We start from the raw sequence: 70,327 nt of genomic DNA, 5'->3' as shown, positions 1-70,327 counted from the left end.
AGCCCCAGTGATGTGCAAGCCCCCCCCCAGCACCCTCGGGCTCTGTGCCCTCAGATGTCTCAAAGGCAGTGTGCGTAGATGTATCTGAGGCAGGGTTGAGGAGGTCCTCAAAGTATTCCTTCCACCTCCGGATGATGTCCCCAGGTGAGGTCAACAGCCCCCCCCCCCCCCCCCACTATAAATAGTGGGAACCAGGAGCTGCTTCCCCCTCCTGATACTCCGGATGGTTTGCCAGAACCTTTTTGAGGCCGACCGAAAGTCACTTTCCATGGCCTCACCAAACTCCTCCCACGCCCGGGTTTTTGCATCTGTGACCGCCCGAGCTGCGTTCCGCCTGGCCTGCCGGTACCCGTCAGCTGCCTCCGGAGACCCCCGGGCTAATAATTCCCGGTAAGCCTCCTTCTTCAGCTTCATGGCCCCCCTCACCTCTGGTGTCCACCATCGGGTACGGGGGTAACCGCCACGACAGGCACCGACCACCCTGCAGCCACAGCTCCGTACGGCCGCTTCCACAATGGAGGTCCGGAACAGTGTCCATTCAGACTCAATGTCCCCGACCTCCCCTGGTATGCAGTCGGAATTCTGCCGGAGGCACGAGTTAAAGCTCCAGCCAACAGGAGCCTCTGCCAGACGTTCCCAGCAGACCCTCACTAAACGCTTGGGCATACTGTACCAGGTCTGACCGGCTTCCTCCCCCGCCACCTGAGCCAGGTGGTGATCAGTTGACAGCTCTGCCCCTCTCTTTACCCGAGTGTCCAAGACGGAAGGCCGCAGATCAGATGATACGATTATAAAATCGATCATCGACCTGTAGCCCCGGGCATGTTCGTACCATGTCCACTTATGGACACCCTTATGCTCGAACATGGTGTTCGTTATGGACAAACCATGCATTGCACAGAAGTCCAATAACAGAACACCACTCGGATTCAGATCAGGGAGGCCGTTCCTCCCAATCACCCCCTTCCAGGTCACACTGTCATTGCCCACATGAGCGTTGAAGTCCCCCAGCAAAACGATGGAATCCCCCCGCGGCACGCCAAATAGCATACTGCTAAGGGAATCCAAGAAGGCCGGGTACTCCGAACTGACATTCGGCGCATAAGCGCAGATGACAGTCAGAGACCTATCCCCGACCCGAAGGCGCAGGGAAACAGCCCTCTCGTTCACCGGGGTAAACTCTGTTGTTAATGCACCGAGCTGTGGGGCCACCAATAGCCCCACCCCAGCCCGGCGTCGCTCACCCGCCGCAACTCCAGAGTAAAAGAGCGTCCAGCCCCTCTCCAGGAGATTGGTTCCAGAACCCACACTATGCGTTGAGGTGAGCCCGACTATATCTAGTCGATACCTCTCAACCTCACGCACAAGCTCAGGCTCCTTCCCCACCAGAGAGGTGACATTCCATGTCCCGAAAGCCAGTTTTGTCAGCCGGGGATCGGACCGCCAGGGCCTCCCTTGGCCGCCACCCGATCCACAATGCACCGAACCCCTGACATTCCCCTTGCGGGTGGTGGGCCCACCTGGGGACAGTCCCGCGTGCCTCTTTCGGGCTGTGCCCGGCCGGGCCCCACGGGCCAAGGCCCGGCCACCAGGCGCTCGCCAACGGGCCCCTCCCCCAGGCCTGGCTCCAGGGTGGGGCCCCGGTGACCCTAGTCCGGGCGAGGGAAACAGGACTTTGATTTTGTACTTTTTCAATTTTCTGAAACCACTTGTTCTATTCAGAGTCGCGGGGGGGTCCGGATCCTATGCCGGACGCTACGGGGGCAAAGCAGCGAACACCCCAGCATGGGGCGCCAACCCATTGCAATTAGTATATTATATGACTATAAACTTCTACTATCTATTATATATGGCAAATGTACCTGATCCACCCCCTCCCCATGTCAGACAGTTTCTTACACGTATAGTATGGCTGCGTCCCACTTCATGCAGCCGCTTACAGCGCTGGCTTAAAGCAATGCACTCCGGTCCTGACGTTCGTATCCCAGGCAGTTCCGAGGCGGTATCTGCTATTTCTCCTGAATATCATGTAAAGCAGTGAGAACTGATTTTCAGTTAATTTACCTGGTAAAATAAAGTTTAAGTAAATGATATAAATGCTGTAATAGTACACGTAAGATAGTGGTTTATTTATTGTTAGTTATTGTAATCAGAGTGCGAATTACCCCTCCATAATTGGGGGGTACTGCCTTCATAACACTTCTATGACCATTACGGTCTGCTACCGCATCAATACGAATAGTCGCCACCAGGATCAATGTTAAGAGTGCAAGATGCGCTAGGGGTGTTTACTAACATGTATGCAACACACGGTCATGGTCTGGACATGCGACAAAATGAGAATCAATACAGAAAATCTCGTTATCCTTATGCCTATCCAAAAGAATTTGGTTTTGATAACTGCCAGGAATTATCCTAGATGAAGTATATTAGTAAAAGTAATAAGCCTATACAGTTACAAACAGCCTGGTCTGGTCCAGCAGTCTGGTGTTATTCCTGCCCTCTCAGTCCCCCCAGCTCCAACAGCCTTCAGAAATAAATATTTGCCTATTAGGCTAATATCTGTCTTGATGATACAATAGATCTTAAAGTACAGCCTAATTTCTAACTCACCTCTTGGTCCTGCGCGCTGCCCTCATCCTGCCATCTTCGTGCTGCCTGCTGACTGTCCTGTACACTGTCCTCATCCTGCCATCTTCCTGCTGCCTGCTCACTGTCCTCATCCTGCCATCTTCCTGCTGCCTGCTCACTGTCCTGCACACTGTCCTCATCCGACAACAGCAACCGACAGGCTAAGCTGCTTCTAGCACCGAGGTGGTTAAAATGGTACGGTCCACATTAGGGGTGTCTGAAATCGTTTTACATAAAAATTTCCTACAAGGTGAGGTTCTCTTTTTTTCTTTTACAACAAAAGAAAAATGTAAAGACCTCCCCCCAAACTGCTATTTTTGTCTCTTGGGGGGGGGGTCTGGGTCTTGATCTGGGGTACTGTACCCCCCAATACCCCCCGAAAATCGAACCATGATTGGTAATGTTGCGCTGCTTTATATGTTTAATCGTCCAGTCTGTGAAGAAGGCATTCAAGTAAGAATGGCATTGTACTCAGTACATGACAATAAAAACTTTGATTCCTTGAAATACATGTATTTGATCTTTTTCCTGACAGCTATCTTTTTACACAGGGCCACTATACACAAAAGTTTATGTTTTTCCACTGCTAACAGTTTGGATCAGGAGTTGGTCATTGTAAAAGAAGTACTGTGCCTGCAGGTGATATTTGTAAAGATTTATCTACACCCTTCTGGCAGTGCTGCCATTGCAGTCAGGTCTCGCAGACTACGAGGAGTAGAATTAAGTTGTCTGGCTTGGTGGCAGCAGTTTATACTCCACCCCTGCAGCTGTGCTCCACGCCACGTCAGCGGCAGACAGACCTAAGCCCAAGTCGGACACAACCACAGTTTCGATTGCTGAGCCTTGGTATCCCGATGTATAACTCATTAACCTCGTAGTTTTGCATGTGAATTCGGACCATGTCTGCACTGTCTGACACGCCCCCATTGGCAATTTGGAGTGTATCGCGCACGTAAACACATTTGGTTAACAAACTTAATATTTCATATTCAGTGTTTTTTTTCCTCCGCAAAAAAAATTATGTTTTATGTAATCAGTAATACGCAATTTTCGTTACCAAAACACACTAGTAATTTAGCTGTTTAAGAAAGGAAAAGAGTCAAGAACATCACAAAAATGTCATTGCATAGACATATATTTTATTTTAAATATGACCAATAAAGTTAAGTAGCAAGCAGAATACAGGCTCGGTATACAATGAGTTTATACAGATCCTTCCAGACATCATGTGAAACGTTAGAAACCATACTTGCAAATGTTCCTAAACTTAAACTATAGTTGGTCATTGGTTTGTCAGGGCACAGCACACAGTGACAGACGTATCCAGCATTGCGGCTTATAATCCATGCACGCGAATATACACATACATGCACTGATAAACGTGTCATTACAGTTTTGCTGTTTACTTTTGTCTTTTAAAAGCATTCACTCTTTAACGCTAGTTTAACAGGAACAGATTAACCCATTTCTGCTACCCTCCGTAGTGAGGCTAGCTTGCTAGCGTATATAAAACAATGTGAAAATACCAACATTAGAAGACAAGAAACTGCATATTCGATAATACTACTTAAACAAAAAACATCTTAGTTACCTTTATGAAAATGCCGAGAGCAAACACGCAGGAAGGGAGATATCGTGTTGAAAGTGATCTCCTTCCATCTCACCAGGCGACCCGACGCCTCTTCGTTAGCTCCTCTATCAGCATCTGCTGTCCATATCCTCTTTTCCAAGTGGGAAACCGAAAAAAAGCTCATGTTGTGGTCCACCTTTCTGCCATTTCTAGCATGTGATTTAGTATGACAGCCTTTCACACAGCACGAGTGTCCCATCTTACCAAAGAAAATGCCGCACGCAAACCCTCGCTCTTCAGTTGTATACACCCAAAATGGCGATTCCACCCACAACACACTGCGGCTATAGCGAGTGTGACATCAGCTGACAAAGACCGATTGGAGCAACTTTGAAATGTTCTCCTAGAATTTTTGAAACTTGACTTTTATGTAATTTGTATCTTTAAACCCTGAATTTGTTTTATCGTGAATTTGAGGGCATGGAAAAATAGCAGTGAAACTGCATTATAGAAAATTTGAAGACTGTAATTCAGAGGTAAAAAAAAACATGCATATTTCCAATGCATAGATATTCAATGTTAGAATTTCAGTGGCATATAAAATTCAAATTGTGATGAGACAGAGTTACTTCCATACCTTTCATGTGTCACACCGCACAACAGGAACTGGGACCTTTCAACTCGTAGCTTAAACTCCACACATAATTACACCGCCACGCCAAAACAACGGAGGATAAATAATTAAGTCGCTTTGTTAGTTAATAATTTATTAGTTATTTGGAGGACCAATCGGTCAATACGGGACACAGCCACTTTATTTATATTTTACTTTACTTACGACCTGCGACATGTTTATGATTCTTATTACATCTGGCCAGCAGATCGATCTTTCGTTTCTCACAGAATAATACATGATGTAACGTTATCCCGCTAATAAGCTCTGGAACATTTCATGGCTGGCACCGGTGTTCTGTCGATATACAGTATGCTGCCTTGTCGAAAAATGCTACCGTAGTGATAATCGATAGCCCTAACCCTAACCCCCCAAAACCCCTAAAACCCTTACCTTAACCCTAACCACTAAAACCTAACCCTAATCCCAAAACGGTGGAACTGCACATGCGCAGAAAGGCTCGATAGCACGTCTCGATAGGTAGTATTTTATGACAGAACACCTGCAATATTGGACAACAGTGTATTGGTTATTGATCTAATTTTCCGATGCAGAGATATGGAGACACGGGGGCTCCGTAGTGTTACTATACATGTGATACACACTCATAATGTAATTAACAAAGCGTTATATTTCCAACTTCATGTCTGTTGTTTTCAACTGTTGAATCAATATTAACATGCGCATAAGTATTAAGTAACAAACCGTTTTAAGACCTGTTTTATTTGTTTGTACGTTGTATATCTGTATTTTAACAAAATAGATCATATATACATACGTTTTATGAGTTTGCATAAATAGAAACGATCGTTTTCACGGCCTACAGAAAAGAGCCTTCCGTTCGCTGTTTTCCCGAAACAGCTATGCTTTCTAGGGCAGGGACGCTTTATTCGGCGTAACACCTGCAGCTGATGGCGGAGCAGCAGGACGAGCTCCAGGCTGCTGAGTGTCTTATGACTGACTGCCTCTCCACCCTGCAGCGATGTGCTTTAATGTAAAGGCAAACTGCCAGGTGTTACACCATATTTTGTGACCGTCGTAATGTGTGACTCTAGGGGCGCTGTCTCACATATGACTGGGAAAGAACGCGAGGTTCGTCTTCACGTGCACGAGCACTCTGCGCATGTTCCGTACCGTAATCACTGTAGGTTTTTCAAGGCTGCAGCATTTCCACTTTCTGATCCGTCCCATTATTTGCATTTCTCAGTGTTGTCTCCGGAGCCAGGAACGGATATAACTCTTCTGCATGTACATTCCGAATCAACATTCGCGAGTTATATGGCTGGCTAAAACAGTGGGTATTTCTAAGCTGCAAAGCAAGTAACTGATGTTGCGATTGTTTCCAACGATTGCTTGCTTTTATTTTTGATTTATTTATTTCAAATGGGATGTGTGCAAGTTACATAGAACCATCGACTAAGGATATATTCATATATGTAAATGCAGATTTCAAATAAAAGTTTAAAAACTACGAAGTGCTTATTTGAATTTTTCTTACGTTCTGACCCTTACACAGCTGTTTATTGAGCCAGTTTTGTGATGTATGATGCCGTGTACTGTGTGCTCACGCATTAGCAATCGATCTAACGTCAGATGTCAGAAAATGTCACCACCTTTGCCAGCGCTAAACTGTACATCTCAGCAATTAATTATTTGCATAATTATTTATTCTATAATTCTTATGATAATTCACCCAACATATTTTTTATTGCAGTGTCACTGCTTTCTCCTGGAATCTTACGGGGTCACACAATCCGACGGCAGCTGTCAGAAAGTGTGACCTCCCCCGCTGCTGCTGATTGGTACACCCCAGTTCTGAAAGCTTTACAGGATTATAATATCTAGTCATGACAAGTAACCTGAAGTTGTTTTCACTGTTGCGTTACTGCTTTCTCCTGGAATCTTACGGGGTCACACAATCCGACGGCAGCTGTCAGAAAGTGTGACCTCCCTGCTGCAGCTGATTGGTACACCCCAGTTCTGAAAGCTTTACAGGATTATAATATCTAGTCATGACAAGTAACCTGAAGTTGTTTTCACTGTTGCGTTACTGCTTTCTCCTGGAATCTTACGGGGTCACACAATCCGACGGCAGCTGTCAGAAAGTGTGACCTCTCCCGCTGCAGCTGATTGGTACACCCCAGTTCTGAAAGCTTTACAGGATTATAATATCTAGTCATGACAAGTAACCTGAAGTTGTTTTCACTGTTGCGTTACTGCTTTCTCCTGGAATCTTACGGGGTCACACAATCCGACGGCAGCTGTCAGAAAGTGTGACCTCCCCGCTGCAGCTGATTGGTACACCCCAGTTCTGAAAGCTTTACAGGATTATAATATCTAGTCATGACAAGTAACCTGAAGTTGTTTTCACTGTTGCGTTACTGCTTTCTCCTGGAATCTTACGGGGTCACACAATCCGACGGCAGCTGTCAGAAAGTGTGACCCCCCCGCTGCAGCTGATTGGTACACCCCAGTTCTGAAAGCTTTACAGGATTATAATATCTAGTCATGACAAGTAACCTGAAGTTGTTTTCACTGTTGCGTTACTGCTTTCTCCTGGAATCTTACGGGGTCACACAATCCGACGGCAGCTGTCAGAAAGTGTGACCCCCCCCCGCTGCAGCTGATTGGTACACCCCAGTTCTGAAAGCTTTACAGGATTATAATATCTAGTCATGACAAGTAACCTGAAGTTGTTTTCACTGTTGCGTTACTGCTTTCTCCTGGAATCTTACGGGGTCACACAATCCGACGGCAGCTGTCAGAAAGTGACCCCCCCGCTGCAGCTGATTGGTACACCCCAGTTCTGAACGCTTTACAGGATTATAATATCTAGTCATGACAAGTAACCTGAAGTTGTTTTCACTGTTGCGTTACTGCTTTCTCCTGGAATCTTACGGGGTCACACAATCCGACGGCAGCTGTCAGAAAGTGTGACCTCCCTGCTGAAGATAATTGGTATACCCCACACTTCGTGTTAACAGCCCCCTAGTGCGCAATTGCAGCTATCCATTAATAGTACTGTAAGAGTTATTGCATTTAGCCTCTACATATTTAAATGCACAATGGATCCTAAAACAGTAAACGAAATAAGTGAATTCCTGATAAAAGGGAAAATTCCTAAGGACTATGATAAACATCAGAAGTACGCACTTCAAAGGAAAGCATCAAGTTATTGCATAATTGGTAAGATGAATTTTGTCAGCAGAAAAGTTAGGCGTATATGAAATACATGAATATTAAATTTAAGTGAGGGAGATCTGTTAGGTTGTTTAGAAATAAAAAGCATATTATTTAAGTGGCTAGCTTAGTGGTGTCACCACTACTTTTAATAGTTTTACGTTCTCTCGCAATAGTTTTGCTTTCCCTCGCAAAACTTTGGCGCTCCTTCGCGATACTTTTGCATTCCCTCGCAATAATTTACGAGGCTGAAGTAAGTTTCTGATTCGGATGTTTCTTATTCGCAAAATCCGCTCCATCTTAAATAGGCATGATGCGTGACCTGTCGTATTTACAGCAATTTATATGGTCAACATTGACCGTCCACTCAAAATTCTAATACCATCCGATAGAGCAACTTTTGTACTTATTACGTTTTGATTTTGCCCAGATACATGTATGTGGATATAGCAGATCACGCATTATGCCTATTTAAGATGCTGTTCCCGCAAGCAGTCATAATGGATTGTTTTTGAAGGATTTCATTATTTTTCATGAATGAATGAATGAAGTTACATTTATATAGCACTTTTTAAGACACCCTAAAAAGGGATTTACATGGGTTTAATGTCCATTATATGTTCACAGAATGTCCCTGAAATGTTCACAGAATGTCCTTAAAAAGTCTACAACTGGTACTCTAAACTTCCATAGGACATCCCTTAAAGTCGTCCTAAGGACATAAAAAACTTTCAATTAGGACGTCTTTTGAGGATGCGATTCGGACCAAAAGAGGACGTCCTGAGGAGGACCTCAGAACGTCTTGCTGTTTGCTGGGATGAGACAGAAAACCATTTAAAAAAAGTCACATAAACATCTTGATGGAAAACAACAATCTTCACAATAATCGTAAATCTCCGTAGTAGGAAGTCTAATAATATGTATAGTGTACCAATTAAAAGGATTCTGTTTCCTAGAGAATAGGCAAAACAGCATATTTATTGTTTTCTTATTCTGATTTTATATCATGTCCTCATATCCAATGGCTATTCATGTTTGTAGATGGCCAGTTATTCCATAGAAAGCACAAGGGACGAGAGAAAGAAAGTCAGGTCAAAGTTGTGTGCAGTGCGGAAGAGGCCGACGCCCTATTCAAGGAATTCCACGCCAGCGACATTGGGGCGCACTGTGGACAAGTGAAAACCAGAGATGCCATTTCCCAACGGTTTTATTGGCCTGGAATGTCTGCAGATATCGAGAAATGGGTACATTTTATATCTTTATCAAACTTGCTGGTTTTATTTTATCTGTTGCATTTCTGTGAAAATAATGCATTTCTGTTCATTCTGTTATACTATAGGTGTCGCAGTGCACAGTGTGCCAGAAGAACAGGAGATACATAAAGGCTTCTTTGGAGTACAAGCCAATTAAGGTTAGTTAGTTAGTTATGTTGACTTTTAATGCCACGCCAGTAACTATGGGCATATTCATAGATAGAGAAAACTGGTATTAAAACAGGGTGAGGAACCAAAAAGGTAAGAATTTCATAAATAATAATAAAATGTTAAAATAGAACAGTTAAACCAAACTAAATAGGAGCTTAATATTAAAATAGTAAAAGTAAAAAAAAAACCTCAGGTTTGACTTTATGAAAAACATCTTTTAAAATAGTCGGTAAATAGTATATTTGCCTAAAGGAGTTAAAAGAAGGACAATACAACATGTCACAGTTAAAGGAGCCTTACATGCAGGAAATACAGGTGGCTCATCACCTGTAGGTAAAGACATACAGTACGGGTCGGCCAGGTATTCCCCATACCTTGGATAGGTGACATAATCCCAACAATTTTTAAAGTCAACTTTAGACTTCTTTCCAAGAACTGGACTAATTTCATAAAGTTTGTTATTAATGTTTCATCACACTCAGCTTACCATATTTTCATTATATGAGAAAAGAGATCTGAAGGTGGTATTAAACACCATCATATATCTGAGCTCACCAATTATGGTACCATACGTTAATCTCACTTAGAGCTACAGTAAAAGAATATATTTAAGCATTAAATAAATTAGTAGTATGTCATGGTCAATTATAGCTCAGGAGACGTTGAATACTAACTGTTTAATGCATGTTTAATTAATATTTAGTTAATAACTCATATGTGCGTTTTTTAAAATGACCAACAGACATCTCATGCAAATCGGCTATAAGTAAATATATCGACATTTTTTCTAGGCTGCTTTTTTACCATGAGAACAACATAGAAAGTATTTTAAACCTCTTCTTTTATTCTTTCTTCTCTATTCTGACAGACAAAGGTTCCTTTTGAACTGCTGGGAATGGACCTTATTGGGAAACTAGTGCAGACAGACCAGGGCCACCAATACATTTGTGTCATAATTGACTACTGTACTAGGTGGGCCCAGGCCTATGCACTGAAATCAAAGTCTGCAGCTGAGGTCACACAAGCCATTGTAAAGTTTGTGTATCAGTTTGAAGTCCCAAAACGGATACTAACTGACCAAGGAGGAGAATTTGTCAATGATGTATGTATTTTCATTTTCATTTTGTGTATTAATTAATTATATGTACAAAAGTTATTATGTCCTCCTCTTTAGTATAGATAGTCATACACATAAACGGTATTATAAATGACAATGAATATTATTAGTGTCTATTATTAGTGTCTGTTCTATGGGAATGCACTTCAGTTGCATGACATGCTTCTCTCCCATACTTAAGGAAGAAAGGACAGAAGTGCATTGTCAAATATATTGGGAAGTAAAACTAATACTTATAATAAGTTTTCTCCACTCTCGAAATAGATTAACAGACAGGTGTGCAAGATATTTGGAATTAGGAGGAGTTTGTGCGCCCCCTATCACCCACAAACAAACGGCCTGGTAGAAAGGCTCAACGGCACCATACAGAGGTAAAGACAGGAATGCCTGTTGGAGTCAGCATGACATTCTCATTTTGTAGATGTTTTAGTTTTGTTGATAGGTTATCAAAGCAACATGTATACAAATAAATAATGTAATGATAAGTTACAGTATTGTATGTTATCATAGTAGCTTCAGTATTGTTATTGTATTTTGTGCACAGAATCTGTTGTACACTGTCCTGGTGTATACTGCATTCACGTTGATTATTTACATATCATATGTAGAGCTCTTGGCAAGCTGGTTCAAGAAAGAACCAATAACTGGGACCGCTACTTGGATGCAGTCATGTTTGGAATACGCACCAGGAAACAGCTGACAACACGCCATTCTCCTTTCTTTCTCATGTTTGGGAGAGAAGCACGGTACCCATCTGAAGTGCCAGAGTGCTATAAGGTATATTCTTCTGTGTGTTTCTGTGGTAGCTTATTTCACAGAGTTTTATGAATAAATATTAAAGAAATATCATAGCTTTGTCATGTCAATAAACAATACTCAATATATTAATTGACACAGGTTGATGGCTCCTTTGAGACAATGTTTGCGGAGGAAGAGGTGGCCATTGACATTAACCGGCATGACAAAATTCTACAAATTGTAGAAAAGAATGTCGCTAATGTACAAGATAGGACACGGAGCAATCAAAACAGTCAAGACCAGCCCTCCAGGTTGGTGACATTGTTTTGAGGAGAAATGTCCGCAACCAGCAATGGAAGGGAGGGAAATTAGACCCTGAATTCCTTGGCCCTTTCACTGTCACAAAAATCCTGGGTAAGAGCATTGATCTTGTGGACGCCTCTGGACTAAACATCCCTAAGGTTAACATAGATCATTTAAAGCTCTTCCATGAAGAGGTCCCAAGGATACCTCAAAAGCTAAGAAGTCCCAAGGCTTATAGTGCCATTCTTTCTCCACAAGCCACCACCATCTCTCCACCTGCTAGCATCTCCTCCTCTCCACCTGCTAGCATCTCCTCCTCTCCACCTGCTAGCAGCTCCTTCTCTCCACCTCCTACCGCCATTTCCCCTCCACCTGCTAGTGTCACCTCCTCTCCAGCAGCCACCACCTCCCCTCCACCTGCTAGTGTCACCTCCTCTCCAGCAGCCATCATCTCCTCTTCTCCCCCTGCTGGCATGTCATTCTCTGCACCTGCTGCCGACACCTCCTCACCACCTGTTGGCATCTCTGCTCCAACTGCTGAGTCCTCTTTACAGAAGTGTATGTAAACATGAACAGCTCTGAACAGTTCATGCATAAATCAGAATCTTAAAAATTCTGACATTATAAACCACCATCAGAATTTTTCAGTTCACAATTTTAGTAACAGTTATTTAATTATCATACAAGTTTGGTAAAAATGATAACTTATGGTTAGACATAATATGCAATGTAACATTGTTTAAGGGTCATTTTTAAAGTTGTGTCTTTATGTCACACACAGACGTAAAAAAGGTGTGGACTGGCAAAAATATCCATGTTCTTCTCTCCAGAATTGGCCCGTACAAGCTATTTTACTGGGACATAGGAAAAATAGCTCCAAATCAACAGCTTGAGAGTGAAGTAAGTTTTAATAATACTTTTTCTTTATTATGTCACATATTGCTTGGTTTTATGCCTTGAGCATTAATAAATAAATAAATAAACAAACAAACAAACGGACGGACGGACGGACGGATGGATAAATAAATAAATAAAGTGTCATATTTATTTTTCCTATAACCTATATTCTCAATTTCTCCACAGGTGATAAATGCGTACCTCAGGCACACAGTGCACAAAAATAATCAAAAGGAAGGAGGCAGACAGGCATTGCACCTAGATTCCTACGAAGCAACATGTATGTGGCAAGGGAGGAACACAAGACTCAAGGTAGAGAAGGAAAAATTTAGTTTAAAACCTTATTAAGCAGCCTGATCTTTGACAACTTTATAATTTTAACTTTTAACAAACTTTTTATTAAGTGTGACCCAACCAAGTACCATGTGATTTTGGGAGCTGTAAATGAGCCTGGTCATTGGATACTCATAGTAAGAAAAATATACAGCACTATATTTTTTCTGTTTGGTACCAATGTAATAGCAATGCCTGCATGACTCACAAAAGAGCATTTCTCCAACCTTACACAGGCTATTTTCCCAGTGGAGCAGAGAAGTCTTGTGCTTGACCCCCTGGGCAGTGATTTAGCTAAACTAGAGAGGTGCTCTAGGTTCTCAGAGTAAGATTATTCTCACTCTAAATGACATATTTAGTGGTTATTTATGTCATGCAATTATGTAATGCCATTTACGCCTGTTTTCAGGGCATTCATGAAAACAAGAGGACATGCAGTGTCCTTGTGGACATCAAGCACAATCCCCCATTCCCTTCAGAGGGATCCTACCTCGTGTGGAGTTTTTGTATTGAAAGTTGGTTCACTTTCTTGCATATTGTCTTATGTCAACAAACCATCTGACAAGTATTCGAAACTAAGACATCAATTTCATTTGTGCTTTCATATGTGCAAAGTGATGAGTTATTGTTGCAGTGTACTGTAGTGTACTTTCAAAAGTGCCATCTATAACGCACTATGGTTTTCATCTTATTTTCAAAGTAGAATCCATAAATGCTGAATTTAAATAGCTTCCTCCACAATCATGTAACCAATAATCACACAGACAGTAATTAGCTTAGTATTTGATTTTGTAGTGAGTACATTGCTCAGAAAAACATTAGAAACATAACCCCTGTTAACCATCGTAACACAATGACATAAGTGTTATACAAGGGATTAGACCATTTTTTAAGGCTAATAAGTAGAACCATGATGAGTTCTCATATGACAGTGTAGAGTGCTATTGACCATTCAGTTAATTCTGTCTTTTGTAGTATGCTGACCAACTTCTGGCTGGGGAGCCTCTGACATTCCCCAATGCAAAGGCAGATGTCACAAAATACAGGAGAGAGGTGGCCTTGACATTGCTCAGATCTACCGGTAAAAATGTTCTTTTTAATGCATAGTTTCATAATTCCATTCCTTTGACATGTTAGTCTGTAAATAATTCCATATCTTACTTAGACCTCTGCCACTACTGTGGTGAAGATGACACGAAGAGTCATGGCAAAAGCAGGAGAAAAAAAGACCTCACCACTATCTGGGTAAGATGCCACCCATGTAAACAACTCAAATGTTGTGGTCTTGTGTATTCTGAAAAACTCTGTAAATGCAAGGGAATTATATTATTTTTTTACACATTCAAGATTATTTTGCAACATAAAGATTGACTTACATAAAGCTTGCATTTGTGGTTATAGATTCAGTGTGACGACTGTGAAAGATGGTACCACCTGGAGTGTGTTGGAAGACCAGATGTAAATCAGCCCTACAACTGCTCTGGATGCACCTAATTCTTTAAAATCCTGAAAGTACTTGTAAATAGTTGTAAATGTATTTAACTGGGTAATTCACAGTTTCTTTCTTTCTTCATTGTATTTTAATGGTTGACACTAAAAATACACCCCTGTTTTGACAAATACAGTCATTGACAAAAGTCTTGTCACATAAGGACATAGTAACTTAAAAAGGCATATAACTTTATTTCTAATCAATCAATTGTTACATTGAATGGATCAATTTAATGCCAAGGGTTTTCACATTAATAACTGGGTACAAAATGAAACAGTCAAAAAGTGTCCTGATGTTCACAGCTTGTTAAAGTCCATAACACCTGTTTTTGCAAGGACAAAAGTCTTGTCATGTCTTTTAATTATTCAACCAATCACAAATTAGAGGTTCACCTGTGACAAATATTGTAATGAACATAATCCCAGGTGTGTATAAAAAGAACCCCAGCACACCAGACCTTCACTTGAAGTGCAACCTAACTTCTGACAACATGCCAAAGATTCAACCACAGACCAAGTCTGCTGCTGAGGTGGCAGACATCGTTAATGTATCCAAACGTCAAGTGGAGAGGATTAAAAAAAGATATGAAGAAACTGGTGATGTTCATGACAAGCCCAGGTCAGGCAGACCCCGTAAGACAACTCTTTGAGAGGACCGTTTGTTGCTTCGAAAGTCCAGGGCCAACCCTTTTTCAACTGCAGCAGAGCTACATCAGAACTGGTCACCAGAAACCGCTGTGTCTACAAGAACAGTTTCTCGAATTCTCGCACGCAGTGGTCTCCATGGCCAAATTAGTGCTCAGAAACCAGCATTAACAAGAACACAACAAAAAAGCATGTTGAATTTGCCAAGGCCCACAGCTTGCAGCAAGGATGGACAGAGGCAAAGTGGCCGAAGGTTGATTTTTCTGACGAATCATCCATTGAACTACATACCAAATGCCGCAAATACTGCAGGAGACCTGTTGGAACCCGCATGAACTCAAAATTCACCCAGAAAACAGTCAAGTTTGGTGGAGGAAAAATCATGGTTTGGGGTTACATCCATGGGGGTGTTCGAGAGATCTGCAGAGTGGATGGCAACATCAACAGCCTGAAGTATCAAGATATTCTTGCTGCCCATTACATTCCAAACCATAAGAGAGGGCAAATTCTGCAGAAGGATGGCACTCCTTCTCATACTTCAGCCTCCACATTGAAGTTCCTGAAACTGAAGAGGATCAAGGTGCTCCAGGATTGGCCAGCCCAGTCACCAGACATGAACATTATTGAGCATGTCTGGGGTAAGATGAAGGAGGAGGCTTGGAAGACGAAACCAAAGAATCTAGACGAACCCTGGGAGTCCTGCAAAACTGCTTTCTTTGCCATTCCTGATGACTTCATCAACAAGTTATTTCAGTCATTGCCAAGACATATGGATGTGGTCCTCCAAGCTCATGGGAGTCATACACATTATTAATTTTTTTTTCCAAGGCACCATGACTTTATGTTCTGATGTTATTGTAGCATGTTTGTGTATTCTAAATGAAGTATATGTATAATTTCTACATTATTTTTGCATATGACAAGACTTTTGTCCAGGCAAAAGTTGACCTTTCTGTCCTAATTACATGACAAAACTCAATGAATGATGCAAAACTTTATTTTGGTATAATAAGCATAATCTAGAGGGCTTTGCCTTTTCTTATAAGCCATTTCTGATTCCAACTGATTAACTACAGGTCAAGTTATTATTTGTTGTTCCTACAACTTGGTTAAGCGACAAGACTTTTGTCAGGCACTGTATACTCAGCAAAAAAAGAAACGCCCCTTTTTCAGGACTGTGTATTTCAACAATAATGTTGTAAAAATCCAAATAACTTTACAGATCTTCATTGTAAAGGGTTTAAACAATGTTTCCATGCATGTTCAATTAACCATAATCAATTAATTAACATGCACCTGTGGAATGGTCGTTAAGACCTTAACAGCTTACAGAAAGTAGGCATTTAAGGTCACAGTTCTAAAAACGCAGGACACTAAAGAGACTTGTCTACCGACTGTGAAAAACACCCAAAGAAAGATGCCCAGGGTCCCTGCTCATCTGCGTGAACGTGCATTAGGCATGTTGCAGGGAGGCATGAGGACTGCTGATGTGGCTAGGGCAATAAATTGCCATGTCCGCACTGTGAGACGCCTAAGACAGCGCTACAGGGAGACAGGAAGGACAGCTGATCATCCTCGCAGTGGAAGACCACGTGTAACAACACCTGCACAGGATCGGTACATCCGAATATCACACCTGCGTGACAGGTACAGGATGGCCACAACAACTGCCCGAGTCACACCAGGAACACACAATCCCTCCATCAGTGCTCAGACTGTCCGCAATAGGCTGAGAGAGGCTGGACTGAGGGCTTGTGTGTTCCTGGTGTGACTATTGTTAATTAATTGATTATGGTTAATTGAACATGCATGGAAAACATTGTTTAGACCCTTTACAATGAAGATCTGTAAAGTTATTTGGATTTTTACAACATTATTGTTGAAATACACAGTCCTGAAAAAGGGACGTTTCTTTTTTTGCTGAGTATATTTTTCCTTTAACTGAACATAAAAAGTGTTCACATTATGTCACATTTCTATTAAAGTATGGCCCAGTAGCTTCTAACTGTAAGTCACTGACTGTCATGAAACAGAAAGCTTCATTGACTTTCTGACAGCTGCCGTCGGATTGTGTGACCCCGTAAGATTCCAGGAGAAAGCAGTAACGCAACAGTGAAAACAACTTCAGGTTACTTGTCATGACTAGATATTATAATCCTGTAAAGCTTTCAGAACTGGGGTGTACCAATCAGCTGCAGCGGGGGGGTCACACTTTCTGACAGCTGCCGTCGGATTGTGTGACCCCGTAAGATTCCAGGAGAAAGCAGTGACACTGCAATAAAAAATATGTTGGGTGAATTATCATAAGAATTATAGAATAAATAATTATGCAAATAATTAATTGCTGAGATGTACAGTTTAGCGCTGGCAAAGGTGGTGACATTTTCTGACATCTGACGTTAGATCGATTCCTAATGCGTGAGCACACAGTACACAGCATCATACATCACAAAACTGGCTAAATAAACAGCTGTGTAAGGGTCAGAACGTAAGAAAAATTCAAATAAGCACTTCGTAGTTTTTAAACTTTTATTTGAAATCTGCATTTACATATATGAATATATCCTTAGTCGATGGTTCTATGTAACTTGCACACATCCCATTTGAAATAAATAAATCAAAAATAAAAGCGAGCAATCGGTGGAAACAATCGCAACATCAGTTACTTGCTTTGCAGCTTAGAAATACCCACTGTTTTAGCCAGCCATATAACTCGCGAATGTTGATTCGGAATGTACATGCAGAAGAGTTATTTCCATTCATGGCTCCGGAGACAACACTGAGAAATGCAAATAATGGGACGGATCAGAAAGTGGAAATGCTGCAGCCTTGAAAAACCTACAGTGATTACGGTACGGAACATGCGCAGAGTGCTCGTGCACGTGAAGACGAACCTCGCATTCTTTCCCAGTCATATGTGAGACAGCGCCCCTAGAGTCACACATTACGACGGTCACAAAATATGGTGTAACACCGGCACCGACAGGAGGATGAGGCATGTCAACCAGTGAAGAACCAGCTGGAGCAGAAGTGTGATATCCTACTGCTCAACACCGTAGAGCAAATGCTACGCTAAGCTGAGGATGTTTTAATGAAATGTGCTGGTTAAATGAGAAAGACAGGCTGCCGTGGGAACTTCATGCTTTGCTGTAACGTTGTGAAGATGCGCTGTATACATAAAATTGAATTGAATATTATGTACAGTACTGTATTGTGTTATATCGTATTTGAATTATACACACTTCAGTAATTTAATTGGTGCGGTACTGTAATTTGAAAAGCGTTTGAAACAACTACTGTGGTTTTAAATCGTCAATAAAATTAAGTAAATATATAGCGATCAACGCTGTCCTTATTTGAATGTAATAAATATACAAATGTGAATCAGATGGTAATCTGTCTAAGACATAAAGAAACAGAAAAAAACCATAATAACCATCATTCGCATATAATGATCAATTTCACCCAGAGAAACGTGATCATTACAAGCGATGCGTATTTCCGTTCAGCGGAACAAGATTGCCTTTCGGTGATCTTTTTTCAATCATTTTTGTTAAATATTCCCACAAATTAGCCACGTACGCTGTTTATGACTGGGCCAGAAACCTTTGACTGCATTTCGTATGTGATCGGTTAAGTTGTTTCTGGGTTTTAATCATAGCCGATCAGAACCGCAATGGCGGATTCCATGTCACTCCGTGATTTCTGATCGATGTACTAGTTGGAGATACTTTGAGCTTTAGAAGGAATGAACCACCGCTTATTAGAGGACATAACTAACAATTATCAATTCATCCATATTCAATAGTCGTGCATGTGTTTAGACTACAGGGAAACCGGAGAACCCGGAAGAAACAGACGGGGAGAATATTCAAATTGACAACTAATTATATTACTGCTAAATAATATATTCAAATATCTTATTTATTTTTCAATTTTACGACGGGGGGAGTGAGGGGGCCTCTGGGCTGCAGCCCATGTAACCCCGTGCATGATGCCGTCCGTTGTTCTAAAATCAACAATATTTGAATGATGCTCATCCATCCATCCGTAACTGGACAGCATCTTTTGCATCTTGCTCGGTATTGAGAAGGATCTCTTTGCTCTTACGATCGATTACTTTTTGGTCTAGAGCAATAATGGACAGGAAACGCTCCCGCTCCGATTCTGATGATCAATCTCCAGCGAAAAAAAGGAGGGAGAGTTCGGAAGTCCAGAGCACCGGCGATCCCCGCAAAGGTTTGTAGCAAAAGATGATTGCCTTTTCATAGGGAATGAAAATTACACATAAGAAAGCCATGTGATTCTCTTTAATAAGGCTTACTGCAAGAACAGATGTGAACACTGTCCTGGACTTATAGATTAAACAAATTAATGCAACAATTGATTCTTTGATTGATAAAAAAAATGTCGCTGAACGTTTGAAAAGCAAACTTATACCCAAATTGGTTCAATACTGTAGCTCTTTTGATTCTGAACCCGAGCTTACTCTGACTGCAGCATCTAATAGGCAAACTAATGATAATACTGAATTAAAAGGCCATGTTCGTGATAGGCATGTGGTAAAGAAATATTAATTCATGCTATTTAAAGTTAATAGTGAAGTGTCTGCAACTGTGTTATCCTGTAGAAAATGCTGTATGGACTCTTTTTCTGAACTGTACCTGCTTAATGTTGTAGAACATTTGGAGGACCTGTACCTCGAGGGGGAACTGCTCGGAAAGGGTGGTTTTGGAGCAGTTTTCGCCGGCATTCGCAAGGCCGATGGCTTCCCAGTAAGTCACCAAACGGTGTAGTCGTGACATGCAAAGTAATATCTCTCCAGAGATCCCTTTTATTACACCGGTTACAGGCACCTATAAAAGGCGATGCCTTCTCAATATGCACTACACTAAATTTGTGATTTTTTTTCCCCTCTAGGTGGCCATCAAATATGCCAGGAAGAATTATAAGGAGCTAGAACTGGTAAGTGTTTTCAGTCATGGAGCTGGGTTTATTTGGAGGAATTTCTGCCTAAATATAATATGTATATCCTGCTCTCCCATTCATAGCCTGGAATTGATGGGCCCATCCCATTGGAGGTGGCACTGATGAAGCTTGTTAGCCAGAAGTCATCCTGTGCTAACGTGCTGCAGCTCATCGACTGGTTTGATGGACCACAGGACTATATTATGGTCCTGGAAAGGCCGGACCCATGCCAGGATCTCTTTGACTTCTGCCAAAGTGAAGGAGGGATCCTGTCAGAGGGTGTTGCCAGGCAGGTGCTGGTGCAGGTGCTCCAGGCCTTGCGTCACTGCCAGGAATCAGGTGTCTTCCATCGAGACCTGAAATCTGAGAACCTCTTGATCAACACAGACACTCTGGAGGTGAAACTCATTGACTTCGGCTGTGGTGATATCTGGACAGATTCCCACTACACAAAATATTCAGGTCAGTGAGAGAGGCTAATTAAAATCCTGTCAAACTAACCCCTGGTTCAACAGCAAGTAGCGGGTAATCCAGTGCAGTGTTTCCCCTACCATTATATCAGGGGGCCGCCCCGCCCCCCCTTGAAGATCAAGTTCATTTAATTTAATCTAATTTAATTTTCTATGTAGCGCCAGATCACAACAGAAGTCATTTAAGGTTACCTTTCCTATAGAACAGGTCTATACATTGTCCTTTTATTAAACTAAATAGCCTTATGTTATTTATCGTATATACACAACAGCTTGTCATTTTTGTCTCTATACGGTCGCGGGTTTACAATTGTCCTCTGTTCTCTGTATCGCGCATGGCGGAGTTCCACCCCAATGCACGGCACAGAAACGTGTGCACACACACAGGTGAGCACACTCCCACCAGCAGACAGAGAGTGCGCGTCGGAAAATATGCTGCATCAGCCACCTAAGCAGACAAAAATCTCGGCATTTTTCAAACGCTCGCAGGGTGGAGGTCGAGACATACATCCGCAATAGGCAGAACGGAGAGCATCTTGCAGCCTGCATGCAGATCTCAATAAATGGGCCAGATATTTCTGACTTCCCATATCAAGAAGCTCTAGAAATGTTCTTCTAGAAGCCCAGAAGGATATACTACAGTGACAAAAGCTGCACACTTTGTGGATAATTGTCATAAAAAGAAATGTTCTGATGTTTAGTGCAGTTGTTATATTGACTGCTGTCATTAAAAGAAACGCATGAACACCATGAATCCTGTCAGTGCCCTTCTGCCGCTCCCCCCCCCCCCCCCCAAACTGTAAACCTAGGGGAAACACTGCAGTGATTAAGTAATCTGGACTTGTGATAAAACTCCCAGCAGGGGAGTTGGATTTGTGTTCTTGAGTCCTAACCTAACTCGTTTCATTAAAAATATCTAGGTTTATGAAAGATTTTGTGAGTTTCTGAATGATTTTGCTTCGTTTCAGGGACAAAGGTCTTCGCTCCCCCAGAGTGGTTCCTGAAGGGGCAATACCTAGCTGGCCCCGCCACAGTCTGGTCTGTGGGGGTCACACTATTTACATTAGTGTGTGGTCACCTGCCCTTCCCCAACAAGAGGGTTGCAAAAACCAGTTGTATGAGGTGGTAGAGCACTACGGTTTTGGAGTATCCAAGTTCCAAACAGAGGACCACATCAAAGCAGCAGAAGAAAAAGAAAAGCACAAAGCTACGTCCTTCTACCATTTTCTCGTGTCCTGATAAATGATTTTTGATATAGTCATTGTTAGTGATGGTTTACTTGCTGTAATACTGACTTTTTATGTTTCATTCCAATCCAGGTTGCAACAGATGCATGTAGAGGACCAATGCAAGGCAGCAAAAGAAAAAAATATAAAAGCTAAGTCCTTTTCCTACTTCTCACACTTTCCCTTTGTCCTGATGATCCACTCATTTTCAATGCTAGAAGTTAACAATATACAGTATGTCTTTTCTGTCCAGAATTCCAATGGATCCAAGAACAGATTACCTCCTGTAGGAAATCCCTGCAAAGCGTAGTGGATGCAGCCAGTAAGATCATCGTTGCCCCACTGCCTTCCCTCAAGGACATATTCCACATCCGCCTCAACCGTAGAGCCATCAGTATTGCCGACAACTCTTCTCACCCCTTACACTCCCTCTTCAGCTTCCTCCCCTCAGGGAAGAGGTAACAGAACCTCTGGGTGTCAGGGTCAGCTCCTGTTGTCCTACTCGGTGTCCCTTCCCTGTTCGGCCAGTAGGCGTTGCTGGTCATCCCGTCCCTCGTGTTGTCAGTCTTTGTGTTTTTCCTTGTTCCCTGTCGGCCTCATGGTTCAACACATTGAGCATCTGGTTGTCTGTGAATCCTTCTGTCCTGTGTTTCAATCCCACCTCCTCTGTTTTTGTATTTTGCTCCCTAGTGTTTCATTTGAGTTTTTCTAATTCTTGTCTGGTGATTTTGTATTTGGTTTTGGTTTCGTTCCTTGTGCCCCTGCTTGTGTTTTTACCTGTCTGTAATTCCCCAGTGTTAGATTCTGTTTCCCTCTTTCTTGCTTAGTTCTTAGTTTCCCTGTTTTAGTTCCCTGAGTTAATTAGTTTCACCTGTGACCTGTTTTCCCAGTCTTTGTTAATTAGTCTCACCTGCCCTGTGTTAGTCTTGTTACACAGTTTTAGTTTCAGTATTTAAGTCCCTGCTTCTGTTCCTCAGTGGTTCGTTGTTTGTGACAGTTGTTAGTGTAGTTTTGGATATTCTGTTAGTAGCCTGCCTGCCTGACCCCCTTTGTAAATTTAGTCTTTCTTTATCCCCTTTTGTTTTTGACCCCTCGTGGTCCTTTGGTTTTATTATGTTCGTAGTGTTTTCTGTTTTGTTAAATAAACCGCTGTTCTTTGAGCCGCAAAAGGGTTGTCCACCTTTGTGCCTGCACCATGCCTCATCCCCGCTCCAAACCCGCCCGAGTCTTTGACACTGGGCCCGATCCACAAGATTTTCCAATAGCTGCCAGAATACTGAACTCTGTCTACTACCATCACCTCCCCACCACCCACCCCTTGCCTTTACTTTTTTATACTGTATTACAAAGACGAGAGAGGAACAGCATATCCATTCCCTTGTATGTTATGAACACATAGGGAATTGACAATAAAAGCCTGTTTGATTTGAAGAAAATGTAAAATAAACCTGATCAGTGTTAATTGGAGGCTGCTCCTCTACAATCTCCTTATGTCTTAATGAAAAGGTCTGGTTCATCAGCTGATTTACATGCACTGCATTTGGTGACCTTTTCTTCATCTTGTTTTCAAGCATCTGTCTAGAGCTTTCAAGTGTTCTTGTATCTTGACCCTGTGGAAAATTTGGTAGGAAGTTTGTCTCACTACTTCTGGGTCTCGAGTTTTTTTTCCAGTTGACTCTCCATCTGGGTTTTGTCGTGTTCTCTTATTACTGCTGACTGAGACATCTGCAATTCCACACTGGCGAAGTTTGGAGTGTAGATTCCCCATTTTGAATTTTAAACTATTTTTCCATCCGTAGAAACCCGTGGTTGATCCTGGCTCAGCAAGGCAAGGCTGCTTAGCAGTTATCAATGAACATCAGTGAACTGTTCATCTTGTGGATAAGCTGAGAGTTTGTACATTTCCTCAGCCAGCTTCTGCAGAAAGTCATGCTTCATGTCTCGTGAAACTGACATGCGTGTGCCATCTCTCATCATCATGTATATTAAGCTTCAAGAAATATGGTACCTCAAAGGCAGAAGGCCATGGGTCACGTGAGGTTTCCTCAGTGCGAGGCAGTATTTCCGTGTCAGATGAACTAGCTGTAGACAAGGTGCCCGTTGAAGACAATACACTGGTTGAGTGTTAAACTGACACTTTCCAGAGAGACAGTGTTCAGTGTTGTTCTATCGGTCAATTCAGTGCTATCCGTAAGGTTGCAAAAAGCATGTTTGAAATCTGGGTCTTCATAGTGAAGCATGAAGTCATGCTGTAGCCTCAACCGTTTTTTCAATTCCTCTATTAATTCTTCCACAGTGCCTGGTCTCTCATGGAAAATTACCTTTCGAATGTCATTTTCACCAAGAACTATCCTCACTGGCCAGGACTGCTCCATGGTTCTGAAACAATAAAACATGACATTCAGCACAAAATGTAACGCTTCAGAGTAACAAACACCTTGCCTTTAACCCTGTAGGCAGAGAGTGGAAAGACATCATTGAAGTTTTCAGTTGGGTTACAAGCAAACATGTCTGTTGTTCATAGGCCCTGAGGTGTTCATGATATCATGCAAACACTAGTATCAACCAAAATGTGCTGAATCTGCCTGAAGCCTTGTAGGCCCACACATGAACCTACAGACACCACCATGTCCGCTGTGTATCTTGGCAAATTCACATTAGGCTAAATTAAGGGCAAGAGAAGCTTCACTCAGACAGGTAAACACCAGACGCAAGTCATTTAAATGTTCTGGCCACGAAGATGAATACACAACTATATCATCTAGTTATGCAGAGCAATTACGAGCCCCAGCTGTATTAATCAATCTCTGAAAGGTGGCCGTGCATTTCGGAGGCCAAAAGCCATAACAGAGTATTGTGCAAAAGATTCTGGTGTGACAAAAGTAGAAATGTCAGATGCCCTGGGTGTTAATGGTACCTGCCAATATCCCTTCAGTAAATCAAGTTTACTAACAAATTGAGCTGAACCCGAGTTGTCAACACAATCCTCCATGCGAGGTAACGGATATGAATCAGGCATCCAGTCCCATCCGGTTTAGGAACCAAAAGACAAGGCAAGCTCCATGGACTAGCACTAGGCTTGGCAAAACCATGCGACAATAAATACTGAACTTCCTCCGTCATGATGCGTCTTTTAACAGTATTCACATGATACAGATGTTGTTTAAGAGGCCTGTCAAAAAGCACTTGCATATCGTGGGATATTACATGCGTTTGCGAAGGCGTATCACTAAACCATGACAGGAAAGAATGGATCAAATCAATAATACCAGCTTGTTGTATAGACGGTAAATACTTCAAATGATTGGCTAACTCTGTTAATATCTGTGTTTTGAAGACGAGGACACAGTAATGAAGGTTCACCTAACCGTAAATTGTCACTCTCATCTTCCCCCTTCCCCATAGAAGCTAAAACAGCAATTGAAGTGGGTGAAGGACATGCACTCACAGAAGACACTCCAAGTACTTGATAGGCTTTCAACATGTTTATATGGAAAACACGAGACTTACGTTGACAATCAGGAGTACAAATCACATAATTTGTGTCATTGATCTTCCAGTCAATCACATATGGACCTGAAAACGTTGCCTTTAACAAAGACCCTGACATAGGCAATAATGCTAGAACTTGGTCCCCTGAATTAAAAGACCTAGAAACAGCATTTTTATCATACTCCTTTTCATACTACCTTGAGCCTCGCATAGATATATTTTTGCTAACGAACATGCCCTACGCATTTTATCATGAACATTTGCCACAAACTCTAAAACATTCTGCTCTGGAGCCCCCTCTGACAATATCTTGTCTTTTACCAATTTCAAGGGGCCACACACAGTGTGCCCAAAGACAAGTTCAGCAGGACTAAAACCTAGTGAATCCTGCACAGCCTCTCGGCAAGCAAATACAACAAAAGGAACCCCCTCGTCCCAAGCTCTACTAGTGTCCATGCAGTATTTCCTTAGCATGGATTTTAAAGACTGCTCAAGGGCCCCTTGAGACTCTGGATGGTACAGGCTGGAAGCAACATGCTTTATCCCCAGTGTCTGCAATACCTGTGTAAAGGTTCTGGACAAAGGGTTCTTGTAGGTTTCAGTAAGTTAAATTTAAGACCTTTTAAGACCATTATGAGTAAAATTTAAGACCAACTCGATGCATTACTAGAAACATTCAAATGATACCAGAAATTCTCATATTTTATGTCATTCATATCATTAGCCCAACATCCACATATCATATGTGTTTACAAAGTGTGTTTTAATAAGTTTACATGTGTTTAACGCATGTGGGAGGGGTATTTTAAGGCTTAAACTACAAAAAAAGTTTATTTATATGGTCTTTCTATATCGTGGATTTTCATCTATCGCTGATGGGTCTGGAACGCATCCTCCGCGTTAGGCGGGGGATCTATACACACACACACACACCGCGTATTTATGTGTGTGTGTGAATAAAGAGTAAAATGGAATTAAAAAATAGTACAATTCTGGGTTATTAATAATCATATATCAGGACTGTAATACGTAATATACTTTACATATGCCATGAGGTACCAAACTGTTTAATAAAAGCTGGATGGGAAAAAACAAAAAAAACAAAGAACATTGGACACGACATGAGGAATCAAATGAGATACTAGCCTAAAAAAACTAAACAAAACAAACCAATAAAAACATTGTGATGTAATATAAAATCTCTAATTGTGTCTGATTTTTAGCTGTACATTTACTGTGTCATGCCTTTCGGCGGAGAAGCAGCACAGATGCCGTGAGATCGGGTGAATGAGGGCTTATTAGAATGGAGACAAAACAGGAACATCGAAGAAACGCAAGACGGACGTCAATGACCGGACTGGGGAAAACATACCTAATGCAGACTTAAATACATAGGACTAATGAAAACAACTGGAAACAGCTGAGGACATGTGATTCCACAGGAGGTTAATGAGGGGGCGTGGCACACGGGAGGAGTGGACGAGTTGGCTATGACATGCCTCATTCTGCACTTTTAATCAGATTTAGAATTTCCAAGCAATTTTTATTCAAACATTTCTATTTTACTTTCTTGTCTTGGTTTAACTATTTTGAATCTTGTTTTTATAAAGCACATTAAATAACCGCTGTGTATGATAATAAACTTGTCTTGCCTTACCATAAGGAGACCGAGAAACGTTCTCCTCAACTAAAAGCTACATGCTGAAAACTAAGACATTCACAAGGTAACTCCATGAAAAGCTCTGTAAAAGTAGAAATGTGTATTTTACGGTAAGATAACGTGAGCCAACTGGCTAGTTACTGAAAAAATTCACTCCAGTCATCAGAGAAAAAAGTTACTAATGCACTACATCAAAACATTTACATTGCAATAATGTATGGCATGAAATAAATAAACTTGTAACTATATCATTCAGTAATACAAACAATAAAACAACATACTGTTCACACTGGCCTCAAGAACTAAGTTAGGGCTTGATTCCCCTGCACTTCCTGTTGTGGCTGAGCGTGCAGATGGCTGAGTGTGCAAATGGCTGAGAGTGCACGTTCTGCTGCCAGACCCTTCTCAAACTAGATGGTTGCCTAGCTACAGTGATCAAGCAATGGGATTTGTAGTTTTATCACCACGCAGACACCGGTGCAGACCAGAAAACACAACCAACGGATTAGTTCTACAGCATTTTACTATTTTATTTTCTGCGGACAACGCTTCTTGGGAATGCATGGAGGTAAGAATTTTAAGACTTAGGTAAATTAAATTTAAGACCTAGGATGTAAATCTGGGCTTTTTAAAGACATTTTAAGGCCTTAAATTTAACTTTCTAAATTTTAGACTTTTTAAGGCTTTTTAAGACCCCGCGGGAACCCTGTGGACATGAAGTTAGTTCCCTGATCAGATTGCATAACTTTAGGCAAGTCAAAAATGGAAAAGAAATGAATCAAAACCTTATTCTGCGTTCCATTTGCCTTGGGATCCAATTTTCAGATTCCGAGATTACGTCATATCCGCTAAAAACTCGGGAAAAACCCGTTCCATTTGCCACAGAAGTAGCAATACCATGGACCCATATGAAAAAGCAAGATTTTTTGCTTAGCCGGACAACTTGTTGGATTTAAGGTACCTCAATTTAAATGGCCTTTGTCTTCGTTCACTTACAATTAACCCGAACTACCTCAAATCCGATAAATAATCCAACAATCATGAAATCCAATTCTAGCCCGGGTAATTGTTAGCCATTGTTAGTAATATCAGTTGATAACACATTACGCGCAGTGCTTTACGTATAAAACGCTGTAGCAACACGTCCACAGATAAGTTGGATGGTATAGTGTGTGACCGATTTAATGAGCCACAAATGAGAAGTAGTGCTTAAACAGGATAAAACTACAACTTTCCCTTCTGTTGATAAAGGGCCCAGCCATATTGGATTCAGAACTTGGGATCCTTTGTGCTGTCCGAGATATTTCTCAGATCTCCGAGAAACGGGAGCGCGCATGTCATCACAAAACTTGGAATCAGACTCGGAATCCATTACATTTGAAACATTTAGGGATAGTTTTCGGTTAGTCTCGATATTTGACACTTTCTAACAGGTCCAGAAAGCAGAATCTGTGGAATAACTGCAAAATCTGATTTTGCAAAACAGCACCATGTTCCAAACTGCTTGGTGTTTCCGACGTGTGACGACATTAGAGGAGAAACATACATTTGTGGAGGAGTACCTCAGATGGTACATTATATGCCAAAACCACATTGTTATTCAAAGGTAATAATTGTAGTCTCATTCTCTGCCTGAAATAATCAAAAATGTGAATGCCATGCTTAACAACTAGCCATGCACATGCCTAATTCACTGAACATACAAGAGTTGATTGTGTACTGACTGATCAGCTGTTCTCTGTTCTGGCTCCAAACAAAATATGAGTTCATTATCTTAAGGTTATCAACTCAGACTTTAGAGTTGAGCTCAAAGTTTGTTAAACCCACCTTAGGGAATTTCACCCAGCTTTGTTTTGTTTTTGAAACCCAGCAGCAACACTGTTTTGTCAGAGATCAATGAAAAGAAGTAAATACTGTACATAAAATAAATATGTTCATGTTATAGGTCCCAGGGCTCAGGGCACAGACGAAAATGTGGGTAAATGATAGCCTGTTTTAAAATTAAAAGAACGCAGACGGGAGACATCAATGGTGTTTGTATTCCAGGCGTTTCTTTGTCTAAAGAAAATCCCTATTCAACATATCACATCACTCTCAAACGTATCCAAATATAGACAGAATAAATCTCTATACTAGGGCTGCAGCTATCGATTATTTTAGTAATCGAGTATTCTGTCGATTATTCCATCAATTAATCGAGTAATCGGACAAGAAATACTTTTCATCTTATTAAAGAGCAATAGTAACTATTCAAAAAAGAAAAAATAGTCAGGTCTCTTAAAATGAACATCTCATGGGTTTCCTTTTTAGGAACATTTTAATGACTGAACTTCATACAACAACTGACAAAAGAACCTTTTAGTGCATTTATGTACATATTTGTTTTGTTTGTTTGTTTTTTTAAGAAAACACTTTCTTAAATGCAAAAATAAATAAAATAATGTCAAATAAAATTACTGAAAAAAGGTATATATACTGTATATATCCTAAACTAAGGCATAAATTAAAATGGCATTTACTCTCTGTATTCTTGTACATTTATAGGAGGTATAAAAAAAAAAGTTCTGAATGGATTGTATCTCCTGGATGAGGTAGGAATGGTGTGTGTATGTTCATGTGTGTGTAAGTGAATGTGAGTGACAGTGTGTGTGTGTTTAAGTGTGTTACAGAATGAGTGTGTGTGTGTAAGCCTTTAAAGGAGCATGTGGCAGTTGGATAATTCAGTGTCTCAGAGTTTTACTGGCCCAAGGCTGTTGGGGGAGGAGCGGTGGGTAATTTTTAGGGTTGGGTATCGTTTGGGGTTTTTTCGATACCGGTGCCAAATCGATACTTTTAGAACGGTACCGGTGCCAAAACGGTGCCTGAACCGATACTTTACAAAAGCCACAAAATGATGGTGGATGACTCAAGAACACATTTTTATTGAACAAAAAATTGAATGCTTAAAATTGAACAATATATTAAAAGTTTAAAGTATATATGAATATATATATATGTAAATACAAAAAACAACAAAACATAAGCCACCTATGTAATGTTAATTTAACATTACATTAGCCTACCACTAACCTGCGGAAAGGTTGCTGTCGTCATCATAATCGGTGGACTCCTTTTTGCTACGGTTGGTATGACTGGGGCTGGGGTTATCCACACCGATCGTGCCAGCTGTTGTCCGCAAGCTGTCAAGCACGGTGCATGCCTCTGCTTTTAAGTTTATTCCGTGTACCCTCAAATGTTTCATTAGATTTGACGTGTTTCTCCCTTTACACGCAACTACTGTAAAACATTTGCTGCACGCCGCGGTGTTGGAATCCTTTCTTGTGAAATATAGCCACACTTTCGACCGTTTAGTTTTAGGCATTTTAACAAAAGTTGTTTAATTTAGCAAGCTAAGATAACGGTAGACCACCTGCTGCCGTCAGAGCAAGTGTAACGTTAGTTGCTGCATTCACGCGCATCTCGGATGGTCTCATTTCCTGATGATGTCACGTGTGTGTTGATGAATATTATGCTTATTACAACTGTTTCATCATAGCCCCAGAGAACAAATATTTCAATCGACAGTTCAGGCATCTAAGCGGCACCGAAATTCGCGTTTTGTTTCGGTCCGGTACATACCGGTTATATAGGTACCGGTGCCGTATTGGCACCGATTTTCGGTACCCAACCCTAGTAATTTTTATATAATATTTATATTATTTATGTTATAATTATGTAATATTACTCATATTAATCGAAATCTGTACAATAATATTACTAGAGCCTTGAAATGGATCTAGTTGAGTACACCCCATGCTCCCCTTTAGACTCACCCCTGCATGCTGCAGGTATCACTGCGACAAAGTGTGACGGCTGCTGTTGGTCTGCTGCAAGTTGCCAAATTTAAATATTGTGTCAAACTAAGCTAACAGTCTATCTGCATACAAACAGCTTCTATTTTAACTTGTATAGGCTTCTATTTTAACTGCAGCCTTGCTGCTGTAGAACGGTGGTGAATATGAGCAGCTGAAAGCATTGTTTTTCTTCACCTTTCAGCTTGTTGAACAGCTGGTTTGATTAAGGACTCCTCGCCAGCTCTTTACCAGTACAGCTTTAGTAGCGATTACAAGCACTGCTGTTGTTTTCCTTCACTCCACCCGTGTAACGGAACCGTCTCTTTGCTGTTAGTGTATAGACAGGCCCCAGCTCCATGTTAATTAAACTACGACAGCATCATTTTCACTGCTGTTGTATTATCAGTGTTTTTGTTGAAGAAAAATAGGGGCTGCTTGGGCTGAATCTTGGTATACTTTTTTATTCACACATATGCCCATGAATACGTTTCTATCGCAGGTCTTCGTTTAACCGTAAATGTGAGTGAAACGCTCGCGCTTACCTTGTACTGGCTCCGCTCTGTGGAATGGATGCATAGACTGGGTGCTTTCTGTTGAGATGTTGAATCATTGACGTTGTGCTATTGTGGTAAGCTAATTCTTTTTTACAATGGACACGCTGTACAGTATTTTCGCTTTTCTTCTGTTTGAAATGGTTCCAAAATTTAGACATTTTTCTCAGACTTTCCTCACAATTTCCCTTGTCTTCCTCCAACGCGCCAACGAATCAAACCTGCTACACGTAATGCAGCGTAAGCACACTGTGCAACAGTAATAATCCTCCGTGTGAAACACGCTGATCACTAAGCGGTACATAGCCGTGCGGATTACACGAAGCATCGAAGCAAAGAATTTGCATTGAGGATTTTTTTGTAATCGAATTATTCGAGTTACTCGATGAATTGTTACAGCCGTACTCTATACATCCTATCACTTAACAATATCTGTTATATAAATCTCAATTCACTCAGAGCAAAAAAAACTATAAAGCTGTCCATTTAATTTACTGCCTTAACATATGCAGGAATAACACGTAGGTCCGTGCTTAACTGTGGCCTGGAAATAGCCGACATAGTGCGAGAAACATCGTACAATAACAAATATATATATTTTTCACATTCCGGTTCAGTCTAACAGTGAAAATAACTTCTAATCAACCGTTGAATAAATGCCAGGACAAGATACCAGGGAGGATAAAGAAACAAATTTCACATGTTAATAATAATAATAATAAAAAAGATGACTAACACGGGCGCCCTTTTCACGAACCACATTAATGTTCGGTTTTTAAAAAGCGAGACGCCATTACTTATGCTAGTAGAATCTTGCACTACTTTACCATTTCGATCACACAGTTAAACACCTGTTTGTAACATCTGAAACATGAAACAGTAGTTATTTACTGTACTAACCTGTTTTAGAATTAAAAGAACAGACATTCCAGGCGTTTCTTTGTCTATAGAAAATCCCGCGAAACTTCAACTACTGTTCCGTTAGACTATAGCCCCCTCTGGCGGTACACAGTGGAATAGCAATTTTAGTATTGCTTTTGAACAAAATACCTATTGAACACACAGTTTTTGACCGTGCTGCAACAGCATTCAAGTGTGTTAGTCGCTGTCTTTTGCCACTCTGCTAAGAAGCTGACTGCTGCAGATTTGGAAAGCATGTTCAGGCCAGACCTACTGTAGGTCCAGCGGGAAGCAACAGGCGGCAGAAAGAAGGCAAAATACTTGGATTTTGGTCAGATTATCTTCTGGACTGTGAAGGTTTGTCATTGCATTTTTGTAAAATATTTGCAGATGGTGACAACCCTTTTCGTTTTCCCAGATATTTCACATATATATATTTTAAAGACACTAAAACACAGTAAATGTTGATGTAACCCACTCAAAGGGTTAATTCATTTTGGCTTTGTATCTGAATTCTATGTTACTTTTTGGTTTGTTCAAATCTTCCTGTCCGGTAGATGGCAGTGTGTCATTCTGTGGGAGGAGGTTAGCTTGCGGTTACGAGCGAGCAGGGAAGAAGGAGGAAATGTAAGACCGCGAGCCGAGCGTTAATGAGCTGGAGGTTTACTGTAGCTAAGGTGAAGATTAATAAGTAGCTCAACAAGGTTTAATAGGGAACTTTTTCTTTTTTTATAAGCACTAAGCATAGTATGGGTAGGAAGTCGGACGGGGATATTGTTTTCTTTTCTCCGGTGAGTTCATTTGGTGTTCGCCATGTGTATGTTGTAAAGGCATAGCATGAAAAGGATGTATATCTAATTACGTTCTCATTCGTAATTTTGCTGTTAACTCAGATGGTTGTTGTATAAATGAGGAAAATGTAGGTAATAACCACATTCTCACTCTTAGGTTCGAGAGTGAGAAAATATCTATTCTGAGGGACATCAGGGAGGAACTGGCAGCCCTGAGGGAACAGAAGGAAAGACACCATTAGGAGGTGATGGCCTACCGGAGGGAGAAATTTGTCTTACTGGCCCAACAGGTCAGCAGAACCAGCATCACACTGCACCACCCAACCTCTGACAGTAAGTTCATATTACTACTTATTAGTATTATACAATGTGCTGGTTGCCCAATGACTACTTCTATTTTCCTTTAACAGACCCTGAGTGATCATGCTGCAGTGACCCCCATCCCTTCACCTCCTTTTTTTGTTTTTATTGTGAGCAATAGGCCTGGATATCAGGCCTACATGCCTCCCAAAGTCCAACCCCTCGTCCTTGTCGTGGGAGGTGGAAACAGATGCAGTCTGCTGCTGCTTTAATCATCTGTCTTCTGGTGGCATCTGTCAGAGATTTGGTTCTTGCATACTCTTGCATGATGCGTTCACCACCAGGCTTTGTTGTTAGGATTTTTTCAATCAACTTAAATTGGAATAAAATATGCATTAGATAATTTTAAACCATATGTAAGACTGGAAAATAATTACATAAACATCCTCCCCATCGAATGGAACAACATCCAGATCAGACTTAATGTCCACTACACACCGCTTTTGCCTCGTAGTTTACACGGCATGGCCTTTTAGGTTGACTTCCTTCAGCAGCGGCTGCTTCTCCAGGAGGGTCACACTTCATAAAATTCAGAATGACGGTATCTTCAGATGCTGCTGAGGATGATGATGATAGAGAAGATGATTAAGGAATATGAACAAAAACAGAAGCATATAAAATGGAACTGTTATGCTCCTGTCCCAACTGTTAAACAAAGTTTAATATAAACACATTTGTGGATTGTCAGTGATTACAAAGTTCTTCATTGCCCAGCATGACTCGGAAGGTTCCAGGAGATTATTTCTTCAAAAACCTCTGTGTCAACTTCTGTGTCAGACTGGTCATACACCTTTATGGTAAATGGATTGCATTTATATAGCAAATTTTTTTGCTACTCTTTAGAGCACTCACAGCGCTTTACAATTATGCCTCACATACACACATTCACACACTGGTGGCGGAGGCTGCCATGCAAGGCGCCAACCAGCTAACCAGGAGCAATTCGGGGTTCAGTGTCTTGCTCAAGGATACTTCAATGGGGTCAGGAGGACGCGGGGCTTTAACTTGCAACCCTCTGGATGCCAAACGATAAAACTACCTCCTGCACCACCATCGCCCCATGATATCTAGCTGTCTGTCTTCTGATATGTTAAATTTTAGGCACACTGAAGTAAAAGGAATGAATACTGTCACAAAATTTGAAAGTCTATCAATTTTCTTCTGATGAAAATCAAACGGTCAGCTAAGTATAGAGTAAGCCTCATGTCTTCACAAAATGCTGATGAGTTGAAGCTGCAGGCAATAGGTCATTCTCATTCATTTTAATGACTCATGACTGTGCCCCAAATCAACCTATGGGTACAAATAAAATAACCTGAACCTGAACCTAATGCACAGGAAAACAATTATTAACTTAACTAATTTAAATGGAATAGTTTTATGATGATTGTGGAATATTAACCAAGTAAAAAGTTGTGATTGTTTTATCCTGATATACTAACTAACCTTCTCTCATGAAGGTTTCGAATGTTAGGTCAGACAGTCTAACATACTTCTGCTCCCTGCCAAACAAAACATGCAGCAGCATATTCTGTAAAAATGAAAAGGCTTACTGAAAGCTTACTGAAATCATCTACATAGTGTTCACTGTGAAGTAGCTTTCAGTGAGCCTCAGTCAAGGTGTGTGATTCCATTGACTTTGGTGCAGCTGTAAACACATTTTTGATTATTTACATTGTTTCTGTTCAATCTCTGACATGTTTCTTTTTAAGGCTCAACCATCAAGTAAAGATGCAGCTGGTTCAAGTGGTCAGTGGGAGGTATGTCTCTAAGAAATTATAAATGGTAGTATTAGATATTGGGCTGGTATTGGTGTGAGAATGGTATTATTGAATGATAATTATTTTGCCTTTGGATGCATGTTTGTTATATTGTGCATCATTATACGATTGTATCATTGTAACTGCTGTATTTCTCAATTAGCATTGCTCTTGTTCAAGCAGTGACATTATTTTCTTTTAAAGGCTGAACAGCAGAGTACTGGTGCAGTTTGTCCAGGTAGTCAACTGGAGGTATGTATAGTGATCGAGTTTGGGTGAGAGATGAATAGGGCAGTTACATGTATGATGGAATTACATGTTCTCTGTAATTTGCTTTTCCCAGAATGGTCAAGGACAGATTGATGGTGCACATATATTTGATGCAGACGGTCTGAGAGCACTCATTGAGAGCAAAGCTCCTAGTGTACTAAATGAATACGACAAGTTAGGAACACTCTCTGTGACATCCAGAAGACTTCTGGTGAAGATAGGTGTGAGCAATCTGGTGGAGCAAAAGGGATTGTGAGTTCATCCTTCAGGGAGTTCAGGGAAATAAATATGATAGTTTAAAGTTATTTATTTATTTATTTGACTGGTCTGTGGTGAAACTGACTACTCAAGAATGAATTGCGAGGTGTGTATAGGGTTGTTTTTTGGTGGCCTCAAGATTCTTCATTTTACTTTCAGTTACCCTTCAAATGTTGACAAACAGATGCTGGCTAAAAGCATAATGGCAGTTTTCCCATCACTGAAGATCAAGTTACGAGAAGAGAATGAAGGATTTGTAAGTGTAAACAGATATCTTGCAGTAAAATACAATTTTCATAGGTATATTTGCTTACATATTGGCTGAGGGGGGAGCATAATTCCACTGTATTTAATTGTTTTCTCTGTCAGTCTTACTTGATATTTCATGTCAAATGAAATTGTTTCCAGTTTGGGATTTGATTTAAGAGTAATAATGAGTATGCATGCTCTGTTTGTCTGCATGTATGGCCTGGGACGGGGGAGCACGTCGGTGTTGGGGTGGTGCGGGTGTGGTGGGGTGCGAGTGTTTGGTGAATGTGGGTATCTGGGTATGAATGGCTCGTCGGCGATGCCGGCGCAGATGAGGCCCCAGACACCTCCTTGGGTTGGGGCGGGGGGGCGCTGCGGCGGGGGGCGGGGGTGTCCCCCTGGGTGTTGGCGCCGCGCGTCCGGGCATGCCTTGCCTGGCGCCCGCTGCCCTGCGGCACTGTGGGCTGTCGCCGCGCGCCCCCCCTGCCGGCCCGCATCCACCTACACCACACATAGGTAATGGGGGGTGATCAGCTATTCACCCCCCATCTTACACATTAGACGCCACATCTAGACATCACACCGCACCACACAGAGGGAAGGGGGGGCGATTAGCCACTCATCCCCCCCTCATTATCTTAACTGCATTTTAGACATACATCCACGTCACACCACTCCTCCACATAGGGCCTTGGAGGGCGGGGGGAGCTGTGCAGGTCCTGGGTCGGCTGCTTCTGCAGCCCGCAGCTGGACTGCACAGCTCCCTTCCCCTCTATTTTAACTCCACTTTAGACACTTAGGGCTTGGGGGGGGCGATGGGTGTCTTTTCCCCATATGCTCCCCCATATCTCAACGACACCTTAGTTCACACACATGTACACCATCAATGATCAAGGTGGGTGGGGGGCGGTTGGGGGGGGGGCGGGGTGGGGGGTCCTGGGGGTGGCGGGCGCCGGCGGGTGGGCTCGGGGGTGGGGCGGCCGCATCTGTGGGGCGCTGCCGGTCTCCGGCGGGGTGCCCGCTCGCCTGCGATCTGGGGGGGTGGGGAACATCCTCTGGGCCGTCCACTGGGCAAGTCCAGGGCATCTGCTGCCGGACTTCAAAGACGAGCAGGTGTGACTGGGAGTGTGTGTCTGAGTGTGTGTATGAGTGCATGCATGGATCGGTGTGTCTGCATGTTTGTCCTGGTACGGGGAGCACGTGGATGATGAGGCGGTGTGGGTGCGGCAGTGAGGGGACTTGGGGGAGGGAGGGTGCGGGGGCTGGGGAGGGAGGGTTGGGATCTGGGTGGGGGAGGGGGGGTCGGGGTAGCCAGGGGCGGGTGTGCTTGGTGGCTCTCGGGGTGTCCCCCTGGTCCCCCGGGTGGGGGTTCTTGGGGGGGGGCGGGTCTCCCCGGGGCTGGCGGGGCCCCCACGGGGTGTGCGGGTGCTCCGGGCTCCGGGTTCTATCCGTGCCTGCGTGGCCGGCCCCCGGGGGGGGCCGGCGCGCTACCGCCTGTGGCCGTGGGGTTCCTGCCTCGTGCTTGCCGGTGGGGGGCGCCCGGTGCCTCCTTCCCTGCCTTCCTTGGGTGGGCGCGCAGCCTTCCGGTGGCGGGGGCCCGGGTACCTGGCCACTGTGGGGCGGCTGGGTCCGTGACCCGTCGGGGCTCTCCCGGCCGTCTGGGGGCCCCGGGGCGGCGTTGTTGTGGCCTCGCACACACACTGGGAATCATTCCATGTTAACCTGCACACTCATACATACACTCACAACACACAAACATACACACATACACATATGCGTACACACACACATGCACGTACATATGCACACGCACACACATACACTTAGAACGCACACACACATAGACATGCACGCACACGCACACACACGAGCGCCTGGGGCTCTCTTCCCCTATTTTATCCCTCTTTCCCCTTGTCTGGGTGTGTGTGTGTGTGTGTGTGAGAGTGTGTGTGGGGGTTGGTGTGTGGCTTCCACTCCCTCCTCTCGGATGCGGATGCGGGTACGACAATGTTTGGACGGTGTTCCTGGTGGTCTGCTTGTGCCTACTGTATATATTTATTTTCTTTCGTTGGTATTGACGTGTTTGGTTCCAGGAGCGGATACTGGCACAGGCACGGTCCCATGTCGTGGCGGTACCACTGGTTTCTTTGTGTGTATACTGTTTGTGTGTGTCCCTGGATCTTATCTTTCAGATACAGCAGCTGGTGTGATGATACGGTGTAAAGCAGCAAGATGCAGAAGCTGTCCTCATCACTCTTTCCTTTTTTGTTCTATTGTTTGTTATGTATTATTTCTCTTTCCCTGTCTCTCTCTCTCTCTCTGACCCCCCTCCTTATTTTATTTTTATTATGCATTTATTTATTTTACTGTCTCTCACCCCTTTCTCTCCTTTCTCACTTTCTCTCTCGATTTTTTTTTCCCACTAACCCCCCCTGTCAGCTCCGGCTTTGTGGCGCATTGACATATAACTGATTAATAAAGAGTATACCTCAAGTAACAAGAGGAGCTTAAATCCGAAGCTCCACTTGTTAAAATAAAAGTGTTGGCACAATAAGGCACCCAGACTAACATCCTGCTTGCTTAACTGCCGACACGACAGGGGGAAAAAAAAAAAAAAAAAAGAGTAATAATGTAACTTTTCACATGTTTCCTCCCATAATTTAAATTTGCAGTGGTCAGAAATGGCTAATATCAAGAAAATTAGTCATTCCCATATTCAGTGTTGGTGAAAAAGCATATTAAGGCAGCAATAGTGTGGAACTCGTATGAAAAGAATGGAGTTATCCTTGTATTGAACTATTTCCTTTATTTAATTGTGAACCAGGAGCACTTCTATGATCCAGTGTCCCACTGTGGATTCATTGAGCTGAAACTGAGGAACATACGGAGAACCCTTCATGATGATCAGCGACGTTATCGCAAGCGGGGGAGGTCCAGTGATTCCTCAGGAGTTATTATTACACTGGAGCCACTTGCAGAAGGGGAAGAAGAGTCCATTAAGGAGTGGGTTACTGTCACCAAAAGGTTGAGACCATCTCCTGGCAACCTTGCATCTATCAAAATGGGCATGGAGAAAACCTTCACCAGCCAAAGGCTCTGGATCACAAGCAAGTCACCAACGGTGACTGATATTTTTCAGCAGTATCCTCGCTTTCTAGACCTGCCGTACTTGGTATGTATACAGTACATTGCAGATCATTGCACATCTGTTACTTTACAATTTTGGTAGAGACTTGTTCATGTTTGCTAATATTTTTCGACTGTCTTAGAGCTTAGGCATAATGTATGAATTTTGATGATGGGTGCAGTTCCCATTTTACTATCATAGCTGTAATACCCGGTATTTTTCAGTTGGATGAAGAGTTTGGGAAAATTTATCCAGGGAAGAAAGACCTCTTCCTTCGGAAATGGGAAGGATATATTGTTCCAAAACTACTCAAAGTGGCTACACTTGAAAATGAAACCAGTGTCCATCCAGATGAGGAGAGTGATGGTAAGTTACCTTCCAAGCATATCACACAAATAATAATGCATATGTTATTATTATGGCCATAATGTGTGAGGGAAATGCCAGGGTCTCTTCACAACCATACAATAGTATATCAGCAGTTTTAATTCAGATTTCCACCAGGGCTGAGAAATTTAGAAGAAATATGTATATTTGTAATATTGTAATATTTGAGTTGGCGTCAGCAATTGTATGCATGCCATTTCTTTTCATGTTCTCCTCAGTCACGTTGCTTCAGAGCCCTTCAGCTGCTCACACATTATCTACCTCCTACTGCGTCAGGGAGGGCCAAAGGATGGACCAGATGCAGTGTAAAATCTGCCCTATTTTACATCTTGGACATGAAACCGGTAGGAAACCTGCCGTTGTCTATGAATGTCCTTATCATAATAAAATATGTAATAACACAGATGATAAATATTGATATCCTGCCATCCTTAATTCATATGATTGTGTTTTTTGCAGACTGGAATGAGCATCCACAGCCTTTTAGAGGCATCTCCTGAGGCAGCAGTGGGAGTCCACCAGCCCAAGCTTGTGTGTTTGGGCCACCCCAGTACAACAGCTTAGTACATCATCGTGGCACAGAATGACAAAGTTGCCATCCCACTTCAAGATGAGGGTTTGACATGTGCCATTGACAAGCTGTTCAAAATGTTCTGGGTTTGCAACCTGGCATATTCTGCACAACTTGAATCAGACTATGGTTTCTTTGAGTATGTTTATGACATGCCTGTCTCGGGTGGGAAGAGATCAAAAGTTGTGGAGCTTATTGCAAAGCTCCAGGCAGTTTTATAATTTGTGACACCATGTATACTTGTCCCAAGTGCAAGAAATCAATTTCTAAACAAGTAAGGACACTTATCAGACATCTTCGGCAAGTCCATGCAATTTCAGATGGACAGGATTATACAATTGTATGTAGTCAAAACCACTGTCAAAGAACTTACCATAACTTCAATTCTTATGCCAAACATCTCAATAGAGGACACACTTAGGTTGCAAACCCAGTTCCTTTGGAACAAATGGTCAATTTCATTGTGCCAGATGATGTTTCTATGCCATCTCGCTCTAATGCTATGGACACTTCAGAAACTGATTTGTGGATGTTGATTTTTCAGACCATCGTGACTGCAGCTTCATTTGTTGCCCAAATGTACTCCGCATCAAATTCCACCTTGACTGATGTGCAAGAAAGCATTGCATGCACAAAAGAGCTACTGGACAAGACTATAGATTCTTTAAAGACTAAAACTGCATCTGTTATTAATAGCCATTCTCTATCAGATGATGACTATGCTGTCCAGTCTTTGATGCAAGAGTTTGAAAATGCACGCAACATGTTTTCAGAAGTAGATACTACCTACAAAATGTGCAAATATTTTTCTGAAAAGCACTCTCTTGTCAAGCCAAACAAAATTTCCTTAGGGTACAGAGGTGACAACAAGAAAGCAGGGGAAACTGACTCAAGTACTGGCTGCAGACACATGCCAGTATATCTCCATTATTGATACCATAAAGTTTATCTTTGGAAGTGAAAAGATGCAGAGACTCGCTAAAAGTGTTGATGCGTGATTATTGTGATGGCACAAAATTTGCAAATCATACATTATATAGCAGGTACCCCAATGCTCTACAAATTCAACTTTATTTTGATGATTTGGAAACGACTAATCCTTTGGGTTCAAAAACTAAAGTTCACAAAATGGGAGCTGTTTACTTTTGCTTGAGAAACTTGCCTGTAGAATTCAGTTCTTCCCTTGCACATATTCATCTTTGTCTACTTTTCAATTCTCTAGATAGAGAGGTTTATGGCTTTGGCAAAATATTAGAGACTTTGTTGGATGACATTAGATCTCTTGAAACAAAAGGGATAGAGGTTGAAATTGAGGGCCAGAATTCTCTGCTTCACGGTACTATATGCCTCCTGACTGGTGATAATCTTGCTTGCCATTCACTTGGAGGGTTTTTAGAAAGCTTTTCAGCCAACAAATTTAGCCATTTCTGCTTGACTGATAAACAAGCTGCCCAGTGTGTGTTTGATGATGATCACCAAGAGTTTCGTAATAAAGTAAACTATGAAGAACACGTTAAGGTTAACAATCGAACTTTAACTGGCATTAAACAGAATTCCTGTTTAAACTCACTCAATTATTTTCATGTGACTGAAAACATTTGTGTAGATATTATGCATGACATTTTAGAGGGTGTTGCCATAGTTGAAGTAAAGTTGATGTTAAAACATTTCATCTATAATCAAAAGCTTTTTACCTTGGAGCAGTTCAATGACAGACTAGTAAATTTTGATTACGGTTTTGCAAATGAGAAGAACAAACCTAGCGTCATTCTTAATTTGAGAACATCAGAGAATCCCATAAAACAAACAGCCAGTCAGATGTGGTGCCTCTTACTGTTTTTACCCTTCCTAATAGGAGATTTTATAAGTGAACATGATCAGCATTGGAAATTGTTCCTCCTCCTCAGAGAAATATGTAGTATAGTATTTGCTCCAGTTGTTAGCAAGGGACTTGCTGTCTTTTTAAAACAGTTAGTTATAGACCACCATTATTTGTTCAAGAGTCTTTATCCAGACAGTGCACTCACCCCAAAACATCATTTTATGACTCACTATTGGCACATGATGATAAATTTTGGGCCACTTTTGAAGGTGTATGAGATGTGGTGTATGAGATTTGAAGGTAAGCATGGTCCCTTGAAAAGGCATGCTCATGTTGTGTGTAATTTCATAAATATTTCTAAGAGTTTAGCTTTTAAGAACCAAGTTCAAAGTATGTTCAACTGGAAATTTAGTGACCCATTGACAAAACTGATGACTGTCCCAAACACCTTTCCAGTCATGGTTGGATCTTTGGAAAAAAGTTATCTGGTCATCGAGAATTTGAGAGCACTTGGGTATGATATCAGCACTTGCAGCATAATTCATGTGGCTCACTTGGTTTGTATGCTTGGTCAGACATATAGAACTGGTTGTGTACTTGCTCTAAACTGTGACTTGAGAGGAGAGCATCTTTTTGGAGAGATTATACACATGGTTCCAATTTGTGAAAAGGAAGACTAATCTTTCTTAGAATTTTAACTGTGAAATACTTTGATGATCATTTGTATTCATATGTGGTAGAGCCGAATGATGAGTATGAAATGATTAATTTAGAAGATGTGGCAGACATCAGACAACTAGACTTGCACTCATCTTTCAGTGGAAACCAGCTGCATGTAAATCCAAGATATAAATTGATTGTTTAAATTTGCATTACTGTAACTTCATGTTACCTTCAATGACACCTATGCTTACGTCATGCTTGTAACAGTTAGGAGAGGCAGCTAGTGTACGGTGCCACCTGTCTTATGGTCCTGCAGATTTATGATGGTGCAGCCTGATGGTGCATCCCTGGAGTGATCATTTGTGGGTTTTTCTTGTTTTGCATTTGTAATATTTGTGAATTCTCTGTTGAACTTCTGTGTTTGCCCTGAATTGTTTTTCAGGTTTGATATGAAGTAGTTCTCCAAAAGTCACTATGGTTTACTGTTAAATGAATTGGTAAAATGTATTTACTACATATTTGTGTCTGTAGTGTGATGTTATTATTTCTGTAAAGCATATTTTCCCATGTGTAGACTCACCAAAATTAATTCTTTTTATCTAGAGGTTGCAGGATGTGTGTAAATATTATATGCATGATACATGAAACATTTTAATAAATTGTGCCTGACTTGCATTTGGTTATTCTGTGAGCATTTTAGTAGAATTTTAGCATTCAAATTTTTGGATTTTTTAAAATCATTTTTGGATATTATTAACATACTTGCTGCGGAGAGGACAGAAACACGTGGGTAAGGATCATACATGTAGGCTATAATGAAACATTGTTAGTAATGGATTGATTTTAACAGTGTTGTCTAATTGAGTGACGGTCATCCTTGAATTCATACAGTGAATTCTGTAGTGATTTCCATGGAAGAGATTGTTAAAGATGTCCAGAAGTATGCTAAAGAAACTGTCATTAAACATTTTATTTAGTGATGAAGAGAAGCTGAAATGTGCAAGAAAGTTGAAACATGTTTTAACGAGTTAGAGAATCCTTTCACAATTCTTAATTCGGAATACATTAAAATAAAATTTTTATCAGGCAAGTGGGAAACTGTAGAAGCAGTTGAATGTGTAATTGGCTCAAGATTTGACACAAGACGAAATAAAAAGACTGGAACATATGATCCTGGTAGTAGTTCAAGATAAATACATGTATTTATCCAATTTTGTTCCAATTTTATCTACATTGGAGTCAATATTTAAAAGTGAGTATACTGCAGAAATGTTGAAAAGTTCAGCCACTAATGACTCAAGACTCAAAGATATTTGCGATGGATCTTTATTTAAGACTCACCCTCTGTTTTCAACTGAAAAGCACACAGTCCAGATTCAAATGTTCTATGATGACTTTGAGGTTGCAAATCCTCTCGGTTCCAAGAGAGGTATTCATAAATTGGGTGCAATATATTTTAGCTTAAGAAACTTCTCTCCAAATTGGAATTCTCTTTTGGCCAACATACACCTGTGTGCCTTATTTCATGCACAAGATCTTAAACGGTATGGTTTTAGTGAAAATCTTGCTCCTATAGTTTGAGACATTAAAGTGTTGGAAAGTGATGGTATAAAAATTCCACTATATGGTGGTCGTGGTCGTGGCAGTGTGGTACAGGTTACTGGTGATCATTTAGGCTTCCATAACTTGTTTGGTCTGGTGGAGTCTTTCAGGCCAAGGTACTGTTGCGGATTTTGTTTAGCAGAAAAGACGACTTTCATACAGAATTCACTGAAGATTCACCCAAAATAGTGTTGCGTACCAAAGACACTCACACTGTTCACTGTCAAGAAATGGCTTACAATCTATCTGTTCCTTATGTTTTTGGTCTTAAGAGTTCATGCACTTTGAATTCCTTGACATATTTTTACAAACTGAGAACTTCTCAGTTGATATGATGCATGACATTTTAGAAGGGGTGGCCCAGTACAAACTAAGGCTATTATTTGAGTATTTTAAAGAACAACATGTTACATTGGAAGAACTAAATTTGAGAATACGAAGTTTTGATTATGGATTCATGGAGAGAAGCAACAGGCCAGTAGCTGTGAATTTAGGTGCAGAATCTAATGATCTGGGACTGAATGCAGTTCAGTCATGGTGATAATTGAAGAATGTTCCTCTCATCTTTGAAGAGTTGGTAACCTCTGCTGACCCACACTGGGACCTACTTCTTTTATTACTACAGATAGTAAACATTGTTTTTTCTCCCATGTTATCTCAAGGTCTGTGTGTATACTTACAACATTTGATTGTGGATCACCACAAACTGTTCAAGAAGTTGTATCCTCAGAAAAAACTTTTACCAAAGCACCATTTTCTTATCCATTATACTCAATGCATCCAGAAAATTGGACCTGTACTTCATAGCTGCCGCATGCACAATTTTTTCAAGAAACAGCTCAAGTCATTTAAGAATATCACCAAAACACTGGCCAAAAAACACCTGAATCATATGTCTAATCGGTTAGACATTGGTCCAGGGAAAATGGTGTCTTTAAAAATGGTAAAAGGAGGTTCTGAAATTACCATGGAAAAGCAAGTGCCCAGTAGTGTTAAAGTTATGAATGTGAATTGGGCTAATCACAATGGGTACATGAGGCCCTCATCTGGGGCCTCATGTATAACGATGTGCGTACACTGTAACCAATTGCTGTAAATTTAGCTACAGTATTTTACTGTATTTTCATAATACAGTAAAATCCTGCAGTTTTTACAGAAAGGCTGTAAATCTACAGCACACTTGTGTTTTCAAGCCGATCCATTGCAAATACAGCAATGTGCTGTATACTCAAAGCATTCTGGGATTGATTTTTCTTCGCGCTCGAGCTGACCGTCTAAACGACTAATGTAACGGTAAGTCAAATTCGACGTAATTTAACATACTCCCTTTTCGACCGATTTCTTCGCGCTGGAGCTGGACGTCTAAACGTCTAATGTAACGGTAAGTTAAATTCAACGTAGTTTAACATACTCCCTTTTCGACCGATGTGCTTCTATATTCTTTTTTTCGTTGCTTAACCGTGAAGCACTTGAGTCTGACGTGGTGGAAAAAGTTGGCGGGCAGTCGCCAAAAAGTACGACCAAGAAAATATTACCTTCATTTGGACACGGTAAATTTTCTTTTCCAGTTTAAACAGTTTTATTATTTGGGGCATTTCAACGAGCATACGGTTATCGTTTGTTAGCCGTGCTAAACAAAAATGTTGCTATGCTAACATTTAGACAGCTATGCTCTTCGAATAAATCTGTGGTTATCACACAAATTAGTCTTGCATGTCTAGAATTGTATCTGTTGTCAAGCGCTGTTACTTTCAGAGGGAAGACGCAACATTCCACTAAACTTTAAAATCTAGGTAAGCTAAAGTTGTTGTTTTTTTTAAGTCAATCCAAGAATGTGGAATGAAAATGATTCAGTTTTTCAAAAGCAAGCCAACCAACGACAATGTCCGAACAATCCTTGGCAAAGAAGAAGAGGACATGACCGCCCTTGTTCTACAACTACTCCTTGCACACTTCAAAGAGAAGATGGATGGGCTCATTCTTCAAACAGAGGTGAGCTTAATTAATATAAATAAATAAATACACATATGTAAGGCTTATGTTTTACTGTGCACTTACTTGTGTTCTCTTTTCATCATTTATTTATTTTACTTAAGCCACACGCAAGTCCTGCAGATGTCGAGGGAACTCAATCTGCCTGAGAGTCCTCGACTGATCATTCTTGGTATGTCAAGTCAAATGCATCGTTTTCTATAGAAAGAAAGAGATATTTTTCATTACATCCAAACTTTCTAGATACTGCTTAGTCTCTTATAACAGTGCTGATGAAAACAGCAAGGTCACAATAATCAGTATAAAATTGTATGTTGACATAACCCTACTTTAGAGCAGATGCATTGTAAAACTCTAAGAGCAAAAAGTCACACTCTGCTGATAAATTGTACTGGATTAGATACCTGGCATTCTCTCTCTCTCTCTCTCTCTCTCTCTCACACACACACACACACACACACACACACACAAATAACTACTCAATACTGGACACTTGAATTATGCCCCACAAGAGCAAAAATATGCACATGGAATGGTTAAGGTAGACATGTAATACAGAGGTAATTCAAAAAGAGATCAATGTTCACATTGAATTATGTCATGTGAGATCACAATGTTAATGCTCTTTAATGTCGACATGAAGTGTTATGCTTTGATTTCAACTACTGAATTGCAAAATTTATTGGATTTTATGTTCCCAGAAGTACTAGCACCTGGGTACTTAATTTAGTAAAGGCTTCAAACTTACTTCAATCAAAAGAGCAAGGCAAATGTCTGTTCCATCTTAACTGGGATTGAAAGGCATCTCAATTAAAATGTTTCTTCCAATGTGAATTTATAACATTTTAATGTGTCATTGTTTTCATGCACTTTGATATTTCAACCTCTATTGAAGGTGGTGATATGTACCTTCTCACTGGTATTTTTATACAAAGGTAAACCATTAAATGGGTGTACTGTTGCAACCCTATTCTAGAATAATCAAAATGTTAATTGCTAAGTATCCTCAAATGGTTGTATAATATGGTCAAGTAAATGACACTGAAAGTGACATGTATTGTTTTTTTTTTCATTTTCAGGACAGACTCTAAGCAACCAGAAGTGGATGCTAAGCATTGAAAGTCAGATTGTCTGTGAGGGAGTACAAGCCAGCTTTGCATCTGGACTCTCAGCTCTATTTACATCATATTACAACTTTAACCTCCAATATCAAGAAGAAGCCGCATGCACCCTTGAGTTTGTGCAAAGGTGAGAGAATTTAATGCATACACAAGTTACAGAAGGATACAGTACATTGTGTGTGCATTATTTTTTAAGTTTTTAAATGTTATTTTAAACTATCTGCTTATTCTAAACTATACTTTTGTCTTTTTTTAACTTTAGGCGCTTCATCGACATCAACCCAGAACGAGGATCCAAAGCCAAGCAGGGAAAAGTGGTATCCAAAAAGACTGGCAAAGTTGTCCAAAAAAAGAACAGTGCTGTGAATCCTCATGTTTCCTCACTGCTTCGAAAGTTGATGGACTTTGAATGGGATTTTGTGTAAGGCATATAAAGGACACAATTTTCTTTTTCCAGTTCAAGCTTAAAAGTGGTTGTTTTGTTGTATCATTTTGTTTAAGTTCTGAATCACTATACCATGCTAAGTGAAAGAAAAATAGATTGAAGGATAGCTAAACATAGCTGTATTGTGCTCAGTGAAAGAAAAATAATGTTAAAGATACCTAAACATAGTTTAAAGATGGTAAAATGTAAACTGCATTTTAAATAGCATTCTAAAAAATAAATGTTTAATAAGAAGTAAGTTTTCTTCATTTTCTCAATTGAGGTATGCAAAAAATATTGCTTCTGAAAAAAAGACATTTGCTGTCATGCCCCGCTCCGTCCGATCCTAATGTGTGCCACGCCCCCTCGTTAACCTCATGTGGAATCCCAGTGTTTTACAGCTGTTTCGGATTGTTGTCATTAGTTCAGTGTATTTAGTCCGCGTTTCCGTTTGTATCCCCAGTCCGGTCATTGACGTTATGTGACGTTGTTTTGTTGTGTGCTCTGTGTTTTGGAATTAAACTCCGTATTTCCCGATCCCTGGCTTCTGTTCACCTGCTTCCCCAGCTCCGTGCTACACACGGCGTAACAGAATGACCGGACTCAACAAGAAAACACCTCTGATCGGTGAGGCTGAGTACCTCGACCTCACGGACGAGGTGTTGTATTGGCTCTCCCAGCCCGAAGTCCAGGAGGATCCCCTGCTTCGGGCTTTAGCCAGCCGGAGCAGGGACGCCTTAGAGGAGATGTCCCTGCCCGGAGACGCGCACCTTGCGGGGGAGGTGCGTGACAACGTGCGGCAGATTAGGGAAGGGGTCGCCAGGATAACGTTGAGGCAGGTCGCATTGGACTGCGGGCTGCCAGACAGCGAGCTACCCGTGGTGCCCCTGCCTCCGCCTACCTCAGCGCGGAGAAGAACGCGGAAGAAGCGGAGAGGCAGAGGACGGGAAGACGCGCAGGAGGTCTTTTTGGGGGCTGTCTCCCTTTCCGCAGCTTGCCCTGCTGAACGCTGGGAGAATCCCTGCCCGATTCTCCACCCGGCGGTGTTTGCGGGTGACGTCACCGCCGCTGCGCTGCCTAAGCCCGTAACCTGCCCCTTCACCAGGACGCGCCTGGCCCTTAAAGGGGCCAGGTCCGTTAAGGACGCGATCCCGCGGATTCCGCGGTTTCGAATGTGGGCAGCGCCCCCCGTGGATCCAGAGGCTGCAGCGCCCCCCGTGGATCCAGAGGCTGCAGCGCCCCCCGTGGATCCAGAGGCGCCTGCAGCGCCCCCCGTGGTTCCAGAGGCGCCTGCAGCGCCCCCCGTGGTTCCAGAGGCGCCTGCAGCGCCCCCCGTGGTTCCAGAGGCGCCTGCAGCGCCCCCCGAGGTTCCTGTGCCGCCTGCAGCGCCCCCCGAGGTTCCTGTGCCGCCTGCTCCAGCTTCACTACCCCCTGCTGGCCTGGAGTGGGTGGCTCCTGCCCAGTCCCCTGTGCAGACTCCAGTGCTCCCCGTGACTCCAGTGCTCCCCGTGACTCCAGTGCTCCCCGTTGGCCGCACGCCCGAGGCGCCCCCGGCGACTCCCGCGCCTGCTGAGGCGCCCCCGGCGACTCCCGCGCCTGCTGAGGCGCCCCCTGCTGGCCGTGTACCCGCGGCCCTGCCTGAAGCCGCCGCTCTGTCCGTCCAGCCCAGCTCGCCCGCGGCCTCACAGGCTACCTCGCCTGAGGCCCTGACTCCTGAGCTCCCCGCGGCCCCTGAGCTCCCCGCGGCCCCTGAGCTCCCCGCGGCTCCCGAGGCCCCTGTCTCCGAGGAGGTCCCGGACTGCTGCCCTTATGCTCCTCCCTCCATAGTGGAGTCGGAGGGGGAGCTTGAGTGGGACCCCTCGGGGATTGCCTTAGCTACCCCCGTGGCTTCCCCTGTGACTGCCCCCGTGGCTTCCCCCGTGAATCCTCCGCCGTCACCCCAGTGTGACAGACCCCGGCCGGGTCCCCGCCTCTCAGTCTCCCGGAAAGGGCGGGGACACCGGCGTCGGGCCCGGGTCCCACCCGCCCTGCCCCCTGGCTCGCCCGTTCGGCCCCTGGCGGTCGCTCGGTGGCTGCCTGCGGGTCCTCCAGCTCTGGGTCTGCGGTCCCCTCCGGGTTCCCCCCCGGTGCCTCGGTGCCGGTCCTCGGCGTCGCCTCCGGCTCCATGTCGGTCGCCTCCGGGCCCCCCTGCTTCGGCGGGGCGTCGGACGGCGCCTTCGCCGGTTCCGGCTGCGCCGTCGCCTGCCGCGGCTTCCCCCTCCTACCTGCCTCCGCTGGTGTTCCCTCCTGCTCCCTCCGTGTCCCCTCCGTCTCTCCCTCGTCCCGTTCCCTCGGCCCCTGTGTGGTTCCCTCCTGCTCCCTCCTCCCTGTCGCCTGTGGCCCCTCCGGCCGCTGCCCTTCGCCCGCCTGGGCTCCTTCGGGCTCCCTGTTTCCCCCCGTCCTTTGCCGTTGTGCCCCCTGTGTCTGCTCCTCGTCCTCCTGTTTCTCCTTCGTTCACTCCTGGCCCCTTCGTTCCTCCCGTTGGTGTGCCCTCTGTGTCTCCCTTCTTTGTCTGTCTGTCTGCGTTCCCTGTCCTTTGTCGGGTTTTGTCTTGGTTTCTGTCCTTGTTCCTGTTCTGTGTCTCTGTCTTGTTTCCTGTTTCTCGTTGATGTTTTTTGGTTTTTGTCTTTCAGGTCCTGTTCCCCGGTCTCGTCTCGTCCGTCGCCTCCTCTTGGGCGCGCCCGGTGTGCGCGCCTTTGGGGGGGGGTTCTGTCATGCCCCGCTCCGTCCGATCCTAATGTGTGCCACGCCCCCTCGTTAACCTCATGTGGAATCCCAGTGTTTTACAGCTGTTTCGGATTGTTGTCATTAGTTCAGTGTATTTAGTCCGCGTTTCCGTTTGTATCCCCAGTCCGGTCATTGACGTTATGTGACGTTGTTTTGTTGTGTGCTCTGTGTTTTGGAATTAAACTCCGTATTTCCCGATCCCTGGCTTCTGTTCGCCTGCTTCCCCAGCTCCGTGCTACACACGCCGTAACATTTGCAGTATGCACCACAGCATAATTCTGTAAAATTGCAGCAATGTACTGTATTATATATTACAGTATTACTGTAAATATTACACTTCTACAGTAACATTCTGTATTTTGTAATTACAGTATTGTACTGTAAATATCAAATACAGTATGTTTGCTGTAAAAATACAGAAAATGGCTGGCAACTCTGCTGCCAGTATTATGCTGTAAATTTACAGTGAAATTTTTTACAGTGTAGAATTCACACTAAAACATGGCGTACGGACAAAACTAGGAATGTGCGTAAGCAAGAAAAAATCCAGATGCATAAAACTTTGCGTAAGCACAGATCTACGCACATTCCCTTTATAAATCCCAATGAGCGTGAAATTTTACTTACGTGAACAACGGACGGAGAGCGCGCCTTGGAAAATATGTTGCATCAGCCACCTGAAAAGCAGACAATAAATCAATAAATGGGCCAGACGTTTCTGACTTCCCATATCAAGAGGCTCTAGAAATGTTCTTCTAGAAGCCCAGAAGGATATACTGTAGTGACAAAAGCTGCACACTTTGTGGGTAATTGTCATAAAAAGAAATGTTCTGATGTTTAGTTCAGTTGTTATATTGACTGCTGTCATTAAAAGAAACACATGAACACCATGAATCCTGTCAGTGCCCTTCTGCCCCCCCCCAAGCTGTAAACCTAGGGGAAACACTGCAGTGATTAAGTAATCTGGACTTGTGATAAAACTCCCTGCAGGGGAGTTGGATTTGTGTTCTTGAGTCCTAACCTAACTCGATTCAGTAAAAATATCTAGGTTTATGAAAGATTTTGTGAGTTTATGAATGATTTTGCTTTGTTGTTTCAGGGACAAAGGTCTTCGCTCCCCCAGAGTGGTTCCTGAAGGGGCAATACCTAGCTGGCCCCGCCACAGTCTGGTCTGTGGGGGTCACACTATTTACATTAGTGTGTGGTTACCTGCCCTTCCCCAACAAGAGGGCAATCATCTCAGGCTGCCTGGAATTCCCCCCATGGGTCTCTCCTGGTGAGCAGCTTATTTTTCGTCCCGTGACTTGACTCTCCTGATAGGAAGTGTTCTTTTCTGACTAACTATGTGCCAAATTATTCTCCGACAGGCTGCTGCAGTCTGATCCGCCGGTGCCTGAGGCACAAGGTTGCGAATTGGCGGACTTTGGAGCAGATTCAGCGCCATCCTTGGCTGCAGCGGAAGTGACATCATAAGATGAAACAAATTAAGATGAAAAATTATTAATGGTCCAAAACCTGTTATTGAGCCTATAATTTCTCTCTTACTATTCAGATTATGATGATTAGATAAGTTAAGGTTAGATAAGATATGATTAGATAAGATATGATTAGATAAAATAAGATAGATCTTTATTGTCACTATTACAAAAACAGTGAAAAACAGTTTAGCAGCTCTCTTTAGCAGCATAAGTTAAAGTAATGAAGCTGGTGTTAAAGTTTTAGTTTAGTGACTACTGGAGCTTTGTCAGTCCCTGCTGTAGGTAGTTGTAGCATATAGTTCTGTTTTTATTTTAGTTTGTTTTTTTAGTTTTTTGTGTTTGGTGTATCGGACACGGGTAGACCACATTTTGCAGTTGAGCTGCATGTGGGTGCACTGAAGACTAGGTTAGAATGTAGAGAGTTAGGCAGTAAAAAAAGCAGGGAAGCTCCAGTTTTCACTTGTCCAGCTGTACTTTGGGTTGAGCGTCCTCTGTGGAGTTAAGGATAAGGCTACTACAGGGGGATTGTTTAGTGTCAAGTTCCAACAGAGGACCACATCAAAGCAGCAGAAGAAAAGGAAAAGCAAACAGCTAAGTCCTTCAACCATTTTCTCGTTGTCCTGATAAATAATTTTTGATATTGTTAGTGATGGTTTACTTGCTGTAAAACTGACTTTTTTGTTTCATTCCAATCCAGGCTGCAACAGATGCATGTAGAGGACCAATGCAAGGCAGCAAAAGAAAAAAAGATAAAAGCTAAGTCCTTTTCCTACTTTTCACACTTTCCCTTTGTGCTGATGATCCACTCATTTTCAATGCTAGAAATTAATGATATCTGTCTTTTCTGTCCTATCCAAGGTCCAACAGAGGACCACATCAAAGCAGCAGAAGACAAAGAAAAGCAAACAGCTAAGTCCTTCTACTATTTTCTCGTTGTCCTGATAAATATTTTTTGATATTGTTAGAGATGGTTTACTTGCTGTAATACTGACTTTTTAATGTTTCATTCCAATCCAGGTTGCAACAGATGTATGTGTTAAGTGGGAATGCGCATGCATGGCGCGATGGGGAGAGAGAGAGAGAAGTTGTTTGGGGGGACTGGTAGGTTTTGTTCAAGTGGAGTGAGTAAAGTTTCTCATATTTTGGTTACAACTCGTTGTCATCATTTATCAATCAACATTGGTAGCAGAGGATGGCTGCAAACAGCTATAAAGTGCCGCCTCCATTTGAAGAAAATAAGTCTTACGAAGGTTGGAAGAACGAAATCCATATCTGGAAGCTAGTTACTGAATTGGACAAGAAGAAACAAGCCTTAGCGGTGGCCTTGTCTCTAACAGGGAGACCGAGAACTGTAGCATTGGAAATATCCGCGGAGGATTTGAACACCGAAAATGGACTGACGACGCTTTTGCAAAAGTTGGATACCGTGTTTTTGAAAGAGGAAAAAGACCGTCAGTATGATGCCTATACGCAGTTCGACAACATAAAAAGAGAAAGTAACATTACCATGCTGGATTACATCATTGAATTCGAGCGAACCTACAACAAGATGAGTAAGTTAAAAATGGAGCTTCCAGATGCTGTCCTAGCATTTAAACTACTTGATACAGCTGGACTTAATGTTAAAGACAAACAATTAGCGCTTACCGCTTGCTCAGACCTCACGTTCAGTAATATGAAATCAGCCTTGAAGAGAATATTTGGTGATAATTCGCCGTCAGAGGGGGGTAGTGCATCAAATGATCCTGACTGCGTGTACTACACACGATATACTGGAAACAGAGATAGATCAGGTTCTAAAAGTCGAATTAATGTGCTACCTGGGTCAAACCCATTAGATAAATATGGGAGGAGATCACGTTGTGCTGTCTGTCAGAGCACTTACCATTGGGCAAAGGATTGCCCTCACAAAAATGAAGAGGCAAAATTAACAGAGGATACTGAAAACCAGTCACAATATGCTGATGAGTGTCACATAACTTTGTTGTCAAAGGAGTCATTATCTGACACAGAAATCTTCATGGTTGAGGCTTTAGGATCAGCTGTCATTGACACTGCCTGCACCAGAACAGTGTGTGGAGAAAAATGGTTTGATCATTATGTCAATAGACTACAACAAAGTGAGTTAGCCAAATTAGGGACCAAAGACAGTTCTAGAGCATTCCGATTTGGTGATGGCAGACTTGCTCATTCTACAAAGAGAGTGACAATTCCAGCTGTGATCGGTCAAACGAAATGCCAAATAGAAACGGAAGTTGTACCAGTAGACATCCCCCTACTTTTGAGCAAACCATCACTGAAAAGAGCAGGTGCAGTCTTAGATATTGAACAGGACCAAGCTACAATGTTCAAGCAGCCAGTGAAACTTGAATTGACTTCTTCAGGCCACTACTGTGTGAACATAAGGGCCAATGATAATTCATCAGAGAATGATATTCAGAAGGAGGACAAAATTCTGACCGTGACTGAAAATATGACGAAACAGGAAAAACAGAAGATTCTGTTGAAATTACACAAACAATTTGGGCATGCTTCTGTAGAAAAGCTGAAAAGATTGCTGGACTGTGCAGGTAATCATGATGATGAATGCATTGGAATTCTCAAAGGCATTGTAAGCAAATGTGACACCTGTATACGATATAGCAAACCTAGGTCAAAGCCTGCTGTGGGTTTACCCATGGCTTCAACCTACAATGAAACAGTTGCTGTGGATTTGCATGAGTTGGAACCAGGTGTATGGTATCTCCATGTCATTGACCACTTCACACGGTTCAGTGCAGCGAGTATTGTTACAACCAAGAAACCCAAAGAAATTGTGAAACATCTCATCCATTGCTGGATAAGCGTACATGGACCACCACATAGACTGTTCAGTGACAATGGTGGTGAATTTAACAATGAAGAAATGAGGGATATGGCTGAAAAATTCAACATTGAACTCAAAACCACTGCAGCCTATAGCCCATGGAGCAATGGCCTTTTGGAAAGGCATAACCACACTCTCACTGATATCCTGCTAAAAATAAAAAAGGACAATGGGTGTAGTTGGACAATGGCTCTAGATTGGGCTTTGATGGCAAAGAACTCAATGCACAATGTGCATGGCTACAGCCCATACCAACTGGTGTTTGGACAAAATCCTAATATGCCGTCAGTCCTAACTGACAAGCCACCAGCCCTTGAAAACACTACATTAGATACATGGATGGCTCAGCATATTACAACTTTACATGCTGCACGCCGTGCATTCACAGAAGCTGAATGCTCTGAAAGGATCCGGCGAGCCCTTCGTAAACAACTGCGAGTGAACAATGAGCAATACGAGACTGGGGACAAAGTCTACTACAAACGTGCTGATTGCCCACAGTGGAAAGGTCCAGGAGTTGTCATTGGGCAAGATGGTGTGGTAGTCTTCGTCAGGCATGGTGGCACCTATGTTCGTGTGCATCACACCAGGCTGAGAAAGGCTGATGGCCAACAAACAATGTGGGAATTTCAGCGAGAGGCAACTAAAAAACAAATGGTGCTGGACTCTGGGCTCAACCTTGAAGATGGCACTACAGAAAGTGGGGATGAGTCTGATACACATATCGACTTACCGGATTCAGAAAATAATGCTGTAGCCAGTCTACTTCCACATGAGAATGGGCATATTGCATGTACTGATGCAATCCAAACAGAAGTCGATGCAAAACATGAAGATTTGCGACTGAAAGCTGGACAAATAGTGACATATACAGACAGAGAAAGTGGACAGACACTAACAGGGAAGATTCTAAGTCGTGCAGGAAAGGTCACTGGAAGAAACAAAAACTGGTACAATGTACAGTACAGTGGACCTGAGAAAATTGCCCGGTTCTACAGGCTCAGTCAATCTGAGTCAAATGGACAATATTCAAACAGTAACAGCTGAGCATACTGACTTATGTGAGGAAAGCTGTAAAGATGACATTCTGCTGGTCAATGATGATGTCTTTGATCCTGCTAAGCAAGATGAGTTGTATAACTGGAAAAAGAATGACGTCTTTGAGGAAGTGAGAGACGAAGGACAGAAATGCATCTCCACAAGGTGGGTGTGTACACTTAAAGAAACCTCTGATGGAGTCGCACTTAAAGCTAGACTAGTCGCTAGAGGCTTTGAAGAAATGCACATTCAGGAACTGCCAAAAGACTCCCCAACATGTGCCTCAGAGTCTCTAAGAATGATTATGGCTATCATATGTCAAAAGAAATGGCAACTAAATTCTATGGACATTAAAGCAGCATTTCTGCAAGGGAAAGCATTGACCCGAAACATCTATATTCGTCCACCACCAGAGGCTCAGAAGCAAGGAATTCTGTGGAGACTAAAGAAGTGTGTTTACGGACTAGCAGATGCTTCTCTTTATTGGTACAATACAGTAAAAGACACTATGAGTCACTTGGGAGCTGTTGTGTCACAAGTTGATCCAGCAGTCTTCTACTGGTTAGATGACTCCTCTCATGTAATGGGAGTACTAGGTTGCCATGTGGATGATTTTATCTGGGGGGGTTCCGAAATGTTCTCCACAACAATCATACCACGGTTAAAAGCAGCTTTCCATGTTGGATGGGAAGAGCACAACACCTTAAGCTACATTGGAATGGAGTTCTACTCCATGAATGACATGATACAGGTACAACAGAGTTCGTACATTAAGAATCTGGAGCCCATTCCAGTGCACCCAGCTAGAGCTGTTGAGCGAGACGCTCCACTAACAGACCAAGAAACTGACATGCTGCGATCAAAGATAGGACAAATACTATGGGTGGCGAGACAAACACGGCCAGATGTAATGTGTGATGTGTCCATCTTGGCATCCAGTACCAAAGATGCTACTGTTCAAACTCTTCTCTCTACAAATAAACTAACCAGGAAGCTCAAATTTGAAGAGGTGACCTTGAAATTCCAGCACTTAGGCAAAGACAACTCATTACAGCTGGTAGTGTTCAGTGATTCGTCAATGGGCAACCTTCCTGATGGGGGCACTCAGGGTGGACATCTAATCATGCTCATGGGAGAGAATGGAAAATTCTCACCCATATGTTGGCAGTCAAAAAGGATAAGAAGGGTTGTGAGAAGCACTTTGGCAGGAGAGCCACTGGCCCTTGCAGATGGCATTGACAATGCAATATTTTTGGCCACACTGTACTCAGAACTCACAGTAGGTGACTGCAAGCACAGAGGTTTACCGATTGTATGTATAACTGACAATCACTCACTGCTGGATGCTGTCAGGTCAACCAAACCTGTCACAGAAAAGAGACTACGCCTTGAAATCAGCAATGTTAAGGAGCTCATTCAGTCTGGAATCATCCATCACATCATGTGGTCTGCAACAAAAGATCAGCTTGCTGATTGTTTGACAAAGAAAGGAACGTCAGCACTCCCTCTACTGAAAGCCTTCAGTGAAGGTGAATGGCACCTTAAAGAATAAGTAACACAAAACATCAAACCTAATGGACTCTTTGAATATTGATGCAGATATCTTGATTTAAAATTCTGGTTATGAAACTGTTCTATGTACATAAGGAATCCATGTTTATTAAAAAAAGGTGGGAGTTTGTTAAGTGGGAATGCGCATGCGTGGCGCGATGGGGAGAGAGAGAGAGAAGTTGTTTGGGGGGACTGGTAGGTTTTGTTCAAGTGGAGTGAGTAAAGTTTCTCATATTTTGGTTACAACTCGTTGTCATCATTTATCAATCAACAGTATGTAGAGGACTAATGCAAGGCAGCAAAAGAAAAAAAGATGAAAGCTAAGTCCTTTTCCTATTTCTCACATTTTCCCTTTGTCCTGATGATCCACTCATTTTCAATGCTAGAAGTTAACAATATATGTCTTTTCTGTCCAGAATTCCAATGGATCCAAGAAGAGATTTCCTCCTGTAGGAAATCCCTGATCATCGTTGCCCCACTGCCTTCCCTCAAGGACATATTCCACACCCGCCTCAACCGTAGAGCCATCAGTATTGCCGACGACTCTTCTCACCCCTTACACTCCCTCTTCAGCTTCCTCCCCTCAGGGAAGAGGTAGCGGAACCTCTGGGTGTCAGGGTCAGCTCCTGTTGTCCTACTTGGTGTCCCTTCCCTGTTTGGCCAGTAGGCGTTGCTGGTCATCCCGTCCCTCGTGTTGTCAGTCTTTGTGTTTTTCCTTGTTCCCTGTTGGCCTCATGGTTCAACACATTGAGCATCTGGTTGTCTGTGAATCCTTCTGTCCTGTGTTTCAATCCCACCTCCTCTGTTTTTGTATTTTGCTCCCTAGTGTTTCATTTGAGTTTTTCTAATTCTTGTCTGGTCATTTTGTATTTGGTTTTGGTTTCGTTCCTTGTGCCCCGGCTTGTGTTTTTACCTGTCTGTAATTCCCCAGTGTTAGATTCTGTTTCCCTCTTTCTTGCTTAGTTCTTAGTTTCCCTGCTTTAGTTCCCTGAGTTAATTAGTTTCACCTGTGACCTGTTTTCCCAGTCTTTGTTAATTAGTCTCACCTGTCCTGTGTTAGTCTTGTTACACAGTTTTAGTTTCAGTATTTAAGTCCCTGCTTCTGTTCTGTTCCCCAGTGGTTCGTTGTTTGATGTTCCTGACAGTTGTTAGTGTAGTTTTGGATATTCTGTTAGTAGCCTGCCTGCCTGACCCCCTTTGTAAATTTAGTCTTTGTTTATCCCCTTTTGTTTTTAACCCCTCGTGGTCCTTTGGTTTTATTATATTCGTAGTGTTTTCTGTTTTGTTAAATAAACCGCTGTTCTTTGAGCCGCAAGTGGGTTGTCCACCTTTGTGCCTGCACCATGCCTCGTTCTTTGCATTTCTTTCCAACAACTGCTGCTGCACACTCACTGGGAATGAAGACATCATGACACTCCTCACTTTGTCCAGTTCTAATGCTGGTTTTAAAAAAAAAAAGTCGAATCTAAATGGTAAGCCATCACCTTCTGATGTCTGTCAGCCAGAGTTAGAAGAAAAAAAATTTAATTTTGAGCTTCATGAATCATTCTTTTGAAAAATCGGTGCTTCCCTTTGAATCTCATCGTCCACGCATGTACAAGTGGTCCAAATACATGAATCAGATTGGGATAATGCTCTAAATAATGGTGCTTTGGATGGAGTCTGTAGTTTGGGAATGCCTTTTGAAGTAACTCTATGCTCTGACAACTTGAAATCCAGATATTGGAGTGTCTCCTCTGTAAACCTTGTGGACATAGCTATTTCAAGCACATCTTTCAAGCACGGTATAACTTCTCAGGTTTCGTCACTCTCTGGGACATAATGACCAATCATCAGGGGAAGCAGTCTGAGCAGAGTCCAGTTTTCATGACCATTACCCCCATTTGTACCTTTGGTATGAAATACTTTAGAAATCACTTGAGGCTGGTTTGTTTGATCTGAGTGAGCATAGGGAAATTCCTTAATGGAATTATTCAGCGTCAAGTGTGAAAAACACTTCATGCTCAATGCAAAGGCACAACTCAGAAGGGATAACACCTTCAAGCAAATCATGGGGGATGACTGGGGGAAAACCATCAACAACATGAAAATGTTCCAAATAATCACTAAGAGGACAGCTCCCTTTCACGCCGCATTGTTTTGCCATCTTGGCATCCTGCTGGACTATCGCTACATGCTGATCATGGTCTTATTTAGTTCTCAAGCTGAAGTGACCAGATCTTACTTCAGTATCTTATATTTCCTGCCGTGTAGCCATGCGAAAGCAGGAAATCTTAGCAGATACATAATTTTCTTGGAATCCTGCCAATGAATGAGCAGCCAGATTATCTGCTGCAACATACAGTATGGTTCCTCTGACGCTTGATGCTATTTTTTCCACATATACACCATGCTTCTCAAGAAGTATCAGATCTTGAAGGAGTGGATGAAGGGCTTCAGCGTTCCACATTCTTTGATTGTGTTTACTTTACACAGAAGGGCTAGCTGTATTAAGTTCAGAGAGGAACGAAGTTTGGCTGCAGTATTTGCAAGTACCCAATATACTGCACATATCTTATGTTTCTTTTTAGAGGTCCCCAAAGGGTTTGCAACCTCAAACTAATTAATGTAAAGATCCAATGAAATTCTAAAGTTCTCTTCCATCAGTAAAGAATTGTCTTTGAAACGTGACCCTTCCTTGAAGCTACTGTATCCATGCATATCATATTAATCACCACTGAGGGCCTTGTCCAGGATTTCATCTTTGTTTAACAAATCCTGGAGCATTTTAAGGACAGGTATGTAGACGACTGGCTGCTTATGTTGGTTTGTAACAAACTCAACGGGCCATACAATTTTAAATTCTTGTAGCATGTAAGAGTTTCTTCTGCAAAATGTGGACAGGGAAACCTCTTTCTGAGTGTGTTTCAGTATGACGTTTGTTATGTTGCGTGGTAACTGACTGCAGTAGTAACGAAATCACACACAGCACGGCAGCATGGTATTTTAAGTCTCTCTGTATTCTTCTTCTGGGGAAGCACACACAGCGAGCAAAACCCTTGCCCTCTGTCGCCACCTATTGGCGAATGTACAGAACACAACAACGTTGTTCTCTGAGATTGCACTTAGTATTTCTCTTGCTACAGACGTCTCAGCATCAGGATAATATTTGAGGAGTATTTTCTGAATTGCAGAAAAAAGCAAAGGTTCTGACAGGTCCATTATTTGGTTTATTTGCTGTATGACCTGTTGCATGGCATTCTCAGAGATATTCATTATGGTCCACATCCTGAGGAAAAGGGCTGCCAGGTTATGCTCAAGCTGCAACTACAAATCATCAACCCGTAAAATTTCACTTCATATTTGTAAATTTCTAAAGTTGTAATCTTTTGAATCATATTCTCACAAACAAAATATACACTACATATTTCATAAATGATTTAGTACAAGACATTACAATATTTTAATTTATGGACAACTACAGACTAATATGTTTACTTGTACACACGCCCTTTCTGACAGTTTCCTTACCCTATAATGCTTTGGCATTTATTAAAACACATTTTTTTGTTCGCATCCTTGTAGTATCAGAGAATCCTCCATCAAATCCAACCCCAACATTAGAAACCTTTTTAGAATACTGGAAGAAAAAAGCAGAGGAAAGGAAAAAATTTTGGAAAAATGGAGGCAAAGAAAACAGAGAAAAGTGAAGTTAAGATAAGCAGTTGTGTTTTGATTTGTCTCAGAGTGACAGTGAAAATATTTTCCCCCTAAACTTTACTGTTGATTAGCTGTCAACATCTCATCATCATCTCAGCCCTCTCAATCTAAGGTGGAAAAACTTTTTTATTTTTATTCATTTATTTTTTAATTGCAGATCAATCTTGGCTTGATGGCTGCTCGGAAAGGTGATATAAAGCCACAATTCGGAAAAAGATATTTCTTAACAACAGACCCTGACATCACTGCTGAAGGTCTTCTTCATCAGGCTGAGGGACTTCAGTAAAGACTTGTATGAGGGACCCTTCATCCTTCTATATCCAGATGGATCTTCGGTCATCGATATCCCTGGGACACAAAGACCTTTTATTCTAGCAGAATACAAGAATGAAATAGGCAAACCATGTCAACGAATTACTATTTTCAACTGCTCTAAGAAGGATTTTGAAGAGGGTAAATAATCAGGATTTACCATAGCCAGTAACTTCTGTACCTAGTTGTTCCAGCTCTCTGAGAAAGATGATCTAGTCTGTAAAGTGAAAAGTACTAAGCCATTTTAATTTGCTGTGCAGGTATGTTGGTGTTGCATCAGCTGGGATTCATGTTAAAACTCATTCTAAGCCATTTTGGAGCTGTTGCTACATAAAAATCTACTTTTCCTAATACTTTTCAGTAGACCTTTTTCCCATGAAGTCCCACCTTGAGCCAAAAACCAACTATTACCATCACAGTGTGTCAGAGAGGCTTTCCCTTCTTCACTTTCTCCTAGATTTAGCATTGTTTAAAAAGTTCAGCTCTGTCTGACTATAGTAATACTATACTAATTTCAATTGTAGTGTGTTTTGCAGTTGGAGAAGTGTCAGACATTTCTGACTCTGACACTGAGATCGTGTTCAAAAAACCCACAGAGTTTGATGTAGCTGATACACTGGTGAGTGCAATTTACAACACTTTGGTTATGTGTAAAGTGTATCAACCAAACAATGTCCACGGAGAATCAAAAACACTTTAATGAATGAAAAATAAAGTTTTAGAGCAGCCAACAGCATTTATCTAGAGATAGCAGAATCTTCTTGTTTCTGAGAGAAAACTAAAATGTGTAAACTTACATAAATAAAAACCGAATAAACAATGATAGTGCACACAACAGCATGTCTTTGTTTTGGGCCCCAGTAATATTTAACACTAATATGTTAACAAATTTCATTCCATTTCAACCCATTCATCAAGCTACACATACAAGCTAATAACATTTGTATTACATATATAAATTTTAACAGGTTTTCGCTTTATTTCACTACAGCCATTTGAACCTGAGCATCAAAGCAGTCCTGTACCGAAAGTGCCAGAAACAGTGTAAGCTGACTTTTATATCATTGTGGGTATGTATGTATATTATGTCTGTGTATAAACTTTGTGTAAATGATTTCTGTCCTAACAGGAATTCTCTTGGTGGACCATCACTGGTTAGTGATGAACAACAGGTAATAAGCCATTACATATGGTGTCACGGAGACTTACTAGGGTGAGACGTTCTGGGATATGGCAGAAACACTCCTGAGTGTCAGTTAGAACAATGAATTGAAGAGACAGACTTCAGGAAGGCAATTTTGATGGCTTTTATATCCTCATAAAGGCACTTAGGGACTGATGTACAGATAGTTCTGAAATACCAGAAAATGTGCTCCTAATTATTCAATAATCTACACAAGTATGTAGTGTGACAAATAAATCCAAAAATGGTAAATGAATACAGCAATATCAATGTCTCATGCAACATAGGTAAACTCACCATAAATTAAAGATTTGCGAGATTAGCTGTTTCCCATAGCTCTTATGCTACTTCGGTTCCATCTAATGCCCAAATGAGGAAACTGAATTAGTGAAGCAAAGCACAATGGGCTAACAGCCAGTAATTACTGAACAGAACGGCAATAAATTTATAGCCTTTAGACAGTCAACACTGGCTCTAAGACTAAACTAAACGTAATAGTATTTAAACTAATTTATGGCGCTGAAACCCCAGTACAGGTCAGTATTACCAGCTTTGCCGCATTTCAGTTTCCGTTTACATCGAACAGCATCATTAATACTCACTTTTCATTTACTATCCCTGCAAGGATTAACGGTGAAGATCTGACTCATCACACTGAAACGGTGGGAAAAAATGGCTGCTCCTATAACTCGCCAATTGCTGAAACTAAACACATAACCATCCGGGGAGCAGTTCTTTAAAAAAACCCGGTATAATTAAAGTCCTCCTGCAGGCAGCCTTTTACACATATGGGTTTGTTAGATTTTATACTGTCATAGATTACTGCCAGATACAGTTACATGTACTGAGACAGCAACACACTTTGTGTTCTTTTTATTCTCTTGTGGCTTTAGATGTGACAGTAAACAATATCTACTGTAACTTTACATACACAACGATAATGCGACCAAGGCACTAATGCCAGTATATCCATGTTAGTGCCATGGTTTGAATTTGTTATGCTCAAAGTCAAAATAAGCATAATTGCAGTAAAGCATCCAAACTATCTAACTATAATCTTGCATTATTTTGGCCAGTGACAGCATGTCAACACCTTGTTTTGTAGCGATTCCTGTGTGTAGTATCCTTTAAGTGACCAGATCTCAACCCAGTTGAACACATAACTGAGATCACCTGTCTGTAGCTGAGTATATCATATTCTTATTCCTTCATGTCCACAAATTTAATCCTGACATATACTCACTACCTGCATATTGTTGAAACAGGTAAACATAAAACAATTGTATTTAATTTGCAGTTTCATTCACCTCAGTTAACGCAGAAATGTGACAGATGAAGCCTATCAGTAAACTTAATTTCCTTCTATCTAGCATCCACAGCTAATCATCATGCTTTCCCTTCATGAAATCTGACTGAATAATAGTGCGTTGATTGTTGAAAAGCTAACTCTTAATTAGATTTTAGTTTTTTTAATATTAAGGTTGTACCTTTGGACACAGAGGTTATTGGTCCAAGTACCTCAGGATGTCAACCAGGCAAGACCAGTTGTTACAGGTTCATGGTCACACACAAATATATAGATATCTGTGTGCACCTATTGTGGTTGATGACAATGATGATGACAACCTGATTCATAAAGTAACAAATGACGTGTCTCTGGAAGAACCTACATGAGTCATATAAGTGTTACGTCCGCAGTGCAGACGAGCGGGCAGACAGAGCAGTCGAGCCGTAATTACGGGCAGACGGGGTTTATTCAAGGCAGACGAGGAAACACGGCACAAAACATCAATGACTGATCTGGGGAAACAGACTTGAACGCGGACTAAATACAGAAAACAAGCAGAAAATAACAGGCAACTGTCATGATCGGCGAGTGACGAGCAGGTGAGAGAGGCGAGAGCAGTCAGGTTGAACTGAAGAATGGGGTTTATTAAAGACAATCGACAGGACAGGTACACTCACACAGTATCGACAATGACAGATCTGACTAGACGGAACTTAGACGCGGACTAAATACATCTGACAAGCTGGCATTAACAATAAACAGGTGAGAACAATCAGGTATTAACACGAGGTAAGACGGGGGCGTGGCACACACGAGGATTGGACGGAGCAGGACGTGACAGAACCCCCCCCCAAGGCGCGCACACCGGGCGCGCCCGAGGGGAGGCGACGGACGAGACGAGGAACAGGACCCGGAAGACAAAAGGCAAGACGTCAACAGGGAACTGGAAACAGAACTGAAACACTGAACAAGAATAGGGTCCAGAAAATGGACAAAACCTGACAGAGGACGGGAAAAGCCGACAGACAAACCAGAACAGGAGACCCAGAAGAAGGGGAGAAAAGTGGAACAAAAAGGGCAGGAGAGAACGGAGGACCGACAGGAGGAGGAGGAGCAGGAACAGGCGGGACGACAGGACGAGGAACAGACACAGGCGGGACAAAGGGAAAGGGAGGAGGAAGAAGGGGAGCCCGAGGGAGCCCAGGCAGGCGACGGGCGGCGGCCGGAGGGGCCGCAGGGGAGAGGGAGAAGGGAGCAGGAGGGGACCACACAGGGACCGAGGGAACGGGACAAGGGAGAAACGGAGGGGACACGATGGGAGCAGGAGGGAGCCCTGGCGCAGACGGGCAGGAGGGGGAAGCCATAGCTGGCGACGCCGCAGCCGGAGCCCGGGAAGGCGCCGTCCGACACCCAGGCGGAGCAGGGGGGCCCGGAGGCGGCCGACACTTAGCCGAGGACCGGACCGAGAACCGGCACCGAGGCAGCCCCGGAGCCCCAGCCAAGGCGCACGAGGGCGAGCCAGGGGGCAGGGCGGGCAGGACCCCGGCCCGACGTCTATGTCCCCTCCCCTTCTTGGACACAGATAGGTGGGGTTTCCCATGCCATGGCGAGGGACCCAGAGTCATTAGAGAGGTCCCTGAGGGGTCCCACTCGAGTTCATCCTCCTCTCCGGAGGAAGGAGTGTCAGTCGCATAGTCCGGGACCTCCTCGGGGACCATAACCGGTGCTGGGGAGACTGGAGTAGGGACAGGGTCAGGTAGAGACGGAGCCAGGGTAGCAGACGTGGCTGGAGCTGCGGGCGGAGCAGCCGAAGCCGCGGGCAGGACAGAAGAGCCGGGCTGGACGTGCAGAGAGGCGGCCTCAAGCAGGGCCGCGGGCAGAGCGGCCTCAGGCAGGGCCGCGGGCGTGCGGCCAGCAGGGGGCGCCTCTGCGGGTGCCTTGGGCATGTGGCCAGCAGGGGGCGCCTCGGCGGGCGCCGCCATCACGCGGCCAGCAGGGTGCTCCTCGGCTGAACCAGGAGGGGCTCCTCTTGAACCTCCGCTGGAAGAGGCGCTGCGGCGAGGTAGCACGCCCCCAGGAAGAGCGTCGGGGCGGCTTCCTCCCCTTTTCCCCGGCGTCTCTTCTTTTTACGCCGCCCGGAACCTGTAGGAGGAGGCGGGGTTGCCTCTGTTGGACCTTGGATAGGACAGAAAAGACAGATATCATTAATTTCTAGCATTGAAAATGAGTGGATCATCAGGACAAAGGGAAAGTGTGAAAAGTAGGAAAAGGACTTAGCTTTTATCTTTTTTTCTTTTGCTGCCTTGCATTGGTCCTCTACATGCATCTGTTGCAGCCTGGATTGGAATGAAACAAAAAAGTCAGTATTACAGCAAGTAAACCATCACTAACAATATCAAAAATTATTTATCAGGACAACGAGAAAATGGTTGAAGGACTTAGCTTTGTGCTTTTCTTTCTCTTCTGCTGCTTTGATGTGGTCCTCTGTTGGACCTTGGATAGGACAGAAAAGACAGATATCATTAATTTCTAGCATTGAAAATTAGTGGATCATCAGGACAAAGGGAAAGTGTGAAAAGTAGGAAAAGGACTTAGCTTTTTTTCTTTTGCTGCCTTGCATTGGTCCTCTACATGCATCTGTAGTATTACAGCAAGTAAACCATCACTAACATATTAATATCAAAAATTATTTATCAGGACAACGAGAAAATGGTTGAAGGACTTAGCTGTTTGCTTTTCCTTTTCTTCTGCTGCTTTGATGTGGTCCTCTGTTGGAACTTGACACTAAACTATCCCCCTGTTGTAGCCTTATCCTTAAGTCCACAGAGGACGCTCAACCCAAAATAGAGCTGGACAAGTGAAAACTGGAGCTTCCCTGCTTTTTTTACTGCCTAACTCTCTACATTCTAACCTAGTCTTCAGTGCACCCACATGCAGCTCAACCGCAAAATGCGGTCTACCCGCGTCCGATACACCAAACACAAAAAACTAAAAAAACAAACTAAAATAAAAACAGAACTATATGCTACAACTACCTACAGCAGGGACTGACAAAGCTCCAGTAGTCACTAAACTAAAACTTATGGTGTCACTTCCGCTGCAGCCAAGGATGGCGCTGAATCTGCTCCAAAGTCCGCCGATTCGCAACCTTGCGCCTCAGGCACCGGCGGATCAGACTGCAGCAGCCTGTCGGAGAATAATTTGGCACATAGTTAGTCAGAAAAGAACACTTCCTATCAGGAGAGTCAAGTCACGGGATGAAAAATAAGCTGCTCACCAGGAGAGACCCATGGGGGGAATTCCAGGCAGCCTGAGATGATTGCCCTCTTGTTGGGGAAGGGCAAGTAACCACACACTAATATAAATAGTGTGACCCCCACAGACCAGACTGTGGCGGGGCCAGCTAGGTATTGCCCCTTCAGGAACCACTCTGGGGGAGCGAAGACCTTTGTCCCTGAAACAAAGCAAAATCATTCATAAACTCACAAAATCTTTCATAAACCTAGATATTTTTACTGAAACGAGTTAGGTTAGGACTCAAGAACACAAATCCAACTCCCCTGCAGGGAGTTTTATCACAAGTCCAGATTACTTAATCACTGCAGTGTTTCCCCTAGGTTTACAGCTTGGGGGGTGGGTGGGGCAGACGGACACCGACAGGATTCATGGTGTTCATGCGTTTCTTTTAATGACAGCAGTCGATATAACAACTGAACTAAACATCAGAACATTTCTTTTTATGACAATTATCCACAAAGTGTGCAGCTTTTGTCAATGCAGTATATCCTTCTGGGCTTCTAGAAGAACATTTCTAGAGCCTCTTGATATGGGAAGTCAGAAACGTCTGGCCCATTTATTGATTTATTGTCTGCTTTTCAGGTGGCTGATGCAACATATTTTCCAAGGCGCGCTCTCTGTCCGCTGGTCGGAGTGTGCTCACCTGTGTGTGTGCGCACGTTACTGTGCCGTGCATTGGGGCGGAACTCCGCCATGCGTGATACAGAGAGCAGAGGAGAATTATAAACGTGCGACCGTGTAGAGACAAAAATGACAAGCTGTTGTGTATATACGATAAATAACATAAGGCTATTTAGTTTAATAAAAGGACAATGTATAGACCTGTTCTATAGGAAAGGTAACCTTAAATGACTTCTGTTGTGATCTGGCGCTACATAGAAAATTAAATTAGATTAAATTAAATGCCCCCTAATATAATGGTAGGGGAAACACTGCACTGGATTACCCGCTACTTGCTGTTGAACCAGGGGTTAGTTTGACAGGATTTTAATTAGCCTCTCTCACTGACCTGAATATTTTGTGTAGTGGGAATCTGTCCAGATATCACCACAGCCGAAGTCAATGAGTTTCACCTCCAGAGTGTCTGTGTTGATCAAGAGGTTCTCAGATTTCAGGTCTCGATGGAAGACACCTGATTCCTGGCAGTGACGCAAGGCCTGGAGCACCTGCACCAGCACCTGCCTGGCAACACCCTCTGACAGGATCCCTCCTTCACTTTGGCAGAAGTCAAAGAGATCCTGGCATGGGTCCGGCCTTTCCAGGACCATAATATAGTCCTGTGGTCCATCAAACCAGTCGATGAGCTGGAGCACGTTAGCACAGGATGACTTCTGGCTAACAAGCTTCATCAGTGCCACCTCCAATGGGATGGGCCCATCAATTCCAGGCTATGAATGGGAGAGCAGGATATACATATTATATTTAGGCAGAAATTCCTCCAAATAAACCCAGCTCCATGACTGAAAACACTTACCAGTTCTAGCTCCTTATAATTCTTCCTGGCATATTTGATGGCCACCTAGAGGGGAAAAAAATCACAAATTTAGTGTAGTGCATATTGAGAAGGCATCGCCTTTTATAGGTGCCTGTAACCGGTGTAATAAAAGGGATCTCTGGAGAGATATTACTTTGCATGTCACGACTACACCGTTTGGTGACTTACTGGGAAGCCATCGGCCTTGCGAATGCCGGCGAAAACTGCTCCAAAACCACCCTTTCCGAGCAGTTCCCCCTCGAGGTACAGGTCCTCCAAATGTTCTACAACATTAAGCAGGTACACTTCAGAAAAAGAGTCCATACAGCATTTTCTACAGGATAACACAGTTGCAGACACTTCACTATTAACTTTAAATAGCATGAATTAATATTTCTTTACCACATGCCTATCACGAACATGGCCTTTTAATTCAGTATTATCATTAGTTTGCCTATTAGATGCTGCAGTCAGAGTAAGCTCGGGTTCAGAATCAAAAGAGCTACAGTATTGAACCAATTTGGGTATAAGTTTGCTTTTCAAACGTTCAGCGACATTTTTTTTATCAATCAAAGAATCAATTGTTGCATTAATTTGTTTAATCTATAAGTCCAGGACAGTGTTCACATCTGTTCTTGCAGTAAGCCTTATTAAAGAGAATCACATGGCTTTCTTATGTGTAATTTTCATTCCCTATGAAAAGGCAATCATCTTTTGCTACAAACCTTTGCGGGGATCGCCGGTGCTCTGGACTTCCGAACTCTCCCTCCTTTTTTTCGCTGGAGATTGATCATCAGAATCGGAGCGGGAGCGTTTCCTGTCCATTATTGCTCTAGACCAAAAAGTAATCGATCGTAAGAGCAAAGAGATCCTTCTCAATACCGAGCAAGATGCAAAAGATGCTGTCCAGTTACGGATGGATGGATGAGCATCATTCAAATATTGTTGATTTTAGAACAACGGACGGCATCATGCACGGGGTTACATGGGCTGCAGCCCAGAGGCCCCCTCACTCCCCCCGTCGTAAAATTGAAAAATAAATAAGATATTTGAATATATTATTTAGCAGTAATATAATTAGTTGTCAATTTGAATATTCTCCCCGTCTGTTTCTTCCGGGTTCTCCGGTTTCCCTGTAGTCTAAACACATGCACGACTATTGAATATGGATGAATTGATAATTGTTAGTTATCTGTCCTCTAATAAGCGGTGGTTCATTCCTTCTAAAGCTCAAAGTATCTCCAACTAGTACATCGATCAGAAATCACGGAGTGACATGGAATCCGCCATTGCGGTTCTGATCGGCTATGATTAAAACCCAGAAACAACTTAACCGATCACATACGAAATGCAGTCAAAGGTTTCTGGCCCAGTCATAAACAGCGTACGTGGCTAATTTGTGGGAATATTTAACAAAAATGATTGAAAAAAGATCACCGAAAGGCAATCTTGTTCCGCTGAACGGAAATACGCTGGACATCGCTTGTAATGATCACGTTTCTCTGGGCGAAATTGATCATTATATGCGAATGATGGTTATTACGGTTTTTTTCTGTTTATTTATGTCTTAGACAGATTACCATCTGATTCACATTTGTATATTTATTACATTCAAATAAGGACAGCGTTGATCGCTATATATTTACTTCATTTTATTGATGATTTAAAACCACAGTAGTTGTTTCAAACGCTTTTCAAATTACAGTACCGCACCAATAAAATTACTGAAGTGTGTATAATTCAAATACGATATAACACAATACAGTACTGTACATAATATTCAATTCAATTTTATGTATACAGCGCATCTTCACAACGTTACAGCAAAGCATGAAGTTCCCACGGCAGCCTGTCTTTCTCATTTAACCAGCACATT

The 70,327-nt window shown here is 42.5% G+C and overlaps 4 protein-coding genes and 2 long non-coding RNA genes across 6 annotated transcripts; 3 read left to right on the top strand and 3 right to left on the bottom strand.

The window, feature by feature from the left end:
• Positions 1-17,517: 17,517 nt before the first annotated feature.
• Positions 17,518-32,182, bottom strand: LOC140578657 (uncharacterized). Its single transcript, XR_011982927.1, has 3 exons — positions 32,103-32,182; positions 23,988-24,045; positions 17,518-20,333 (listed from the first exon to the last, which is right to left on the bottom strand). It is a non-coding gene; the product is annotated as an uncharacterized lncRNA (long non-coding RNA).
• Positions 19,108-20,455, top strand: LOC140578656 (serine/threonine-protein kinase pim-1-like). The gene is made up of 4 exons (XM_072700350.1): positions 19,108-19,241; positions 19,683-19,777; positions 19,923-19,967; positions 20,054-20,455. Exons 1-4 carry the CDS (start codon positions 19,142-19,144, stop codon positions 20,438-20,440), a joined length of 627 nt encoding a protein of 208 aa, XP_072556451.1. The 5' UTR covers positions 19,108-19,141; the 3' UTR covers positions 20,441-20,455.
• Positions 32,183-33,142: 960 nt separating the features above from the next.
• LOC111851367 (uncharacterized) lies at positions 33,143-43,035 on the top strand. Its single transcript, XM_072700351.1, has 9 exons — positions 33,143-33,226; positions 34,966-35,013; positions 35,218-35,265; positions 35,357-35,535; positions 35,701-35,797; positions 38,615-38,962; positions 39,142-39,283; positions 39,523-39,648; positions 39,764-43,035. The coding sequence occupies exons 5-9, from the start codon at positions 35,726-35,728 to the stop codon at positions 39,802-39,804; spliced, it is 729 nt and encodes a 242-aa protein (XP_072556452.1). The 5' UTR covers positions 33,143-33,226; positions 34,966-35,013; positions 35,218-35,265; positions 35,357-35,535; positions 35,701-35,725; the 3' UTR covers positions 39,805-43,035.
• Positions 43,036-46,089: 3,054 nt separating this feature from the next.
• Positions 46,090-47,458, top strand: LOC140578658 (uncharacterized). Its single transcript, XR_011982928.1, has 3 exons — positions 46,090-46,126; positions 47,034-47,202; positions 47,338-47,458. It is a non-coding gene; the product is annotated as an uncharacterized lncRNA (long non-coding RNA).
• Positions 47,459-64,127: 16,669 nt separating this feature from the next.
• Positions 64,128-66,756, bottom strand: LOC140578757 (uncharacterized). The gene is made up of 2 exons (XM_072700615.1): positions 66,408-66,756; positions 64,128-66,016 (listed from the first exon to the last, which is right to left on the bottom strand). Exon 2 carries the CDS (start codon positions 65,660-65,662, stop codon positions 64,613-64,615), a length of 1,050 nt encoding a protein of 349 aa, XP_072556716.1. The 5' UTR covers positions 65,663-66,016; positions 66,408-66,756; the 3' UTR covers positions 64,128-64,612.
• Positions 64,128-70,221, bottom strand: LOC140578758 (serine/threonine-protein kinase pim-1-like). Its single transcript, XM_072700617.1, has 6 exons — positions 69,177-70,221; positions 68,641-68,735; positions 68,452-68,496; positions 67,987-68,365; positions 66,958-67,134; positions 64,128-66,866 (listed from the first exon to the last, which is right to left on the bottom strand). Exons 1-6 carry the CDS (start codon positions 69,274-69,276, stop codon positions 66,769-66,771), a joined length of 894 nt encoding a protein of 297 aa, XP_072556718.1. The 5' UTR covers positions 69,277-70,221; the 3' UTR covers positions 64,128-66,768.
• Positions 70,222-70,327: the final 106 nt, after the last annotated feature.

The sequence above is a fragment of the Paramormyrops kingsleyae genome, chromosome 16 (assembly GCF_048594095.1).
Source record: "Paramormyrops kingsleyae isolate MSU_618 chromosome 16, PKINGS_0.4, whole genome shotgun sequence".
Taxonomy (NCBI): domain Eukaryota; kingdom Metazoa; phylum Chordata; class Actinopteri; order Osteoglossiformes; family Mormyridae; genus Paramormyrops; species Paramormyrops kingsleyae.
The sequence above is the reverse complement of the archived record's forward strand: the minus strand, read 5'-3'. Positions and strand labels throughout refer to the sequence as shown.

Bases quoted from the DNA above. Each gene is read 5' to 3' on its own strand.
- LOC140578656 (XM_072700350.1), top strand. From the start codon at position 19,142: ATGGACAGGAAACGCTCCCGCTCCGATTCTGATGATCAATCTCCAGCG. The intron at 19,778-19,922 runs GTAAGTCACCAA...TTTCCCCTCTAG, and splicing joins GCAAGGCCGATGGCTTCCCA to GTGGCCATCAAATATGCCAG. The intron at 19,968-20,053 runs GTAAGTGTTTTC...TCCCATTCATAG, and splicing joins ATTATAAGGAGCTAGAACTG to CCTGGAATTGATGGGCCCAT.
- LOC111851367 (XM_072700351.1), top strand. From the start codon at position 35,726: ATGCTGGCTAAAAGCATAATGGCAGTTTTCCCATCACTGAAGATCAAG. The intron at 39,284-39,522 runs GTAAGTTACCTT...TGTTCTCCTCAG, and splicing joins TCCAGATGAGGAGAGTGATG to TCACGTTGCTTCAGAGCCCT. The intron at 39,649-39,763 runs GTAGGAAACCTG...TGTTTTTTGCAG, and splicing joins ACATCTTGGACATGAAACCG to ACTGGAATGAGCATCCACAG.
- LOC140578757 (XM_072700615.1), bottom strand. From the start codon at position 65,662: ATGGCGGCGCCCGCCGAGGCGCCCCCTGCTGGCCACATGCCCAAGGCA.
- LOC140578758 (XM_072700617.1), bottom strand. From the start codon at position 69,276: ATGGACAGGAAACGCTCCCGCTCCGATTCTGATGATCAATCTCCAGCG. The intron at 68,497-68,640 runs GTAAGTCACCAA...TTTCCCCTCTAG, and splicing joins GCAAGGCCGATGGCTTCCCA to GTGGCCATCAAATATGCCAG. The intron at 66,867-66,957 runs GTGAGCAGCTTA...ATTCTCCGACAG, and splicing joins CCCCCCATGGGTCTCTCCTG to GCTGCTGCAGTCTGATCCGC.